The following is a 72,089-nucleotide window of genomic DNA, read 5'->3' as shown; positions in this document are numbered from 1 at the left end:
TTGTGACTTTTTCTTGCTATTTGGTGATCTTGGTGGTGGAGTATTGTTGAATGTTGTTTGTGTCGATGTTGAGTTTTTCTGGGGTTTGTAGTGCGGGATGTTCGAGTCGGAATGGGATTCAGGTGGGTTTGTTTGAGTTTGAGCGTCTTTCATTGCTTTTTGGCTGCTCTTCACTACAGTTGAGAAGGATGGGCCGGGGAGTGATCTAGCTTGAACAAGCTTCCTGGCCTCTGGATAGGGGATGTTGGACGTGTATTTAACCCTCTGGATTTCCTTCTCCTGTTTCCATGTGTCGCAGTTCTTTGAACTAGCATGGTGTTCTTTGCCGCAGTTGACGCAATGCGGAGTGGCTTTGCACTCTGATTCCCGATGGGAGGGATCGCCGCATCGGCCGCATATTTGACTTCTAGAGCATCTGTCTTCATGATGACCGTATTTTTGACATTTGTAACATCGGAGGGGATTTGGTATGTATACCTCAACCTTAACTTGTAGGAATCCAACCTTGACCACTTTAGGTACTGTTGGCTTATTAAAGGTGAGTATAATAGTGTTGGTGTCCTGCAGATTGTTGTTTCGTTTGATACGAATTCTGCGGACTGCAGTGACACCTTCATTTTTCATACCCTCGACGATTTCTTTGTCGGTGACTCCTGCTAGGTCACGGCAACGAATGACGCCTTTTGATGTGTTAAGTGTAGAGTGGGCGAAACAGTTTACTGAAATATCGTGAAAGGTTTTAATTTTTAGGATATTTTCAGTGTGTGCTTTGCGCTCACACTCTACAAGTAGGCCGCCTGATTTTAGTTTTTTCACACTTTTCGGCTTGCCAACTAATCCAAGTATAGTCTTTTCGACTATAAATGGCGATAGTGCAGCAAGTGGTTTAGCCTTGTCTTTCGATTGGATGACCATGAAGCGAGGAAAGGATTCCACACTACATGGCTCATCATCCGACTCTGATCCTGTTTTGGTACGTTTGTGTTGGTTTTTTTTTGGAATTATCCATGATGGCTTAAATAAAATTTCAGCACCCGTGCTCCCCACCCACCAAGGAGCCCAACAAGGGGACACTTTTCAAGTGTCAGGGATACACAGATGCCATACTCAGTTGATAAAATTACCTTTGATTGACCCTGAAGTTGCCAATTTCTAAGGTCGGTAAAATTACCCCCCGATTGACCCGTTAAGCCACCGCCTTCTAGGAAGACTTCTAAGACTTGGAAAAGGGAACGATAAAGGAAGAGAATTTAGGGGCAACGGTGGTATCAAGAGAGATACAAGGAGACAGATAAAGAAGGTGAGAGAGTAAATAAAGTCCTCCTAGGGCTCGGCGTGACCAGCCGATTTGTCGGAACCGGGCCCATCCCAACCACCCGTCTAAGAGAAGTAGAGGCCAAAGTAGTGTATTGCAGGGAACTGCTCAACTACCAGGATCCTTTCCTCCCCCGACACGGGACGCAACCCACGGCAAACAGGTTGCCTCTACTTAGTCGCCTTTTACGACACGTAGCGAGGCACGTCGGGCCAATTCTACAATCCCGGACCCGCAGGGGGATCCAAACAAATAAAGTTCTTGAAAATAATTCCAAAGCATAGAAAACATTCGTTATTAACTCTGCAATGTATTGTATGTGAGGAATTTGTTCCTGTATTAGTCGTTGTATCAACTGTAGTAGTATTTATCGTACATTCCTAACACATATTATTATATTGAAAATGATATAAAACGATATGAAACGAAATCAAAATGTAATTGGGGCATCTTTCTTTGGAACGAATACACATGTTGGAATGAAGATTTTCATTGCGCCCTAGATGTGGCTGCCTCTTTTAGAGTAGATCGTGGTAAGAGTCGTTTGGTTTAGAATACTGTTCAATTTCTATGATTTTCTCCAAATAGGTAAATTTAATATACAATAAAATGTTGGACCCGTATGACAAATCCGACGGAAGTTAAATGGTTTGAAGGACTATTTGATTTATTGGATAATATTCATGATTCACTTCAAGGCAAATACACCAGGTTCAACTTCTGTTTGTAGACTGAGATATGTCAAGTACTGTTTCTGGTTCATTTGCTTTCTTTTCTTCAGTTTTGTTTTGTTGATCTAGCAATAAGATTGAATAATGTCATTTTTAATGGAGAGAAAACTAAAGCATTTCGGGAAATTTTTCTACTGGTTGGTTCAACAAATACTGTATAAGAAACTATCCGCACAAGCATGCACATAGACACACGTACTTACATATCTTGTCACTGGCTTAGCAGTACAGGTCTCTGATAAGCTATGATGTTTCAAAGTAAATACTGGTTTTCCACAGACATCATTTACGTTGAAATATTGAAGAACGTAAGAATGGCAATATGACAAGAACCCAACCATTTCGTCAGAAACTAAACAGAGATAAAAGTTATCCTGGAACAGGAGAAACATTTACACTAATGTGTAACTCTTTTATGGAAACTCATAGAAACACAAAAACACAATCTACCTATACATTAATATAATACATTTACCCAGCCGAGAAAATTGTAACGTTCTTGTCTCTACCTCTACCTCTAACTTTGTGTCTCAGTCTCTCTCTCTCTAATACTTTTCCACCCCAAAGACAGAACGAGATCTAGCTGTCAAAATATTTGCAGCCAGATTTTTTTCTCACACAACCAATTGTAATCTCTACAAGCACAACTACATATATTTATCGCAATAAATGGTTATACCAGATGTTAGTGTTTTGTTTGACTTATCCACTTATCTACACCTTTACGAATTAATCATTTTTTAATGAACTAATAAAGGACGAAACAAGAATTTGAGGTAGAGGAAAGACATTATAGACAGACTATATAGCATTATTATGTATCTTCCTCTCGTTGGCTGTATAAGTAATCCTAATATTTGTCCAGTTTAAAGAAAACTTCACGAAGCTAACATTAGAAGAGATTAATGGTTTAATAGCTGATCTTATCGTTACAATGTAAGCTCATCTCCGATTGTACATGGCCCATTCCTGGTGAAACTTTATACAAGCAGTAGTTATTTGAGTATGCAAAATAAACATACTGACAAAATAAGGAGATACAGGTAAGTGGATTCCATGCATGCATTCCACAAAGCTGATTTTGTGTATGTGATATAACAAAATATGTTTTCATTGCATGCACCATTCCACAGTATTGATAAAATGCACCTGCTTAATGATATGTTAAAAGTTGAATGGAATAATTTCATTTTAATAGTGGTGTATTGGAATAAATGTTTAAAGAAATTTAATCATGACCACAATGATTATAAACGGAGAATGAAAACTGCGCTGAAAATAGATTGATTGATTGATTGATTATTTTTAACAGCTTATCAGCACTGTAAGGTCATTTAGCGCCAAACAAAACGTTATGTGTATAGTCTTTTAAAAGTTATAAAATGCCTCATATCAACCAGCGATATAAAAAAACAAATAGTTGAAATTAAAACGGTAAGATGGTAACGGTGCAAAATAAAGCTTCCCGATGAACGGGTGATGTAAATGTTGTATGTTAATGAAAAATAATGAAAAGGTATTAAAAAGGGACGGTATATATATTGCGTAAAAATGTGATAGCATAAAGGTGATAGCATAAAAGTTAGAACTTAGTATAAATATTCACTGCTTTCAGGAACTCTACAATACGAGTGATGTTTATAGTATCAAAATATTCCTTCATTTCATGCACATTCTAATACTGATTGCGCTTAGGTTTCAGGTCAAAAAACTCTATCATAAAGTGTTTCACAGTGAATGGTTCATTGCAAGAAACGCACTCTGGTGGGTCTTCACCTTTAAGTATCTTGGAGTGGGTGATATAAGTATGACCAATTCGGATTCTTGCAATGACTACCTCCTCCTTACGCATGGTTCTGTAGGAAGGAATCCATTCTCCTAGAGTTAGCTTGATCGCATGAAGTTTGTTGTTCTGACGTAAGGACCTTCTGACACTAGGTTTAAAATCAGTATACGGTATTTTAAAATCAGATGGTTCTTGAGAAAGGGCCATTTTAGCAGCGCGATCCGCTTTTTCGTTACCTTTAATACCAATATGGCTAGGTAACCAACAGTATATTATATCGTGTGAGACACTCATCTCGTTATTTTTGACGAGTATCTTTTTCAATAATGGATTCTCCAGTTTTCTATTGTGTAGTGACTGAAGTACTGATAGTGAGTCAGAGAAGATGATACTGTTTGAAATACGTTTGCTTTCTATATGTTGCAGAGCAAGGTCTATTGCTCTGATTTCGGCTGAAGAAATGATGTTCCATTTGATAAGCGAACTTGCGTCGTGTGATTTCCACAAACGAAGACTGCAGCATCCTTTTCCTCATCCTTTGAGCCGTCGGTATAAATTCTTGTGTAGTTTTTATATTCGTTGAGGATTTCTTCATAACAGATGTGGAAGACGGAAGGGTTCGTCTCAGATTTGTTTCCATCGTGTAGCCTAAAAAATACTTTTGGTTGTTTAAGTAGCCAGGGTGGTGTTTCGGAGATGGACGTTTTCTGACTTGTACAAAGATCAATTTATGTACTGTCAAGGCTGGATGATATTCTAATGCCAAATGAAGGTATGGCGCTTGGTTTATTTTAGTATAAGGTTTTGTATTTGGGTTGAAAAACAGCCGAAAAAGCAGGATTCAGAGGGTTTCATTTTAATTTGAGAGCATACTGTTCGGAAAGCTTTTCTCTACGATGCGATAACGGTGGTTCGTTCGCTTCAACTAGCAGGCATTCACACGGTTCATCGTGAAGTCTTCGTAACTGGCAGAAATGCATGCATACAGTTTTGGACTTCGAGAATTTGAAACCGCTTGCACTGGCCCAATTTTAAATCTTGTTTATATTTTGCTGCAGTTTTCTTTCAATTGTATGCATGTGCTTTCATCGATAACATATTAGAAAATCATCAACGTATAACGAGCAATCCACACCAGGAGTCAAACACTTGGTGATGCTATTAATTGTGATATAAAAGAGCGTCACAGATAAAACACTGTCCTGGGGCACACCCATCTCTTGCTCGTGCAAATCTGAGAGGGTAGAGCCCACTCGTACTTTGAATTCTCTGTCGGAGAGAATGTTGGATATGAAATAGGGTAGACGGCCTTTTAGACCTAGATCGTGCAGGTCTTTTAGTATCCCGTACTTCCATGTCGCGTCATAGGGCTTTTCTAAATTAAAGAAAACCGCTACTAAATGTTCTTTCTTAATAAATGCATCGCGAATAAATGTTTACAGTCTGACCAGATGATCATTGGTGCTCCGTCCATAACGAAATTCACTTTGGAAAGGAGATATTAAATTATTGGTTTCCAAGTACCAGACAAGCCGAGAATTCTTCATTCGTTCCATTGTTTTGCACAACCAGCTGGTGAGTGCAATAGGTCGTTAGCTGTTGGGATCTTCGCTATCTTTACCAGGTTTGGGAACTTTTATTACAGTTGCTTCTTTGCAGAATTTTGGTACATTACCAGTAATCCATAAATCATTGAAGAGTTTCAAAAGAGATGTTAATGATGATTCTGGAAGGTGTTTTAAAAACTGGTAATGTATTTCGTCAGGCCCAGTGGATGTATCATGGACCTTGTCTAAAGCCTCCGTAAGCTCCGATAGTAAGAACAATTGATTATAACTTTCCGAGTTGTTGGATGTGAATTTTAAACGTGACTTTTCTTTTCGAGTTTCACGTTTACGGAAGGCTTCTGAATAGTTAGATGATGATGAATTTTTGGAGAAATTGTCAGCAAGAGCATTTGCAATGTAACGTTTTGAACTAAAGTTGTTATGGTTCAGATGTCGGAGAGGGTTTTGTTTTCTCTTTCCGTTTATTTTGCGTATAGTGTCCCAAACTTTCTTAAACGAGGTACGAGCGTTTAAAGAGGAACCATATTGCTTCCATGATGCTCTTTTACTTTTTTTGATTTTGCGGCGAGCTTTGGCCCGGACAATACGATATATATTTAAGTTTTCGGGCATCGGATGATTGTTAATTTTGTTCAATGCTTCTCGGCGTAGTCTAATGGCTTCCTTACATTCCTTAGAGACCCAAGGTTTTGGGGTTCTTTTACAATTCGGCGAGAACTTGGGAATGGATTCTTCTGCAATCTCTAATAAAATAGATGTAAAATGTTGAATAAGGTCATTGACATTGAAAACTGTATCTGCATTCAGCCTAGTTTTACAGAGTGTTTCAAATTTAGTTCAGTTGGCCTTCTTTATATTCCATTGTGAAATTACGTCAACAATTGTAGAGTTAATATTTTCAAGAAATAGTGGAAAGTGATCACTGCTGTGAAGGTCATCAGCGACCTTCCATTCATAGTCCAAAAGCAGCGAAGGAGAACAAATTGTCAAATCGATGCACGTGTTTGTATCCATTCCTGGGTGTAAATATGTTGGTGTTTTGGTATTATATAGACACAGATCGTGTCTAGAAATAAAGTTTTCAATTTTGTGACCTCTCTCACTTATATGATTTGATCCCTACAAGATGTTATGGGCATTAAAATCCCCGAGTAAAATAAATGGCGCCGGAAGCTGTTGAACAAGGTTGTCTAATTCGTTTGGTACTAGGTTGGTGTTTGGTGGTAAGTAAATAGAGCAAACTGTAATCACTCGATGTAGAGTGACGCTTACAGCAATGGCTCGCAAATTTGTGGTTCAAGGGATGACAGTATGAGGGACTCTGTTGTTCACAATAACAGAAACTCCTCCTGAGGCCCTGTCAACATTTTGTGAGTAGGTGTTAACAGGCTCTAGTTTTTAAATGTGATGTCCGTATCCTTCAAGAATTTTTCTTGAAGACATGGTACTGCTGAAACATGTTCGTTTAAAAGTAGGAGAATATCATTGTAATTTGCTTTAAGTCCTCGACAGTTCTATTGTATGATGGTGTTCTTCATTATCCTTTTAAATTGAAGATTGTGGACCTAGGCTAGACTTTTCGCGGAGGCAATTTGTGTGGTTATTTCTCTGGAGTAAGCAGTTTCTTCTGCATTCATGCTCTCAATGTCTCCAAACCTGTTGTAGAGTTTGATGGGGTCATCTGACCCCTTTTCTTGTCTGTTTCCGTGAGATTGTTTACTTTTTGGTCGAAAACTGGTAAGAGGAGAGAGTTTTGGGATGACAAACAATTAAACGGTGTGCGCGTCTACTGTCCACTTGAACCAAAACCAGATGCTTCTGACATGATGGTTGTGCATCGGGCAGATAGCAAGCACAAGAACTCTTTAAAATACAAGCGACGTGTAACTTGGATAGGAAATGTGCAACACTCTATGACACTATCTAAATTTGTCTCGATGATGGAGTATGTTGGTGTATTTCCCGGGAGGACAATTCATGGAAATACATTAAAACCAGAAGTACACAAAGAATACATAAGAACTACACAACGAGGAAATATTGTGGCTGCAAGTATGGTAAAACAGGACAAAGCAAAAAAAATGTGTACGACAAAATAAACCAAGGAGAAGATGTTTAAGACATTCCAAAAATATCAAGGTTGTCCTAAACATTAAACACGTACAAAAAAGACAAATACGACAACCGGCCAAAGACGTTTACAAAAGAAATCCGTGAGAGAGAGAGAGAGAGAGAGAGAGAGAGAGAGAGAGAGAGAGAGAGAGAGAGAGAGAGAGAGAGAGAGAGAGAGAGGATAATTCTTGTATTTTACATGCAGTTATTGTAACAGAAACTATGAAAGGGTACAAGAAGAGGAAGACAACATTTTTAAACCTGGGTATATTCCACATAGCAAAGAAGTCACATATCTGACTGATAATACTCTACCAAGTTCCAGTGCTGCATCTGTTCCAGTGACCAGAAGAATGGATGCAGACAAGTTCTCTCTCATAGCAATGACAATGCCGACAAATGGGGGTCTCAAGTCAGTTCAGGCACCAGATTGTAATGGCACACATGGATCTGCAAGAATTATACGACCATCATCCAAAGCAAGACTGGACCTGAAAGAGACACAGTTGAATGAGCACGATGTTACACGTATGATCTGTATGAAACAAATGTTGAAATGTGGAGTGATATCAATCATCGCCATGGTAATCAAGTCAACATATGTGGCAGACCAGAGTTTCAAATTGCTAATGAAATAAAATAGGGACTTGCTAGGAAGCTTACTCTGATGTGTAACAATGGAAGCGTTAAGTCACCAGAGTATTAGTTGTATGAGAAGATATAAACAAATAAACCTGAGCCGAATCCTGCTGCTGTAAATATGATCTTTCAAGCTGGACTACAATATATACCAATGGGCAATACAAGGGCTAGATACTTGCTTGCAGCCACTGACATTGCGCCACCTAGCAGAACATATATGCAAAGGGCCTCCAACCTTGTAGGCAAAGAAACTGTGGAGCTCAATGAAATGGACATGACAGACAAGCTGCAACTAGTCAGACAGCTTAATGTCATCCGTGGTGTTCATTATCCTGAGCAAATAAATGTTGCTTTTGATGCAAGATACAATGTCATTAGCTTCGGACATGAAAATAAACCTGGTCAAAGTTCATCACAAGCTTTTGGAATTGCCTTCAAAACTGTTACAGAGAAGCAATACATTGTGGGGATTAAAGTAGAAAACAAGCTTTGTTGGTCTCAAGCATAGATTAAAGGGAAAGGTTTTGATGTGCAATGACCAGGAGGCCATGTTGACTGCAAAGCAAATCTGTCACCAGTTGCAACACATTCAGAGTATGAAATGGCAAGAGAAATGGGAACAAATTTGTGCTGCAAGATATTTTCATTAGACATGCAACAACATATGGTGATGCACAGGCTGCTGCTGGCTTCCAAAAAGCTTACACAATTCTGCATCTAATATGGAAAGTACAAAGACTGTATGATTACGTCCATTTGGGTCGTTTACGATTCAAACGGTGTAATTCTGCAATATTTAGTGAAAACATGTTTCCATGAATAAGAACAAGAGAAGGATTGATTGATTGATTGATTGATTGATTATTTTTTAACGGCGCATCAGCACTTTTAACGGCGCATCAGCACTTTTAGGCTATTTAGCGCCAAACAAAGTGTTATTTGTATAATCTTTTAAAACTTATAAAAGGTCCTATATCGACCAGCGATATAAAAGAACAAATGGTTGAAATTAAAAACGGTAAGATGGTAACGGTGCAAAATAAAGCTTCCCGATCAACGGGAGATGTAAAAAAGATGAATAGGTATTAAAATGGGACGGTATATATATTGCATAAAACTGCACAAGGTGATAGCATAAAAGTCAGAGTTTAGAGTAAATATTTACGGCTTTCAAGAACTCGATAATACGAGTGATGTTTATATTATCAAAGAGTTCTTTCATGTCATGCACAACGTAATAACGATCGCGCGTAGGTTGTAGGTCAAAGCACTCTATCATAAAGTGCTTGACAGTGAATGGTTCATTGCAAGAAACGCACTCTGGTGGGTCTTCACCTTTTAGTATGTGGGTGTGGGTGATATAAGTATGACCAATTCGGATTCTTGCAATGACTACCTCCTCCCTATGAATGGTTCTGTAGGAAGGAGTCCATTCTCCTAGAGTTGGTTTGATTGCATGAAGTTTGTTATTTACAGCATCATTCCATGATGCCTGCCACTTCTGACGTAAGAACTTTCTGATACAAGGTTTAAAATCAGTATATGGTATTTTAAAATCAGATGGTTCTTGAGAAAGGGCCATTTTAGCAGCGCGATCTGCTTTTCGTTACCTTTAATACCAATGTGGCTAGGTAACCAACAGTATATTATATTGTGGGAGACACTCAGCTCGGTATTTTTTACGAGTATGTTTTTCAATAATACGTTCTCCAGTTTCCTATTGTATAGTGACTGGAGTACTGATAGAGAGTCGGAGAAGATGATACTGTTTAAAATACGGTTCTTTTCTATATGTTGCAGAGCAAGGTCTATTGCTCTGATTTCGGCTGTAAAAATTGATGCTCCATTTGGTAAGCGAACTTGCGTTGTGTGATTTCCACAAACAAAGGCTGCAGCAGCCTTTTCCTCATCCTTTGATCCATCAGTGTAAATTCTGGTATAGTTTTTAAATTCGGTGAGGAGTTCATGGTAAGAGTTGTGGAAGATAGAAGGGTTTGTTTCGGACTTTTTCCCATCGTGTAGCGTAAAACGTACTTTTGGTTGTTTAATTAGCCTGGGTGGTGTTTCGGAGATGGATGTTTTCTGAATTTTAGAAAGATCTATATTTGTAGTGTCAAGCCTGGATGATATTCTAATGCCAAAGGAAGGTATGGCGTTTGGTTTATTTTCGTATAAAGTTTTGTATTTGGGTTGAAAAACAGCCGAAAAAGCAGGATTCAGAGGGTTTGATTTTAATTTGAGAGCGTACTGTGCGGAAAGCATTTCTCTACGATGCGATAACGGTGGTTCATTCGCCTCAGCTAGAAGGCTTTCACAGGGGGATGTTTTAAATGCTCCCAGAGCCAGTCTTATTCCCTGATGATGAATTGGATCAAGCATTTTAAGATACGATTTTCTGGCAGAACCATACACAACGCAACCATAGTCTAGTTTGGAGCGAATAAACGTTCTGTATAAATTTAGGATGACTTTTCTATCAGCACCCCAGTCAGTGTGCGCTACTACTTTAAGTAGGTTAAGTGCTTTTAAGCATTTAGCTTTTAAGTTCTTTAGGTGTGGAATAAAGGTCAGTTTTCTGTCAAAGATTATACCTAAAAATTTGGTTTCCTCAACAACTGGAATAGGTGTTCCATCCAGTGTGAGGTTCGGTTCATCGTGATGTTTTCGTAACTGACAGAAATGCATGCATACCGTTTTTGATTTCGAGAATTTGAAACCGTTTGCATTGGCCCAATTTTGAATTTTGTTTATATTTTGCTGCAGTTGTCTTTCAATTGTATGCATGTGCTTTGACCGATAACATATTAGAAAATCATCAACGTATAACGAACAATCCACACCAGGAGTCAAACACTTGGTGATGCTATTAATTTTGATGTTAAAGAGCGTCACAGATAAAATACTGCCCTGGGGCACGCCCATCTCTTGCTCGTGCAGATCTGAGAGGGTAGAGCCCACTCGTACTTTGAATTCTCTGTCGGAGAGAAAGTTGGATATGAAAGAGGGCAGACGGCCTTTTAGACCTAGATCGTTCAGGTCATTTAGTATCCCGTACTTCCATGTCGTGTCATAGGCCTTTTCTAAATCAAAGAAAACCGCTACTAAATGTTCTTTCTTAATACATGCATCGCGAATGAATGTTTCTAGTCTAACCAGATGATCATTGGTGCTCCGGCCATATCGAAAGCCACTTTGGAAAGGAGATATTAAATTGTTAGTTTCCAAATACCATACAAGCCGAGAATTGATCATTGGTTCCATTGTATTGCACACACAGCTTGCGAGTGCAATTGGTCGATAGCTGTTGGGGTCTTCGCTATCTTTACCGGGTTTGGGGACTGGTATTACAGTTGCTTCTTTCCAGATTTTTGGCACATTACCAGTAATCCATAAATCATTGAAGAGTTTCAAAAGAGATGTTAATGATGATTCTGGAAGGTGTTTCAGAAACTGGTAATGTATCTCGTCAGGCCCAGCGGATGTATCATGGGCCTTGTCTAAAGCCTCCCTAAGCTCCGATAGTGAGAACAATTGATTATAACTTTCCGAGTTGTTGGATGTGAATTTTAAACGTGACTTTTCTTTTTGAGTTTTAAGATTTAGGAAGGCTTCTGAATAATTAGATGATGAGGAATTTTTCGAGAAACTGTCAGCAAGAATATTTGCAATGTCACGTTTTGAACTAAAGTTGTTATTGTTCAGTGTCAGATGTCGGAGAGGGTTTTGCTTTCTCTTTCCGTTTATTTTGCGTATAGTGTCCCAAACTTTTTTAACAGAGGAACGAGAGTTTAAAGAAGAAACATACTTCTTCCATGATGCTCTTTTACTTTCTTTGATTATGCGGCGAGCTTTGGCCCGGGCAATGCGATATATATTTAAGTTTTCGGGCGTCTGTTGATTATTAAATTTCCTTAATGCTTCTCGGCGTAGTTTAATGGCTTCCTTATATTCCTTAGTGACCCAAGGTTTTTGGCTTCTTTTACAATATGGCGAGGACTTGGGAACGGATTCTTCTGCAATCTCTATTAAAATAGATGTAAAATGCTGAATGGTGTCGTCAACATTGAAAACTGTATCCTCATTCAGGCTGGTTTTACAGAGTGTTTCAAACTTGGCCCAGTCGGCCTTCTTTAGATTCCATTGTGGAATTACTTCATCGCCTGTAGAGTTAAGATTTACAAGAAAGATTGGGAAGTGATCGCTGCTGTGAAGGTCATCAGCAACCTTCCATTCATAGTCCAAAAGCAGAGAAGGAGAACAAATTGTCAAATCGATGCTTGTGTATGTACCCGTGCCTGGGTGTAAATATGTAGGTGTTTTGGTATTATATAGACACAGATCGTGTCTAGAAATAAAGTCTTCAACTTTGTGACCTCTGTCACTTACATGATCCGATCCCCATAAAATGTTATGGGCATCAAAATCCCCGAGTAAAACAAAGGGTGCGGGAAGCTGTTGAACAAGATTGTCGAGTTCGTTTGGTACTAGGTTAGTGTTTGGTGGTAAATAAATAGAGCAAAATGTAATCACTCGATGTAGAGTGACGCTTACAGCAATGGCTTGTAAATTGGTGTTTAAATGAATGAAGCTATGAGGAGCTCTGTTGTTTACAATAACAGAAACTCCTCCTGATGCCCTGTCAACATTTGGAGAGCAGGTGTTAAACAGGGAGTAGTTTTTAAATGTGATATTGTCTCTATCTTTCAAGAATGTTTCTTGAAGGCATAGTACCGCAGGATAATGTTCGTTTAAAAGCAGGAGAATATCATTGTAATTTTGCTTTAAGTCCTCGACAATTCCATTGTATGATAGTGTTTTTATTATAAATTTAAATTAAAGATTGTGGAGCTAGGTTAGACCTTTCGCAGAGGGAATTTGTTTGGTTATTTCTCTGGAGGAAGTATGGGGGTGAATTTTTTGTTTGTAGGTCTGGAGTTCCCTTGGGCGCATGGAGCAGATTCTTCTGCATCCATGCTCTCGATGTCTCCAAACCTGTTATAAAGTTTGATGGGGTCATCTGACCCCTTTTGTTACCTGTTTCCGTGAGATTTTTTACTCTTTGGTGATTTAGGTTGTTGGGTATTATTAAATGTAGTCTGAGTAGATGCCGTGTTTTTCTGTGCTTGGTGATGGGGGGTGTTTGAATTTGGTGTTGAATCGGGTGCTTCTGTTTGTGTTTGAGCGTCCTTCGTTGTTTTAGGATTGCTCTTCACTACAGTGGAGAAGGATGGGCCAGGATGGGCTGTTTTTGCCTGTACAATTTTTCTGGCTTCTGGATAGGGAATATTATTTGTGTATTTTACCCTCTGAATTTCCTTCTCCTGTTTCCAGGTATCGCAATCCTTGGAATTTGCGTGGTGCTCTTTTCCGCAGTTGACACAATGCGGAGTTGCTCTACAATCAGATTCCTGATGAGCATTGTCTCCGCATCGGCCACATATTTGGCTCTTGGAGCAGCGGTCTTCGTGATGGCCGTATTTTTGACACTTATAACACCGAAGGGGGTTGGGAATGTAAATCTCTACCTTTACTTGCAAAAAGCCAACTTTTACCACTTTGGGTACAGTTGGCCTGTTGAAGGTGAGTACAATGGTGTTGGTGTCCTGCAGATTGTTATTACGTTTAATACGTATTCGTCGGACTGCAGTGACACCTTCATCTTTCATTCGTTCGATGATGTCAGCCTCGGTGACTCCAGCCAAGTCACGGCAGAGAATCACGCCTTTGGACGTATTTAGTGTGGTGTGAGCGAATGAGGTTACTGGGATATCAAAGAATGTTTTCATTTTCCTGATATTGTCTGATTGACCTCGTCGCTCACACTCAATAAGAAGACAACCCGATTTCAACTTTTTAACACTTTTAGGTGTGCCAATCGATCCTGTGATAGTCTTTTCGATGACAAATGGAGATAGTGCGGCAAGCGGTTTTGTGGCATCTTTTGACTGTATGACCATGAAGCGTGGAAATGACTCCACACTACATGGTTCATCGTCAGACTCTGATAAGGGTTTCGGTCTTTTATTTTGATTTTTTTTTTTGGAATTATCCATGATGGCTAGATTAAAAATTCAGCACCCGTGCTCCCCACCCACCAAGGAGCCCAACAAGGGGACACTTTTCAAGTGCCAGGGATACACAAATGCCATACTCAGTTGATAAAATTACCTATGATTGACCTTGAAGTCGCCAGTTTCTAAGGTCGGTAAAATTACCCCCCGATTGACCCGTTAAGCCACCGCCTTCTAGGAAGCCTTCTAAGACTTGGAAAAGGGAAATATAAAGGAAAAGAATATAGGGGCAACGGTGGTATCAAGAGAGATACAAGGAGAGAGAGAAAGAAGGTGAGAAAGTTAATAAAGACCTCCTAGGGCTCGGCGTGACCAGCCGATTTGTCGGAACCGGGCCCATCCCGACCACCCGTCTAAGAGAAGTAGAGGCCAAAGTAGTGTATTGCAGGGAAAGCCACTGCTCAGCTACCAGGATCCTTTCCTCCCCCGACACGGGACGCAACCCACGGCAAACAGGTTGCCTCTACTTAGTCGCCTTTAACGACACATAGCGAGGCACGTCGGGCCAATTCTACAACCCCGGACCCGCAGGGGGAAACAAGAGAAGGAAAAAGGCTCAAACACAACATTGTCAACCAAGACATTAAAGCACGTTGCAGTTTAATTTTCAAGCAAATGATGGATGACAATAGTGTTGATATTGCAAAAATTAAATGTCAACTTCCCCAAGTACGGGATGCCACTCTGCGCTATTATTCAGGGGACTGTTCAAAAGTATTCAAAGGTCTTAGTATTCGGCATTATTCAAGGGTCTGTGGGGGAGGAAGTACTAACAGCTGGTGGATGTGATCAGCATACATGGGCCCTCATCAAGTGACTCATCTCAACATGACATCAATTGATAAGAATATCCTGCTAGAAGTTCTGAAAATGAAACACTCCTGTGATGTTGAAGAAAGACTACGACTGAACACAAACACACAGAAATATTAGGCGGTGAACAGATCAATCAGTGTTTCATTACCTGGCAATGTGAACTATTCCAGACAATTTGAGGCAAGAGTGCATTCAACAATACACAGACTCAATAACAGCCTTGGGTCATCACTGAAAACAAAAGTGACACACTTGGCAGGTAAACTTTCAACAAGGACTCTGAGATCACTGGAGACAATGGATAAAGACTGCACTTACCATCAGTTGTTTCAAAAACATCCACAAACCAGGAAACGTGTTCTAGCAAGACGAGGAAATATGATACAGCCCATCTGAGGTACAGGGCACAGCAAGGCAATAGGAAGTCTGACTACTGCAAAGGACTGTAAGGTACCAAGGGCAATCACTCCTATGAAAAGGTTTAGCAGGAGCAATTACTGTTGCCTCTTTCCAGATTTTAGGTACATTACCAGTAATCCATAAATTGTTGAAAATTTCTAGAAGGGCTGTTAATGAAGGTTCTGGCAGATGTTTCAAAAACTGGTAATGTATTTCGTCAGGCCCAGTGGATGTATCGTGGGCCTTATTCAGAGATTCCTTCAGCTCATACATTGTAAACGGTTGATTATAACTTTCTGAGTTATTCGATGTGAATTTCAACCGTGTCTTTTCTTTGTGAGTTTTTAATCTTCTGAATGCTTCTGAGTAATTAGAGGATGAGGAAATTTTTGAGAAGCTATCAGCAAGTATGTTAACAATGTCATGTTTGGAATTGATATTCTTGTTGTTTATTTTGAGATGTCGAAAGGAATTGTATTTCCTATTTCCATTGATTTTGCGGATCGTGTCCCAAACTTTCTTTATAGAGGAACGAGAGTTTAGAGTTGAAACATATTTTTTCCATGATGTTCTTTTACTTTGTTTAATCGTGCGGCGAGCATTGGCCCGAACAATACGGTACTTAGTTAAATTTTCGGGTGTTGGACGATTATTAAAATTTTTCAGTGCTTCTCGGCGTTGTCTAATGGCCTCTTTACATTCTTTTGTGAACCATGGTTTTGAGAGTTTTTTACCGTTTGGTGAGGACTTGGGAATGGATTCTTCTGCATTGTCGATTAAAAGAGAAGTAAAATATTGAAAAGGGTTATTGTCGTTTAAGACAGTATCCCTATTAAGTCTAGTTGTACAAAGTGTTTCAAATTTGGCCCAGTCGGCCTTCTTTAAATTCCAATGTGGAACTGCTTCGTCAATTGTAACGTTGTTATTGTTAAGAAAGATTGGAAAGTGATCACTGCTGTGAAGGTCATCAGCGACCTTCCATTCATAGTCCAAAAGCAGCGATGGGGTACAAATTGTCAAATCAATACACGTGTATGTACCAGTTCCTGGGTGTAAATATGTCGGTGATTTGGTATTATATAGACACAAATCGTGTCTGGAAATGAAGTCTTCTATTTTGTGACCTCTGTCACTTATGTGATTTGAACCCCATAAAATGTTATGGGCATTAAAATCACCGAGTAGAATAAAGGGTGCGGGGATTTGTTGAACAAGGTAACCACCCGATGCAGAGTGACGCTCACAGCAGTGGCTTGTAAATTTGTGTTTAGAGGGATAACGCTATGAGGGGCTCTGTTGTTCACAATAACAGAGACTCCTCCTGAGGCTCTGTCAACATTATGAGAGTAGCTGTTAAACAGGGAGTAGTTTTTAAGTGTGATGTTATCTGTATCTTTCAAAAATGTTTCCTGAAGACATAGTACTGCAGGATCACGTTCGTTTAAGAGCAAAAGAATATCATTGTAGTTGGCTTTAAGTCCTCTACAGTTCCATTGTATGATGGTGTTCTTCATTACAAGTTTATATTGAAGATTCTGGAGCTAGGTTAGACCTTTTGCGGAGGCAATGTCTTTGGTTATTTATCTGGAGGAAGTACGGGGGTGAATTTTTTGTTGTTAGGTCTGGAGCCACCTTGAGGACATGGAGCAGATTCTTCTGCATCCATATCCTCAAAGTCTCCAAACCTATTGTGCAGTTTTATTGGGTCATCAGACCCTTTTTGCTGCCTATTTGCTGTCGACTTTTTCTTACTGTTTGGTGATTTTTATGGTGGAGGATTGTTGAACGTTGTTTGCGTCGATGTTGCGTTTTTCTGGGCTTTGTAATGCGATATGTTCGATACGGAAGGAGATTCAGGTGGGTCTGTTTGGGTTTGAGCGTCTTTCGTTGCTTTTTGATTGCTCTTTACTATGGTTGAGAAGGATGGGCCGGGGAGTGATGTTCTAGTTTGTACAAGCTTCCTGGCCTCTGGATACGGGATGTTGGATGTGTATTTGATCCTTTGGATTTCCTTCTCCTGTTTCCATATATCGCAATCTTTTGAATTTGCATGGTGTTCCTTGCTGCAGTTGACGCAATGCGGAGTGGCTTTGCACTCGGATTCCCGATGAGAAGGGTCTCCACATCGTCCACATACTTGGTTTCTGGAACAGCGGTCTTCATGATGACCGTATTTTTGACATTTGTAACATCGGAGGGGATTTGGTATGTATACCTCAACCCTAACTTGTAAGAACCCAACTTTGACAACTTTAGGTACCGTTGGTCTGTTGAAGGTGAGTATAATGGTGTTGGTGTCTTGCAGATCGTTGTTTCGTTTGATACGAATCCTACGAACTGCAGTGACACCTTCACTTTTCATCCCCTCTACGATGTCTTTGTCGCTGACTCCAGCCAAGTCACGGCAACGAATGACGCCTTTTGATGTATTTAGAGATGTGTGTGCGAAACAAGTCACTGGGATGTCATGAAATACCTTAATTTTTTGAATGTTCTCAGTGTGTGCTTTACGTTTGCACTCCACAAGCAGACCACCTGATTTAATCTTTTTAACGCTTTTTGGTTTGCCGACTAATCCAAGTATAGTCTTTTCGATTATAAATGGCGATAGTGCGGCTAGGGTTTGGTTTCATCTTTTGATTTGATGACCATGAAGCGAGGAAACGATTCCACACTACATGGTTCATCATCTGAGTCAGTTCCCGTTTTCGTACGCTTATTTTGATTTTTTTGATTTTCCATTTTGGCTTGAATAAAAATTCAGCACCCGTGCTCCCCACCCACCAAGGAGCCCAACAAGGGGACACTTTTCAAGTGTCAGGGATACACAGATGCCATACTCAGTTGATAAAATTACCTTTGATTGACCCTGAAGTTGCCAATTTCTAAGGTCGGTAAAATTACCCCCCGATTGACCCGTTAAGCCACCGCCTTCTAGGAAGTCTTCTAAGACTTGGAAAAGGGAAAGATAAAGGAAGAGAATTTAGGGGCAACGGTGGTATCAAGAGAGATACAAGGAGACAGGTAAAGAAGGTGAGAGAGTAAATAAAGTCCTCCTAGGGCTCGGCGTGACCAGCCGATTTGTCGGAACCGGGCCCATCCCGACCACCCGTCTAAGAGAAGTAGAGGCCAAAGTAGTGTGTTGCAGGGAAAGCCTCTGCTCAACTACCAGGATCCTTTCCTCCTCCGACACGGGACGCAACCCACGGCAAACAGGTTGCCTCTACTTAGTCGCCTTTTACGACACGTAGCGAGGCACCTCGGACCAATTCTACAACCTCGGACCCGCAGGGGGCGATTTGAGGTGGACACGTTTTGCTAACCATGGACATTTTAGTCTACATTAGCGACAGAAATGAGACATATTTAAGTTGCTTCTCGGCAAATATCTCCTACCTCAGGATAGATCTGGACATGGGTGGTATCCACCGAGAGTCAACTAAGTCACTCAACATTCTATGTCTGGATGGGCCACCCATCTCTTAAAGGTCCGTATCTATGAATCTTGTTACTTGCAAAACGCATCGATCAAACTATTCTGTTACATGATTACTGATAAATTTGGAACACAAAATGCAAAATACATGTAATGAGAACGACTTAAGTATACAAATAATTTTTTGCGAAAGATGACTCACCAAACTTTACTCAGAATATTGTTAGAATCTCAAATATCTCGTAACTGTCACAGTAATCATCTAACATTGATCGCCATGAATAATTACCAGAATTAAACATGCCTAAGTTTCCTCACCTCTTACAGTCGCCGACGACACATCTTTAAAACTGCTGAGTCTGCGTTAGATGTATCGAAAAGTATTCATATTAGAACCGTTTTGAGGTTAATTGTTAGACTAATGTTTCCTCAGTTATTAATATGCTACACATTAACACCAGGAATATTAGCACCACATAATCTCAACCCCATTGCATATATTACATGACTTGAACACGTCACAAAAATCACAACGTACACAATGATTATATTTCCACTCTAAAGCACAAGGCTAAGAAGGGTACAAAATACAAATGAGCAACCTGTCACCAACAAAATCGATTAAATATGTCGCTAAAACCCCAGGTACGATACAAAGCGTCATGATTTGCGTATTATACACTATCTTCTTCGAGGGTATGACCACGAATCTAAAGATATCAGTGACCCTTATATGCTTTGTACTAACTACGTTCCTTCCTTCTTTATCGAATTTATCACTTTTAAATCTTTTATAAATTAAATATCATATAAGCGTTCTTTCCTTACCATTTGCACGTCTTCATCCATGTGATTTTCTTGACCGGTCTGGTGAATAAATTATATACTAAATAGAGCGGTTTAGGGTACATAATGTTATAAAAGTTTGATATCGGAAATGTTGGGATATATGCGTTATGAATGTTGATTTGAATATAGTCAGCAAATTTCGTTTTCAGTTAGTTCTCTTTCATATATGTGACATGCCTGTTAAGTTAAATGTCTTTCTATTCTTATGTTGTTTGTTTCCACCTTGTTGCTACATGTACACATTTAAGCATATACATAACTCGGTAATATTCACAATATTCAGAGTAGCATGGATCTTTGCTTTTGTCTGTAAGCAGTGCTGTTTATAGAAACCCTTCCTTCCAATATTATATACAAGTTTATGGGGCTAAGGAAATATGTTTTGAATTGTCCAATATCCTCTCTCGTCTCCAGATTTTATCTAACCAATCACTGTATGTCTGCATGTTGTACATCGATGATCTGTTTGCAGTTATAGCCGATGTATTGAATACTAATTTCGCATCATAAAGAACTTATTTATCAAATACCGCTGTTTATATATTTATACAAGAGTTTCATTTCTAACCCATTAATTGTAATCTATGCACAATCTCCTTCTGTAATATCGAAATCAGTATGTGTAATGAAACCGACTCTCTTTTGTAGAACATCGTCACGTATAATCAAGTATCGCCTGTATAGTTTTTGACGCATAATTAAAAAAATGTTTTTATTACTGTTTCAGTTGATCCTCTTTACATCTTTTTATCATGCCAAGAATTATGGTTCTGTGTAAATCATCAATATTCAAGTTGAAGGTCTTGTTATGCAATCTGGTACATTAAAAGTCCAATTGTTAAATCAAACCGAATTTAACATAACCATATAGTCTAATATTCCTACTGATCATATTCGTGATGTAGAATTGATGACAGTAATAAATACATTCTTTTAATTCGTGACATTTCCAACGTAAAATCTAAATGATTCTACAATCAGAATAAACAAATATCAAAGTTTTATATTCAATGTGCTTTTGTCTTCTATACCCGTTTATTTGCGTATCAATTTATGAGACAATTATCTTTGATGTATGTATGGTTATCGTCAGTTACAATAGTAACTAACAATCTCAAAAACAAATTGGCAGTAAACATATGACAAATATAAACTGATCATCCGCTGTTTTCCTTCGTGTTATGTTATATGAACGTGTCCAAGCAGGATCCAAAATATTGTATTTAATCCTTTCTTCCACGTTCTAAAATTTAAAATAATGTTATGATTTGGGCCAAAGTAAAACAACCTTTAACCATATTACATTTACTACTGATGAAGCGCTTTATTGTTGGATTTGTCTTATTAAAAAAGCAAAATTACATGTAATTTTATAAAAACTCTCACTAGTGTAATGGTACTGTTAGACATATAATGGCATTACTTATGTTAGACAAGAAAGGTGAACACGAACATTATGACCGTACAATTTAGTTTCAGTTCATTTTGATATTTCAAGCTTTTCTATCTTCTTCAATAATGAGAATAACAATTCAAGGCTATGATAAGAATAGTAATTGTTGCCCATTTGAACAAAATAAATATGAATATTTCAAATCCTACCTAGCTAAACTGTATAGCTAGATTTGTTGACAAGGGTAACTGTTGCCCATTCGACAAAAATATGAATAGCTCAAATCCTACAAAGTTACACTTTACAGCTACATTTTACCAGAGGATAGTAAATATCTTTATTGTTATTAAACTTAGAAATTTTAGTGTACGATTTTGCTAGGAACCCTGAAAAGCATGTGTACATAGGAGGAACAACAACTCTCTCGTCTCAGTCAAGGCTACACTGTTGAATAGGTTATACACTGTGTAATTGTAGACGACTGGCATTTTTATTTAGATATTGAATTAACTTGAAAACCTATCTTTCAACGCTGCAAAACTTATGTTAGGTATCTGTCTGTTTGAACGGGAATCAAGCTTTGCTATCGTCATTGAAACGAAATACGATAAGGTACTGAACAAATTAGAATCACGAATAGCCGAAGTCTGCTTTGTCACATATGCATGCAGGCTATCTAACCTTCGCCTTCTTCCATACATCCTTTTGCTTCTAATCTTTGTTATTTACTTTAACCGTACTTATAATACTCCCGCTTTTAATATCTCATAATTCCACAATTTTACCATAATTTGCATCAAATCGACATTGTTCAAACTACATAAATGATAACTGCTGAATCATACGTTACTATGGAATATCGTCAGAAAGAAGATGAAAAGAAGAATTCACATTAACATGTAAGAATATGATCTCGTACAAGTGTCGCAAAAACAGGAAAAACTTTACAAAAATTGAAGAATATAAATATGATTTGTCAGAATTCTTTATAAAAATGCCTCCGAATAAAATATACTGGGCGCATTTCTCGGCCTAAAGGCAGAAAACCAGATTTACTTTGCTTGGACTTCTTAAAGCTAAAAGTTTGGTCCGTGTTACAATAATTCAAATGTTTTGATTCAGAATCTAAAAATGTTCTTGTACAACTTTTCCCGATTACATAAACTGCTGAATGATTAAAACAATTTTGAATCCAAATGTATGTCGATAATATCTTGAAATCTAGATATGTTGAGGTGAATAGGAGAAGCGGTATAGAGAAATGAAAGACTAAAAGGTATACAGGTAAAAGGAACCACACATATGGAATGCAGTAAATCAGAAGTGTTAGGTGAAATCTCCATGGGAACGTAGAAATATCGGTTGGACTTCTAAGAGTATATATTTAGTTTGTTTGCATGAACACTTGCTTTTCTTGGTATATTCCTTTCATATCTTTAACATATGTCACAGTGGTGCAGAATTACCTGACACAGAAAAATGGATTGTATTACTATCTTTAGTACACTTTTCAAGTATGATGGAGACTTTTCCTAGAATGTCACATGAGCTTCAAATAAATTTAGACTCATAAAATCAAATGAGTGAAAATAATGCATGCAATTATCAATTTAACTAAGCTATGCAAAAGTTATTGTATTAAGCTAGTATGTAAACTTGCTTGTTTGACGGGTATAACATCATATAAAATAAAATGCCTAAAATCCTACATATCCATTTGTTCATAAAACATTGTAGTACAAACATATTTTTAGTAATTATTTCCTCCACGTTGCGGGAAAATTATACCTAGTGGTCAACTTGATATTGCTTTTCCTACATCAACATCAATATTATCATTAGCAGTAGTATTATTAGTAGTATTTATAACTATTATTGTTGCTTTTTGGTTGCTGCTGGTGCTTTTTGTATTTATGATGTTGACTGGTACGGTTATAGAATAATACAAATGTTTTACTTAGCATTCCATTTAGTAGTACATTCATAGAAGAAAACACTTCATCTTTATCGACTACTCGCACCATGGAAAATCTACGTTGGACTTATTATCTTTTGTTTCGGAATATTTGTTTGTTTACCAGCTCACATACGAATTTAAAGCTTAGTCTTTTCATCTTTCGATTTGATTACAGGCAATTTAACTGTAGTTCGAACCAGATCCCACTGTTTCATAGATCACAATGGATGGAAATTGTTTCCAGTAGTAGGCAACATAGAATGATAAGATATATTTATTTGTATTTCGACTGGACTGGATTATTGTGAATTCATTTCAAGTTATTATATCGTGATTATATCACTGTGATTTGCTGCTCACGGTGCCCTGTCACGATACCTCAGTGGATAATATTTCTAATTATTAAAATGGATCACATATACGATCTGACTTTTCGATTGTCTCTGCTATCTAAATACTCATGAAGCTCTATATCTTTTTCAATATAAATCATCGTTCACAAACATCAACACGAACAACCATGTGTATTGCGTGTTTTCCTGATGCTCATTTAAATAGTTTATGATCTTGACTTATATCAATCGAATTGCTTTCTTTACATAATAAGTGCAAGAAATGCCTATTATTGACAATTTCCAAAGCAATTCCTATCCTTACGATGACTGTGATGACTATAAATCACACATTAAGATATGACATCTGATGCTGTTAGAGAATTGGTAACGTCTTCTTTTTTCAGCTGTTAAACATTTTCTTTCCTTTATTAGGAGCTGAAATGGAAGTGAATCGCATACTACAGAATGTGATAGTGGCACATAACATAATTCAAGTTATTAATCTAGTTGTTGGCATCATCATTTGTGGAGCAACGTTGCATATCTATCTGATGCTGATTCACCTCTCGGTAAGAAATTGACATCATCATTGCATGGGCAATCACATGGATAGAAGTATTTAACTCTTAATAATAATAATAATAATAATAATAATAATAATAATAATATTATTATTATTATTATTATTATTATTATTATTATTATTACAAGGTAAATTCTAGTTTAACTGGATAACAACTGACCTGAAACTCAGATTGCATTAAATATCTTGTTTGCTACTTAGGAACATGTCTAAGTCAGGTAGGAACCTCCACAAACCTGATTCGCGGACAAAAAGTAAAGACACGATATATATATATATATATATATATATATATATATATATATCCATAACATATTAGTGCAGTATAATGAACTAAATGAATGCATGCATGTATACATGTTGGAACTGTTTATATTTATGCATTAGAGATTGTACCAGAAGGAGAGCTGCATGTCACAATACCAACGCTAAATCCAGTCAATCTTTAAATTTGCCAATCTAATGTTTCAGCCCATCTTGCCTGCATTTGTTTTCGTCGTCTTCTGGATTGCATCGCAATGCAATTATCAGAACCTGCGTCACATTCTTGTACGTATTCTGATGCTGTAGGAAACTATCTCTCTCTCTCTTTCTCTCTGAGACAAATGAGATTCTACCAACGAGTCCAGCCTAGTTCGGATTGACTCAGAACGCATACTTATGCAGACATAATGTTATATTGCAGCTATAAATAAAGGAAGAATTTTGATTTAACCATAATACCTACACGGCCAATTACAGTCCATACGTTGGGCCCGGAGTGACCGATTGGTCTAAGTCATTCTCCGTTACGGATCTCTGCCATCTCACCTTTGTCTAAATATTGTCGTTAAACCCTAAAATAACAATAACAACAACAACAACAAACCATCTGTCTCCACAAACAGGCACAATATTAACTCTCTCATTAATGAGACAAATGAGATTTCACCAACTGTTTCCAGCCTAGGTCGGATTGACACAAAGCGCATTCTTATACAAACAGCATTGCATATTGCAGCTATACGTACAAGATGAATTTGGATTTAACCATATTCGGTCAATAACATTACATATATCTCCACAAACAGGCACAATATTAACTCTCTCAGTAATATTTATATTTCTAATATTACACTAGGTTGTAGATATTAAAAGTTATATTGAATGTTATAAAAGGAAATATATTCAGGATATAATATCGGTATAAAGAAATAAACGATTCCATATCTCGGCCTATTGTTACACTGCTTTTGATCCAGAGTGTCAAACCTTTTATGTCGATTGTACACTATATTTTATTCATATTTTTCTTATTAATATCGCATAATCGACTATGACGAGTCTTCAGCCTATATAATGGACACTACTTGTGCGCTATGTAACAGTTTTATCTCCAGTTCTTGTCACATCACCTAGTCTAAACTGTACGATTTCAGTTTATTCGAGGTGTGTTTTATAACATATCAAAAATCGAAAGAATTTCTAAATAGTCATTCATTGACACTCAACCCACTTTATCCAACAGTAAAGTGATGAGACTTAGCACTGAGGCTCACCAAATTTCTGCACACGTCGTTGTACTTTAAAAAAAAATTTGTGTATGGCAGATGCATTTGTAGAATATATTGCATCATATAATACATTTACTAATAAAAACTCAAAAGATTTTCCTAAAACCACAATTATATGAATCTAATAGTAAAGTTTTAATTTCTAGTCATAAGTAAGTGCACTGGGTGAAAAGGGAATTTTTTTTATATAAACAATTTAGTTACGGATTAACGTAAATATTTTTGTAATAAGTTTGGAATGCATGCATGCATTCTACAGTATCAAGGCGTATTTAGCGCCATCCACTCGTATTATGAACTTGATAGAAACATTTATTCTAACATAAATAGCCTTTAATAACATCAGCCTGTATTGCTGCTTATTAAGGAGAAAAGGTACAAAAAACAATATGAGAGTGTTTTAAACCATTCCATTTTAGTTGTTGAATACAGAGATGGTTTCAAAAAATGATATGCATAGAAGTGTACCAAAAATACTTTCTTACCAACAGCATCACTTTTAGAATAATTGGGAAGTCTCTACAATCATGTATCCTTTTGTTTGGATGACAGAGACTTTCTCTTGTCATCTTTGAAACTGATGCATTATTAAAATGTTTTAACTGATTGAAAGGAGAAAGTATAATCATTTGTAACAGATTCAAGTTTGAAAAAAATCACATAATTTCGGAATATTATCCCAAAATAAAACATATGCATTGATCAATCTCCCTCTGTTGTAAATAGAATTATTGAGCTAGAAAGTAGATTTAACTGAAATAGCAAAAATGATCCATGTAAAATTGAATTGATGTTTTACAATATGATATAAATATAATATGTTGTGTATGGGAAATGAATGATGAAAATGGCACATATATGCATTTGTTTAATCTTTACAAAAGCACAAATATAATTTAGATGCGGCCAGACATTTATATATTATATAAGAAATGTACGCATTGACTTAAGAAAGGTCTCAATTTTTTGCGCTTTTGTTGAGTGTATTACATTGGAAAAAACATGCAACTGTTTTGCATACATATCTTTCATTTAGGGCGACATACCGACAGACAGAGACAGACACCAATATATGCATGCATGTATATAATGGTTACACTACAAATGATATCTCCCTCCTTCCGCCTAACATGCTGTACTAAATCAATTTTGAGACCTTTTAATAGCTTTTGACATTTCGTTTCTTTTTCCGTTTCCTATTTAGCAGATATTAAATTTTGTATTGGGTCTATAATGAGAATATCGCATTCATAAGGAACTGTGAGATAGGGTTGTTTCTAAATCGGATGCTACTTATATACGGTAAAGAATTAAAAAAAAAATTATGTAAAAAATTAACAAATATGTTCTCAATTAAGCTTTCAGATAATGTTGTGATATTCGTTCAAAAAAAGTTTATGCTTAGCAACATTGCAATTTGCAAATAGCTTAAATTATACTGTGTGGAATATTTGTTTACAAGTGACACAATGGTCGCGTTTACTTTGAAATAACAGCCATAAAAGCAGTTGATGTAGCTTGATTTCAAGCAACATCACGTATGAACTAGTTTTCACTTATTTAAATGTCTATTGGATTTTAAATATATGTGTAGAATGAAGTTAATGAAAATGAACTTCTGGAATAAACCAAACATGTACAAGTATATTAACTTTTCAAGTTCTAGTCAGAAGAAATCGTTATGTTCAATACCTAAACCTATGTATGAAGTGTTGAAAATAAGACATTCTATTTAGGGTACATTATTAATAAGTTGGTTCATACTTTTCCATCCTTTCATTTCCAGCTTTTGTTGATTAAAATATCAGAGCTTTTCTTTGTATTATGTATCACATTTATTGACCACGTAATGTTTTAGCATGTACTTTATAAGGTTATACATGGTTATTAAAAAAAACGATTGAATTGAATTGAACTTCGTCTGGGGGTGAAGGATGTATTGATTTGCTTTTGATATTTCTCATTTCTTGCATATTTTATCTAATTGCAGGTCCACTTTAACTGTATCCTAAGTATCTTGTGGTTCATGGCCGTTTTCCCAATTTTCATCATATCAATTACCGTACCCATGCACACGTACCGATATCCTTATTCAAGAGAGTTTGACGCCGTACCCATAGTCGTGGCCGTTTTCAACGGCATCTTGAGTTTTAGCTCAGTAAGTTTTGCAGTCTGCTCAATTTGGAAGGCTGCTCGAAATGTTGCTCTCAATGCAAAACTTGCCACACTGCAACATGTCGGAGGACATAATCACTCCAACTTCCCATACGACACAAGAAATACGTTTACAGACAATAATGGCATACGAAATCCTCAAGCCACTTATGTTCAACCGATGTGGACAATGACAACGGTTCAGTAACAAGGAGCAAGTACGTCTGATTTCGTCCTCAATTTCCAGCATCAGATGATGCGAGTTTAACCAATTTATATAAGTATGATAAACGTTCCAATTATCAAACTGTATTCAAGCTTTGACTGTCAGTGGTTCACTAAATGTTTTCCAGATAATGTAATATGTAACAAAATGGTTGATGTAAGAAATCAAAATAAAGTCCTCTGACATTTTTGAAAAAAAATGTTAAGTATTAATTTTTTGTCTTGAAACTTAAGAAAGAAACACTTATCTTTTTAGATAGGAAATAAAACCAAATCACTCGACCATAAAAATAATAAGACAAGGCAGCGAAAATGAACCAAAATAACAAATACTATCAGAATATTTTATTTAGAGCCATATAATATTGCCTGGGACAAACGAGTAGAGCAAGCATGTTCTATGGTACAGCTTGTACAAGTTTGCATATACCACTGCAGGATACGAGTCATTTGTCTCTGTGAAGTAGTTTAGAAACATCTAAAAGAAAACAAATTCGAATAGGGTTAGTGCCTAAGTTTTATTATTATTATTATTTGTCACTGCTTTTATGACTTTGACATCTTTTGACTCACTGTAGGGTCTTTATCGCTCAGCTCTTTAACCTAAAATCCACACGTGTCGTTAGACGGTCACTGGTGTTATCAAATAAACGTGCATAGTTTGATTTGGTGTTGTTACTGATATTTTCTACTTATTTTCTACGGAAACACTAATTCATTAAAATAAAACCATTGGTGGTTTGTTGTCCTTAGACTGAAATCAAGTTGGTTACTTTCTTCTTATTCCCTTTTACAGATTCAACCATCTTCACATCCTTTTCGCTGTTTATTCAACCATCTTCACATCCATTTGGCTAGTATCGCCAATTTCCGATAAAATAAGCAATTGGTTGCCACTTAGGTTGTGCTTATTAAAATATATCCTCCATCAAATGTGAAAACTCTTCAAGGAGTTTATTGCAATTTTCCTTACCCAGGGGGATCATCAGAGTTTTTCTTTAAAGCCGAATAACAATATATCACCAATTATATGGAGGAAGGGTTCATGATATTGTAAGGTATACAGTTTTAGTAATTTGAAATTAAATAGTTGATTAATTAGTTGTGAAAAGTGTTTGTGACGTATCTTGCAGTGTGTGGCATGAAATATTAGTTTTCGGCTTCAAATAGCGTATTAATTACTCATGCATTTGTGAGACACAAAACCCTTACGAATGTGAAATTGGAGATTTATCTTCTGAAGACATAACGTGTATAGAGGAGAATTATTTGTAATATTTATGAGTTTAAGAGATTTTCAGTTGACATCGACGAAATAACGGGCAATAATGGGTACCTGGCATGAACAATGCACACTGTGAATGGTATTAGATGATTTTGATTTCAATGCCTCTTGAACAGCATGTAGTTAGGAATCTATTCCAACAGTAGGTAAAGTTATAAGAAAAGAAGTTTCTCAAATTTCGAGAAATATGTAACTCAATATATAGTAGAGTTGATAACGCCCATTAGAAGTTTACCTATTAAGCCCGAATCTTGGTCCTGCAGTTTACCCCTAAAATGATTATGTCATAGGTCATTCTTTGTTAGATTCTACGTATTGATACATTTGTCCCACAACCGCATGATTTGTTAAATGTAATCCTACCAATTGTATGGTCCTTACGGATATGGGCAGTATTAAAAGCCATTATTGTCTTCGAACAGATAGTATCTAAACTTTGCCATGCCTGAACCGCTACATAGCATTAGCTAAGTTTTATAAAAAAGCGTTCTATTCGAATTGATGAAATTGGCGATTACATATAGAGGGGCGGCTACAACCCACGCCGGAAGAAGCTTTTGTATTTTGCATATTAATATGGGCCATTACATCCCCTCATTAAAGATTTCTGACATGGAGACTTTTTTGGCAACCTATCTCTAGGGATTGTGTCCGTCTATCCGTAAATAATATAGTTAATGTCCTCTTATACTGTCGAAGATACACGTTGACAATTTCGAAATGCGATTACAGAAGGATATAGAAGTATCAAAAGTTTTCGGCATGTGATATGAGCCAAGGAAAACGGAGTTGGCATTGCTTTTAGCAGTTCGTTATATTATGTGGTTAGTAATGTGAAAATTAAAACGTTTCAACGTCAGACCTAGAATTACGGCACATCACCTGACTTATGATTATGACTTGGATGTTGCCACAGAAGCAGGCGAATGATTAATCTAGGTCATTACGTAAAACATGACAATTTTTGTTTTGATTTCCACTGAATGGTAATCAATAGGTATTAAGTTAATGAGAAGAAATAGGACACACACACACACACACACAAACACACACATATATATATATATATATATATATATATATATATATATATATATATATATATATATATATATATATATATATATATATATATATATATATATGCATTAAATCTGTAGTACTATTACCACGAACAGGAGAATATGTTATTTCGCTATGTGTTTACTAAACGCTGAATAAATGTCAAATAAAATGTTGCCATACCTTCAACAACAATATCACTAAATCCGTCTTGAAAGGTGAAGGTGCATGGCTATATTTCCCAGTTGACCCTCTGTAAAGATGTAGGTTTATTTATATCCGACACTATGCAGTTTATGAATCTACGATACATGCTTCTAGAGATGCGGTACTGACCTTAACAAACACGAGGTAAATCCGTTCAATTTTCTTTTAATGTAATTGTTGTTTTTTTAGGCTAGATATGTTAAAGTAGGATAGTCTTGTGACTCATTTAGAAATGTGACCTCTAAAGATATTGATGGATATATACATGTTCGCTATTTACATGACAGTGTTATTCACTAAAGAATACATACAATAAAGAATCGAGTCCTTTCACAGTACATTTACTACATTTGAATATCGAATCGTTTCGAATCTCCAGTACCAAACATTTCGGTATTGTTGGCACTCAAAGGCAATCGTCCATTTGTGCTCTGACGTTCTTATCACTGAAGAGAGCATAACCTAATGCATATTACTGAATTGTTTATATCAGCTTGTTAAATGGGACAGTGACGCAAACAGTGGAAGCTCTGAGCAGAACAATGGTCTCCAATAAAGCTGAATCAGTACTTTAATTGATCATCACCTCTTGCATTACCGTCATTTACCAAGAAATGTCCAGTGGTCTAATGATAAGCTTTCAATGTAGTTTAACATGGAATGCTTGTACAAAATACGTTTAGACAATTTTGAAATACTGTGGATGTGTTTCTGTAATTTGGCCTATGCAAAACGCTGGTAACGTGTCATTCTCAGTAACACTTGTGACTAACCATTTCTCTGGTCCTTTGTCTGATGGAAACTTAGGGAGACTAATTCTGATTCACTGAGGTTATGAAAGCAATATATTAAGTTTTAAATTTGTAACGAGATAAATGTGTATTCAAATCAAATAAAAACAATAGGACGATATTGATCATGACTATACCTAACCAAGAAGATCTGAACTGGAAATGCAGATAATGCAGTAATTAAAATCATGCAATGGCGGAATGCACAAGGAACACAAATGAAGACTACGTGGGATATTCTACAGATAGCAAAATAATAATAATAATAATAATAATAATAATAATAATAATAATAATAACGTTTTCTATTTTGTTGAATGAATTTTGAAAAGAACTTGTTTGAATAGGTGTGTCTGTGATTGGGATTTGTAACGAAGCTTCAATAATTTTTCGGTCAGATCGCTACGTTGTCTGTAGTGTGGCAGTTGATAGTGATGTCTAGTACTGGGGCATCAAGCTGCAAACATGGAAAATGATGTCACACCTAGTCTCATTATCCTGATACCAGGCCGACCAACCCTAACACTAACCTCGTAATGCTGAGCGCCAAGTGAAGCAGTTGTTAGTACCATTTTTATAAGTCTTTGGTATAATTCGAATGGGTTCGAAGCCACGACCTCCCGCTTCTGAGTCGGACACTCTAACCACTTGGCCTCCGGAGCAGATTTAATAGAAAGCGGCGGTCCTATTTGATGAAATATCAGTTACCTTTGTATAAAGTTACAAAGAACTTATTACCCGCAATATCTTGCGTCCAGTTTAGTCAATTTCCTCTGACCTGTAACTTAGTTATTTTCTCTTTCTTGGTACTATTCGAAATAGCAGCTGAAGTATGGGGTTTCTTATAGGCATCTTTTATACAAGTCCTTCATTACAAGATGCAGTTTTCTGTAAATTGTTAGCAAAATACGTTTGGTGTTTTTTTTTGAAAAAGTTGCTTAATCTGTCTATTTGCTAAGAAAGGGCGGCCATATTAGATGATATATCAGTATCATTTGTTTGATTGATTGATTGACTGATTTTATTTTTAACGGCGCGTCAGCACTGTTAGGCAATTTAGCGCCAAACAAAATGTTATTTGTATAATCTTTTAAAAATTATAATGATTTATGATTTATTGTTTTTTTTACGGCGCATCAGCACTGTTAGGCTATTTAGCAAAAAACAAAATGTTATTTGTATAATCTTTTAAAAAATTATAAAAGGTCCTATATCGACCAGCAATATAAAAGAACAAATGGTTCAAACTGAAAACAGTAAGATGCCAACGGTGCAAAATAAAGCTTCCCGATCAACGGGAGATGTAAATGTTCTATGTTAATGAAAAAAGATGAAAAGGTATTAAAATTGGACGGTATATATATTGCATAAAACTGCACAAGGTGATAGCATAAAAGTTAGAGTTTAGAGTAAATACTTACGGCTTTCAGGAAGTCTATAATACGAGTGGTGTTTATAGTATCAGAAAGTTCTTTCATGTCATGCACAATGTAATAACGATCGCGCGTAGGCTGCAGGTCCAAACACTCTATTATAAAGTGCTTGACAGTGAATGGTTCATTGCAAGAAACGCACTCTGGTGGGTTCTCACCTTTTAGTATGTGGGAGTGGGTGATATAAGTATGACCAATTCGGATTCTTGCAATGACTATCTCTCCCCTACGAATGGTTCTGTAGGAAGGAGTCCATTCTCCTAGAGTTGGCTTGATTGCATGATGTTTGTTATTTACAGCATCATTCCATGATGCCTGCCACTTCTGCCGTAAGGACTTTCTGATACTAGGTTTAAAATCAGTATACGGTATTTTAAAATCAGATGGTTCTAGAGTAAGGGCCGTTTTATCAGCGCGATCATCTTTTTCGTTACCTTTAATACCAATATGGCTAGGTTACCAATAGTATATTACATCGTGGGAGACACTCATCTCGGTATTTTTGACGAGTATGTTTTTCAATAATGGATTCCCCAGTTTTCTATTGCGTAGTGACTGAAGTACTAATAGTGAGTCGGAGAAGATGATACTGTTTAAAATACGTTTGCCTGCTATATCTTACAGAGCAAGGTCTATTGCTCTGATTTCGGCTGAAAAAATTGATGTTCCATTTGGTAAGCGAACTTGCATTGTGTGATTTCCACAAACGAAGGCTGCAGCAGCCTTTTCCTTATCCTTTGAGCCGTCGGTATAAATTATTGTGTAGTTTTTATATTCGGTGAGAAGTTCTTGATAACAGTTGTGGAAGACGGAAGGGTTTGTTTCGGATTTTTTTCCATCGTGTAGCGTAACAAGTACTTTTAGTTGTTTAAGTAGCCACTGTGGTGTTTCGGAGATGGACGTTTTCTGAATTGTAGAAAGATCTATATTTGTAGTGTCAAGGCTGGATGATATTCTAATGCCAAAGGAAGGTATGGCGTTTGGTTTATTTTCGTATAAAGTTTTGTATTTGGGTTGAAAAGCAGCCTAAAAAGCAGGATTCAGAGTTTGATTTTAATTTGAAAGCATACTGTGCTGAAAGTATTTCTCTACGATGAGATAACGGTGGTTCGTTCGCTTCAGCTAGAAGGCTTTCACACCGGGATGTTTTAAATGCTCCCAGAGCCAGTCTTATTCCTTGATGATGAATTGGATCAAACATTTTAAGATATGACTTTCAGGCTGAACCATACACAACGCAACCATAGTCCAGTTTGGACCGTATTAACGTTCTATATAAACTGAGTATGATTTTTCTATCAGCACCACAGTCAGTGTGCGCTACTACTTTAAGTAGGTCAAGTGCTTTTAAGCATTTAGCTTTCAAGTTTTTTATGGTGTGGAATAAAAGTCAGTTTTCTGTCAAAGATAATACCTACAATTTTGTTTCCTCAGCAACTGGAATATGTATTCAGCCACCGTGAGGTGAGGTTCTTCGTGGCGTCGTCGTAACTGACAGAAATGCATGCATACCGTTTTTGATTTTGAGAATTTGAAGGCGTTCGTACTAGCCCAATTTTGAATCTTGTTTATATTTTGCTGAAGTTGTCTTTCAATTGTATGCATGTGCATTGATCGATAACTTATGAGAAAATCATCAACATATAGTGAGAAATCCACACCAGGATTCAAACACTTGGTGATGTTATTAATTTTGATATTGAAAAGTGTCACAGATAAAATACTGCCCTGGGGCACACCCATCTCTTGCTCGTGCAAATCTGAGAGAGTACAGCCCACTCGTACCTTGAATTCTCTGTCTGAGAGGAAGTTGGATATGAAAGAGGGCAGACGGCCTTTTAGACCTAGATCGTGCAGGTCTTTTAGTATCCCGTACTTCTATGTTGTGTCATAGGCCTTTTCTAAATCAAAGAAAACCGCTACTAAATGTTCTTTCTTGAGAAATGCATCGCGTATGAATGTTTCTAATCTAACCAGATGATCATTGGTGCTCCGTCCATAACGAAAGCCACTTTGGACAGGATATATTAAGTTGTTAGTTTCCACGTACAATACAAGCCGAGAATTGATCATTTGTTCCATTGTTTTGCACATGCAGCTTGTGAGTGGGATAGATTTCGCAATGTCGGTTAAAATAAATGTTAAATGCTGAATGGGGTCGTTAACATTGAAAACTGTATCCTCATTCTGCATAGTTTTACAGAGTGTTTCAAACTTGCCCCAGTCAGCCTTCTTTAAATTCCATTGTGGAATTACTTATCAGTTGTAGAGTTAAGATTTACACGGGAGATTGGAAAGTGATCGCTGCTGTGAAGGTGATCAGCGACCTTCCATTCATAGTCCAAAAGCAGCGAAGGAGAACAAATTGTCAAATCGATGCATTTGTATGTACCCGTGCCTGGGTGTAAATATGTCGGTGTTTTGGAGTTATATAGACACAGATCGTGTCTAGAAATAACGTCTTCGACTTTGTAACCTCTGTCACTTATATGATTTGATCCCCATAAAATGCTATTGGCATTAAAATCCCCGAGTAAAACAATGGGTGCGGGAAGCTGTTGAACAAGATTATCGAGTTCGTTTGGTACTAGGTTAGTGTTTGGTGGTAAGTAAGTGGAGCAAAATGTAAATCACTCGATGAAGAGTGACGCTTACAGCAATGGCTTGTAAATTGGTGTTTAAATGGATGAAGCTATGAGGGGCTCTGTTGTTCACAATAACAGAGAGTCCTCCTGAGGCCCTGTCAACATTCTGTGAGTGGGTGTTAAACAGGGTGTAGTTTTTAAGTGTGATGTTCTCCGTATCTTTCAAAAATGTCTCCTGAAGACATAGTACTGCAGGATCATGTTCGTTTATAAGCAGAATAATATCGTGATAGTTGGCTTCAAGTCCTCTACAGTTCCATTGTATGATGGTGATCTTCATTATCAGTTTATATTGGAGATTCTGGACCTAGTTAGACCTTTCGCGGAGGCAATGTGGTTATTTCTCTGGAGGAAGTACGGGGGTGAATTTTTTGTTGTTAGGTCTGGAGGTACCTTGAGTGCATAGAGCAGATTCTTCTGCATCCATGCTCTCAATGTCGCCAAACCTGTTATATAGTTTGCTGGGGTCATCTGACCCCTTTTGTTGTCTGTTTCCGTGAGATGTTTTACTTTTTGGTGATTTCGGTTGTTGGGTATTATTAAATGTATTCTGAGTAGATGATGTGTTTTTCTGTGCTTGGTAATGGGGCGTGTTTGAATTTGGTGTTGAATCGGGTGCTTCTGTTTGTGTTTGAGCGTCCTTCGTTGTTTTAGGATTCCTCTTCACTACAGTGGAGAAGGATGGGTTAGGATGGGCTGTTTTCGCCTGTACAAGTTTTCTGGCTTCTGGATAGGGAATATTAATTGTATATGTTACCATCTGAATTTCCTTCTCCTGTTTCCAGGTATCGCAATCCTTGGAATTTGCGTGGTGCTCTTTTCCACAGTTGACACAATGCGGAGTTGCTCTACAATCAGTTTCCTGATGAGCATTGTCTCCGCATCGGCCACATATTTGGCGTCTTGAGCAGCGGTCTTCGTGATGGCCGTATTTTTGACACTTATAACACCGAAGGGGGTTTGGAATGTAAATCTCCACCTTTACTTGCAAAAAGCCAACTTTTACCACTTTGGGAACAGTTGGCTTGTTGAAGGTGAGTACAATAGTGTTGGTGTCCTGTAGATTGTTGTTACGTTTAATGTGTATTCTTCGAACTGCAGTGACACCTTCACCTTTCATTCCTTCAATGATATCAGCGTCGGTGACTCCAGCCAAGTCACGACAGCGAATCACGCCTTTGGACGTATTCAGTGTGATGTGAGCCAATGAGGTTACTGGGATATCAAAGAACGTTTTCATTTTCCTGATATTGTCTGATTGACCTCGTCGCTCACACTCAATAAGAAGACAACCCGATTTCAACTTTTTAACACTTTTAGGTGTGCCAATCGATCCTGTGATAGTCTTTTCGATGACAAATGGAGATAGTGCGGCAAGCGGTTTTGTGGCATCTTTGGACTGTATGACCATGAAGCGTGGAAATGACTCCACAATGCATGGTTCGTCGTCAGACTCTGATAAGGGCTTCGATGTTTTATTTTGATTTTTTTTGGAATTTTCCATGTTGGCTTAATTAAAATTCAGCACCCGTGCTCCCCGCCCACCATGGAGCCCAACAAGGGAACACTTTTCAAATGCCAGGGATACACAGATGCCATACTCAGTTGATAAAATTACCTTTGATTGACCCTGAAGTCGGCAATTTCTAGGGTCGGTAAATTTACCCCCCGATTGACCCGTTAAGCCACCGCCTTCTAGGAAGTCTTCTAAGACTTGGGAAAGGGAAAGATAAAGGAATAGAATATAGGGGCAAAGGTGGTATGAAGAGGGATACAAGGAGAAAGATAAAGAAGGTGAGAGAGTAAATAAAGACTTCCAAGGGCTCGGCGTGACCAGCCGATTTGTCGGAACCGGGCCCATCCCGACCACCCGTCTAAGAGAAGTAGAGGCCAAAGTAGTGTATTGCATGGAAAGCCTCTGCTCAACTACCAGGAACCTTTCCTCCCCCGACACGGGACGCAACCAACGGCAAACAGGTTGTCTCTACTTAGTCGCCTTTTAGGACACGAGCGAGGCACGTCGGGCCAATTCTACAACCCCGGACCCGCAGGGGGACGAGAGAGAGAGAGAGAGAGAGAGAGAGAGAGAGAGAGAGAGAGAGAGGACGAGAGAAAAAATGAGAGATGCCTTTAAACAATTTTATATTTGATTATTAATAATCAATGTTTAGAATATTATAGTAAGTCTATAAAAAACAACAACAACAACAACCAAACAATTAATACATCACAGTATGTGTACCACGTAACCGAAAAATTCCGCGTATAATGTCGACATGGTTTGGAACTTTGTATATTTGAAAAACACTGTAGATAAATCACATATCGTTCCTACGAACCATATTCTTGCAGGTTAATGGATGTAATTTTTATTTCAAGGTTTTAATCCAGTCCAAATTCATTTTCGCTCTCACTGGTTGGAAATACATACACAAGTGCATGTATGTGTATTCTGCTTAAGACCGACTGATCAAATATGTACTATCATGTAAATTGCATTTTACATAGTCCTTGAAGCTGACGCTTGTTGAAATAAATATTCGTTAGACGTACTTTCTCATGCGTGTCACAAGCCGTCATAAGGAGCAATCATTCACTGTGAGTATGATAAGGGTGTATCAGACTACTTTAAATAAATATCGTCACAAGATATACGTGTTCAATTATATGTATCACATTTTTGGAAATCTTGAAAAGCACTAAACATGAATTAGACATCAACTAAATGTGTTGACAAGATTTTTATATCATTTTCTAAACCTGACCGGAACTCAGTGTTTTTCTCCCCCACCCCACCCCGTTATGGTTCTGCGCTTTAAAGATAACACGAAATCTGGCTTTCCAAATACTATAAGCACTTATCTTTGTCTCTAGGTAGATGTTCCTCTCGTTCAGTACAAACTACCCAGCTTTATATATAGCCTGTTCTAAATCGATAACTTACCCACGTTATACGGAGGGTCCAAAGGGATTAATTATGGATCTGAAGTACATTAAAGTTATAATATTTAAACTAAATCACATTCTTGTCTATCGATCTTTCACAGCGTCTCGGTAAAGGAGCGAAGAAATTTAAAATATACATTAACCAAGCTACAAATTAAATTTCACACAAAAACCAAAAAGAGATCTTCGGAATTTTGTTATGTAATACTCTCTCATTCCCAATATTACTGGGCCTCTTATTGGTCTATCCATTCTAAATACGCAGTAGTGAGTTGCGCAGTTACACGAAGGCGATTGCCGAAATAAGAAGATAAAGGTATGTGTATTCATATTATTTCATTCCAAAAATGTTTAAATTGTGTGGATGTGGCATTAATTTATATTTTGTTTACATTCACCAATCTCCAATATTAACAAATGTACTCATATAATGACATATTCAGTAGTAGAACGGAAACGATGTCATTTTAATATTGGCTGCCAGCGATGTTTGTTGTTACGGTTATAAAGAAATTAGAATTGGTTCATTAAGAGCAGTTCTAAAATCGAACTAATAATATGATTTTGAGAATAAAACTACTTGATTCCGTCCTCGCGAGCAACAGGTCCAAAAGCATATACACTGTAACGTAACTTATGGTGACTGTATCGTTGAGTTATGACAACTGTATCGTTGAGTTAAAGCGGAAGGCGTAAACGATTGGTTGAAATTATTAACTGAATTAAATAGTCAATATTCTTGTTTTCTATCCTGGCCTTTATTTTGATCAGCTTGATCAAAATCACAAAAGAATACGCAACACAGAATTATTCAGTCATACATCCACTGAGATAATCAATGTATGTTGTCTGTTCTGTACCGTTTAAAAACTGATATAGCAGTGCGATCCACTAGTGAATAGACTGAATCGCATTTACCAATGTTGGAATTTTGTAAAACAACAATAATTCATCTTTGAGAATAATAGGCGAATTTCCTGTATTTTTACAGATCCAATTTTTAAATTTGTTGATTGGAGCAACTGAATTAAAATATTTACCACCATGAGCTTACAGTATGACCAACTTCGTAAGTATGGACAATTTTGTAAAGAATGTTCAGCTTTATTTTCATGTTAAAAGCGAGCATTATGTGGTGTTCCATAACAAAGTTTATATTCGTCCGTGTAGAGAATAGACCAAACGATTCGCACTTCAAGCACGTAAGAAGAAACAAAGAGGAGGTTGATTAAATGTGGCCCACAATTTTCAGATAATCAAATTGTCAAGTGAAAAACGAATTGCTTGCATGAACGCTTGAAAGTTATAATTCTTAAGTGCCATATAATGATCACACTTTTGTCTTTTATACAAATATATGTGCAAGAAATCGAAATTAACAGATTATTTTAAACAAATATGAAAGAGAGATATAAATAATTGTCATAATCGTTAACCTATATAAATTCTTGCGCTAAACTGTTAATATGAAACAGAAAATCATTAGAAGAGAACTTGTTACGCAATTATTTGTTTTAATTTGCACAAACATAAATTATGGAAGGCATGTACATGCTTATTTTCCGTATACACTTATTTACACATATACTCACCTCTGTTTGCGTGGCTTCGAGTCTCTGATTTGACCATTGGTGGGTATATGAGAAAGATTGCCAGTAACTTATCATAGGTTGGTGGTTCTTTCCGGGCTTTTCCATGTTTCTTCTTCTACCATGTATTCTGGCCTCCATGTATATTTTTTGTGCTGAAAACTGGCATTAAACCCAACAACTACAACAACAAAACAAATGTACGCTTATTTTCCGTGTACACCTTTTTACACACGTACTCTTATTTTCCGTATACATCCATTTGTAAGTATACTGTTACCATTCTCATTCCTGATTTATAATGACAGATTAGTTTACTAAGGTTATTAAATAAGACAAATAGATCTTTCTTACATACGTACTTATTACATGAAAATTATGAAACAAATATGATAACTAGCATAATACAAATATTGCTTAACAGAACACACATACACACACACACACACACAAGCACACACACACACACACACTGAAACACAATATTGCGGGTAAATTAATCTATCGGGAATGTAAGCATCGCATTCTGCAGGACACCTAAGACCTTCAGCTTCCGACTTGGGGTTGTCATATTTTCCATTTTTCGATTGATTTGAGGTATACACGTTTAGCTAAGCAGGGACATTTTGGTCTACACTTGTGACAGTAATGAGATATATTTAAGTTGCTTCTAGTCAAATATCTTTTATCTCATATATGGACATGGGTGTTATCCGCCGAGAACCCACTAAGTCGCTCAGCATTCTATGTCCGGCAGGGCCACCCATCTATTAAACGTCCGTATCCATGAATCGTGTTACTTGCGAAATGCATCGATCAAACTATTATGTTACATGATTACAGATAAATTTGGAACACAAAATGCAAAATACATGTAATGAGAACGACTGAAATATACAAATCACGTTCCTTCCTTCTTTATCGAATTTATCACTTTTAAATCATTTATATATTAATATAATATAACCGTTCTTTCATTACTATTTGCATTTCTTCATACATATGATTTTCATGACCGTTTGGTGAATAAATTACCTACTGAATAGACAGGTTTTGGGAACATAATGTTATGACAGTTTGATATCTGAAATATCGGAATATATGCGTTATGTATGTCTATGTGAATACAGTCAACACATTCTCTTTTCAGTTAGTTCACTTTCATATATGTGACATGCTTGTTACGTTAAAGGTCGTTTGTTTCGACCTTGTAGCTACATGTACACATGTAAGCTTATACATAACTCTAATATTCACAAGATGATGAATAGCATATATCTTTGCTTTTTCTGTAAGCAGTTCTGTTTTGAAACCGTCCTTTCCAATATTGTATACACATTTATAGGGCTGAAGAAATACTTTTCGAATTATCTAATATCCTCTAATGTCTCTTTTATTGAACCAATCACTGTATGTCTGCATGTTGTACATCGGCATTTATAGCCGATGTATTGAATACTTATTATTTCACATAATAAACAAATTATGCATTAAATACTGCTGTTTATATATTTATACAAGAGTTTCATTTCGAACCCATTCATTGTAATATATACACAACCTCCTTCTGCTATGTCAAAATCGACATATGTGTAATGAAATGGACTCTCTTTTCTCAAACGTTCTTAAATATAGTCGAGATAACCGGCATAGGTTTTGGCTGAACATCAGAAATAATGTTTATATTACTGTTTGCATTGCTCCTCTTCAAATTATTTATTAAGCTAAGAGTTATAATTCTGTGTAAATCATCAATATTCAGGTTGCAGGCCTTGTTATGCAGTCCGTTACGTTAAATGTCCAGTTTTTAGATCAGGTCGTATTTAACATAATCATGTAGTCTACTAGTCCCAATGAGCATATTCTTGATGTACAATTGATAACCGTTATATATAAATTCTTTTAATTGGTGACATTTGACAACGTAACATCTGAACACTATCACAAGAAAAACTGTTGCCCATTTGGAAATAAAATATGAATATCCAAATCCTACAAAGCTAAACTATATAGCTAGATTTGTTGACAAGGGTAACTGTGGCCCATACGACAAAAAATATGAATATCTCATATCCGACAAAGCTACACTTTATAGCAACAAATGTTGACGAGGATAACCGTTGCTCATGAGACAAAATATAAATTTCTCAAAACCGACAAAGTTACACTATATAGCGACGTTTTACCAGTAGATACACACTATAATAGTTGTTATTAAACTTAAAAATTTTCATGGACAATTTTGCTAGGGACCCTTAAAAGCTCGTGTATATATGATGATCAACAACTCTCTCCTCTCAGTAATGACTACAATGTTGAATACATTATGCATTGTGTAAAAGTAAACAACAGGCAGTTTTATTTAGGTATTGGATTAGTTTGAAAATGCATCCTTTAAAGCTGCAGATGCTTCTGTTGTGTCTCTATCTGGTTGCATGGGAATCAATCTTTCCTGTCGTCATTGAAAAGGAATAAGAGAAGCATCTACAATAAGTGCACTAAATAATCTCCCACGTCTGCTTTGGGACTTATGGATGCATGTTATCTATCTTTCGTCTTCTTCTCTATCTGTTTGTATTGGAATCAAACATTCTTGAAAAAGAATAACATAAGCAACCAAAATAATCACACCCGAGAATCGCCGAAGTCTGCTATGTCACGTATGGATGCATGCTATCTATTTTTCGTCTTCTTCCATACATCCTTTAGGTTATTATCATTGTTATTTACTTTACCCATACTCATAATACGTCCGCTTTTAGTATCTCGTGTTTTGACACCTTTTAACATTATTTCCATCAAATCAACATGGTTGAAACTACCATAAATGAATACTGCTGAATCCTACATTGGTATGAAATGTGTCAGAAAGAAGATTAAAACAACAGCTCGCAAATGTCGCAATGACAGGTACAATTTTACTTAAATTTAAGAATATACATATAATTTGTCAGAATTCTTTATGAAAATGCTTCCCCAATAAAAGACACTGGGCGCATTTCTCGGCCTGAAGGCAGAAATACAGACTTACATTGCTTGGATTTCCTCTAAAAGCTACAAGTTTGGTCCGTCTTAGAATAATTAAAATGTATAGACACAGAATCTAAATGTGTTCCTGTACAACTTTTACCGATTATATAAAGTTCTGAGTGATTGAAACGCTTTTGATTCCATATCTCTGTCGATAATATCTTGAAATATAAATATGATGAGGTGATTAGTAGAAGTGGTATACTCAAAGAAAATACTAAAATGTATATAGGTAGACGCAACCATATATGGAATGCAGTAAATCACAAGTGTTAGGTGGAATCTTCACGAGAACGTCGAAATATCTTTTGGACTTCTAAGAGTATATATTTAGTTTTTTGGCATAAACACGTGTTTTTGATGGTATATTCCTTTCACATCTGTAAATTATGTCACAGTGGCGCATACTTACCTGACACAGAAAATGGTATTGACTACTATCTTTAGTACACTTTTCAAGAGTGATGGACACTTTTCCTAAAATACCACATAAGCTTCAAACAGATATAGACCCATACAATTAAATGAGTGAAAACTATGTTTTACTTAGCATTCCATTTAGTAGTAGATTCGCAGGAAAATGATCACATCCTTATCCACTACTCGCACCAGGAAAAGACTAAGTTAGACTTATTATCTTTTTTTTTTATTGCATTGTTTTCAGTAGTAGACAACATAGAATGATCAGAGATATTATTTTGTATTTTGACTTTACTGAAATACTATTTAGGGATTATTAAATTCATTCGAGGACGTTATACCTGGATGATATCACTGTGATTTGCTTCTCACGGTACTCTGTCACCATACCTCAGTGGATACTATTTCTAATTATTAAAAGAGATGACATATTCTATGTGACTTTTCGACTGTCTCTGATGTCTAAATACTCATGGATCTCAATCTCATTTTCAAATTAAATCATCGCTCACAAACATCAACACGAACAGCCAAGTGCATTGCGTCTTTTCCAGATGCTCATTCAAATAGTTTATAATCTTGACCAGTATCATTCGAGTTGCTTTCCTGCCATAATAAGTGCGAGAAATGCCTATTGATGACAATTTCTAAAGTAACTCCTTTCCTCACGATGACTGTGGTAATGATGATTCACAATATTACGATATGACATTTGATGCCGTTAGAGAATTGGTAACATCGTCTTTTTTCAGTTGTTAAATGTTTTCTTTCCTTTATTAGGAGCGGAAATGGAAGTGAATCGCATACTACAGAATGTGATAGTGGCACATCACATAATCCAAGTTGTTAATCTAGTTGTTGGCATCATCATTTGTGGAGCAACGTCGCATTTCATTCTCATGTTGATTCACCTGTCGGTAAGAAATTATCATCATTGCATGGGCAATCACGTACATAGAATAATTATTATTATTATTATTATTATTATTATTATTATTATTATTATTATTATTATTATTATTCCAAGGTAATTCCTAGTTTAACTGGAAAGCGACTGACTCCAAACTCAGATAGTACTTAATATATTGTTTGCTACTAAGAAATAAGTCAAAGTCAAGTAGGAAAAACCTCCAAAAACCTGAATCGCGGACAAAAAGTAAAGACACGATATATATATATATATATATATATATATATATATATATATATATATATATATATATATATATATATATATATATATGCATAACACGTTTCATGTTAGTGCAGTATAATTCTTTAATGAATGCATTCGCGTATGTATATTAAACTGTTTATATTTATGCATTAGTGATTGTACCAGAGGGAGAGCTGCAGGTCCCAAAACCTACACTAAATCCAGCCAATCTTAAAATTTGCCCATCTATTTTTTCAGCCCATCTTGCCTGCATTTGCTTTCGTCATCTTCTGGATTGCATCGCAATGCAATTACCAGAACCTGCGTCACATCCTTGTACGTATTACGATGCTGTAGAAAACTCTCTCTCTCTCTCTCTCTCTCTCTCTCTGAGACAAATGAAATTCTACCAACGAGTCCAGCCTAGGGCGGATTGACTTAGAGAGCATACTTATCCAAACAGAATTGTATATTAAAGCTATAATTACAGGATGAATTTGGATTTAACAATAACACCTAGCCGGCCAATTACAGTCCATCTGTCTCCACAAACAGGCACCATATTAACTCTCTTAGTTATATTTATGTTTCTAATATTACACTAGGATGTAGATATTAAGAGTTACATTGCATGTCAAGAAAGGATATAATATCGGTAGAAAGAAATCAACGATTCCATACCTCAGCCTATTGCTACACTGCCTTTGATCCAGTGTCAAACCCTATCTGTAGATTGTACACTATATTTGATTCATATTCTTTCTTATTCATATCGTATAATCGACTATGACGAGTCTTAAGCCTATATACTGGTCACAACTAGTGCGCAATTTAACAGTTTTATCTCCAGGTCTTTTTACCTCATCTAGTCTAAACTGTACGACTTCAGTTTACTCGAGGCGTGTTTTATCACATCCCAAAAATCGAAGAGATTTCTTAATAGTCATTCATTGACACTCAGTCCACTTTATCCAAGAATACAGTGATGAGACTCTAGCAGTGCACGAAGGCAGGAGAATGATATTGATACGGTTCGTCCTACTTTGGAAAATTTTGTATCTTATATATGTCTCAAATTGCATGTGGTGACAAATTTGACCATAATTATATTCTGAGGTATGTTTTTTATCGGATACATAAAAAGTGTTAGAGAATTCGCTCTATTTCTGATACGCATATAATTAGCTTTTGCATAGCAATTTCGAAAGAAACAAGATATTAATCCATTGATCATTCTCGTTGGCATAAACAAATCTAAAAGACAAAATACAAAAGAAGAATTACATTAACCAAGATTAAAGTTAGCTTAATGACTAAGACACTGTGATTGCAGTCTGTTAATCCAATTTAAATTTGAACTCCACATATTTTGTGGCATCAATGAAAGTAAGTGATGTCCATTTGCCTATATCACAGTGTAGAAAATATTGGCATACCTCTATGTCACTTCCATGTAGAATATCTGCAATTTCGTTATATATGATGTTAGGATAACAACGCAATGCATAGAGCCAACAGCCACTAGAAATGTTATTTCCAATTTTCTCGAGATTTTAACCTTGAATAGACGAAATTACACGAACGTTAGCAGTTATTGAAAGCGAGGAAATGAAAATGAGCCAGAGTTAAAAATACTTCATTCTGGATGTGCAAGAATGAATATATAATATGCATTTAAAAACGATAAACAGGCGTTCGAGATATGCATGTCTGAAGTAAGGCAAAGTTGTACAAACGCGAACATAAGTAACACCCATCAATCTTACAACTGAAAAAAGATATTGTTTGTAACTCTTTTAACACTACCGCGAAAATAATTGATTGATTGATTGATTGATTGATTGTTTTTTAACGGCTCATCAGCACTTTTAGGCTATTTAGCGCCAAACAAAGTGTTATTTGTATAATCTTTTAAAACTTATTAAAGGTCCTATATCGATCAGCGATATAAAAGAACAAATGGTTAAAATTAAAAACGGTAAGATGGTAACGGTGCAAATTAAAGCTTCCCGATCAACGGAAGATGTAAAAAAGATGAATAGGTATTAAAATGGGACGGTATATAGACGGGTTGCAGCTATTGTACTTACAATACGTAGAACAAGGCTATAAAACTGACCATTCTCGAGTCTAAACAACTCCCAGTTTTCAAAAAACAGAACAACACATACCTTTTTGGAATTAAAACCATCATTCCTTCAAGACGTTAGTCTACATAACGAATGTGATGGATTCAATTCCCGACTCCAGGACCAAATATATTTCTCTCGCATCAAATTGTAACTTAGAACTAACTCCAATTTTTGATATTCCCTTTTAAAGATTAAATATTTCTTATAATAAAAAATTGAAACTATGTTTCTAATGCTTCAAATAACGAACAACAAACTCAACATAAAGAGAAAATTGCAAACGATATTACATTTAAAGAACAGGAAAACAGGATAAATATATTCATGAATTAGAAATGATAACGTGACATTTAGTGAAAGTCCGTGTCAAGAACTCTAAAGGAGACGGGGTGGAATATACGGCAATTAAGACAGAAGACTAGGAAATGGTTTCAAACTATTTATATAATTTGAAAAATAGAATCTTTACAAATAAGAAAGTCCTAAATTTAATTTAGCGAGACGGAACATTCACAAAAAATGAGTTAGACATTCTAACGGAAACTGAATTAGACAATGAATAAATTAGACTTCAATCACCATATAGACATAGTTGATCTTATAATTTAAATGAAAATTACAGATGTCCTTAACTTACATCACACACAATGAAAATTAACGAATGACATAATTACACTAACCAAAGCAGCAGCAAATCGTAAAATTTAACTATTAATGAAAGTCGATGGAAATATCGAATGCAGGAGAGTTCTTGAAAGTCCTATGTGGAGCTATTAGTGATTATTTTGTGCAAGCGATTCATTTTGTCTTCAATAATGGTGAGGAATCATAAACTCAGATGGAATGTGCTATTATAAGCGTCTCATAAGGAGATAAACCACAACAATTTTTAAAAGCAGAGAACCCATTTATTTATTAATAAATTAATGCAATTTAGCTTCTTAATGCTGTGAAAATCGACTTCAACATAAACTTCCATCAGTTGCAAGTACTAATCAAACCAAACGTTATCAGCGACAATTGAATAAGAGAGAATATCCGTATTATTTATGACATTATTTGTTAATCGAAAGCATGTAGGTTAACTGAATTTGTTCTTTTGAACGATGTTTAGAAAGCGTTTGGTTATGTTGCTTTTTATATTATTTCATTGAATAAGATTAAAAGCTTCTAATTTTTACCAACGCATTCCAACTTTTTTTTTCAAGCCGATTTATAACACTATTAAATAAAGTTTCAATATAACTGAACATAATTAACCGTGGTTTAAAATCAATAATTAATTTAGACAAGGTGATCTCATTCCTCGATGCTTTTTTTCCCTTTGTGCGGAGATGCTAACTCATTCGATTCAGAACATCCAACTATTAAAAGAATTAAATTTACAAACACAGAATATATTATTTCACTGTAATGACAATGCTCTCACCCTAGATGGCTCAGAGACCTCCTTAGAGTCAGCTATATATAGTATCTACCAAAATCGTTTTTAGAACAATTGGGAAGCCTCTTCAAGCATGTATCATTTTGTCACGATTACATAGGGACTTTATCTTGTCATATTTGAAAATGAGGCATTACTAAAATGTTTAAACTGGATTGAAAGGAGAAAGCATACTCATCTGGAAACCTTTCAAGTTTTAAAATATTTACCTAATTTTGGAATATTAAAATAAAACAAAAGAGATAGAGTGTTCAATATCCCTCGTTGGTACTACAATTATCGAGCTAGAATATATATTTAACTGAAATAGCAAAGATGACCCATGTAAAAATGTATAACGTTTTACAATATGATATAAAATAATATATGTTGTATATGGGAAATGATTGATGAAAAATGGCACATATATGCATCTTTTGAATCTCTACAAAAACAAAAATATAATTTGTATACGGCCCAGACATATTTATATATGATGAAAGGAATGTACGCGTTGACTTATGTACGGTCTCAATTTTTGCACTTTTATTGAGTGTATTAGATTGGAAAAAACATGCTGATTGATTGATTGATTGATTGATTTTTAACGGCGCATCAGCACTTTTAGGCTATTTAGCGCCAAACAAAGTGTTACTTGTATAATCTTTTAAAACTTATAAAAGGTTCTATATCGACCAGCGATATAAAAGAACAAATGGTTGGAATTAAAAACGGTAAGATGGTAACGGTGCAAAATAAAGCTTCCCGATCAACGGGAGATGTAAAAAAGATGAATAGGTATTAAAATGGGACGGTATATATATTGCATAAAACTGCACAAGGTGATAGCATAAAAGTCAGAGTTTAGAGTAAATATTTACGGCTTTCAAGAACTCGATAATACGAGTGATGTTTATATTATCAAAAAGTTCTTTCAGGTCATGCACAACGTAATAACGATCGCGCGTAGGTTGTAGGTCAAAGCACTCTATCATAAAGTGCTTGACAGTGAATGGTTCATTGCAAGAAACGCACTCTGGTGGGTCTTCACCTTTTAGTATGTGGGTGTGGGTGATATAAGTATGACCAATTCGGATTCTTGCAATGACTACCTCCTCCCTACGAATGGTTCTGTAGGAAGGAGTCCATTCTCCTAGAGTTGGTTTGATTGCATGAAGTTTGTTATTTGCAGCATCATTCCATGATGCCTGCCACTTCTGACGAAAGAACTTTCTGATACAAGGTTTAAAATCAGTATATGGTATTTTAAAATCAGATGGTTCTTGAGTAAGGGCCATTTTAGCAGCGCGATCTGCTTTTTCGTTACCTTTAATACCAATGTGGCTAGGTAACCAACAGTATATTATATTGTGGGAGACACTCAGCTCGGTATTTTTTACGAGTATGTTTTTCAATAATGGGTTCTCCAGTTTTCTATTGTGTAGTGACTGGAGTACTGATAGCGAGTCGGAGAAGATGATACTGTTTAAAATACGGTTCTTTTCTATATGTTGCAGAGCGAGGTCTATTGCTCTGATTTCGGCTGTAAAAATTGATGCTCCATTTGGTAAGCGAACTTGCGTTGTGTGATTTCCACAAACAAAGGCTGCAGCAGCCTTTTCCTCATCCTTTGATCCATCAGTGTAAATTCTGGTGTAGTTTTTAAATTCGGAGAGGAGTTCATGGTAAGAGTTGTGGAAGATAGAAGGGTTTGTTTCGGATTTTTTTCCATCGTGTAGCGTAAAACGTACTTTTGGTTGTTTAATTAGCCAGGGTGGTGTTTCGGAGATGGATGTTTTCTGAATTTTTGAAAGATCTATATTTGTAGTGTCAAGGCTGGATGATATTCTAATGCCAAAGGAAGGTATGGCGTTTGGTTTATTTTCGTATAAAGTTTTGTATTTGGGTTGAAAAACAGCCGAAAAAGCAGGATTCAGAGGGTTTGATTTTAATTTGAGAGCATACTGTGCGGAAAGCATTTCTCTACGATGCGATAACGGTGGTTCATTCGCCTCAGCTAGAAGGCTTTCACACGGGGATGTTTTAAATGCTCCCAGAGCCAGTCTTATTCCCTGATGATGAATTGGATCAAGCATTTTAAGATACGATTTTCTGGCAGAACCGTACACAACGCAACCATAGTCTAGTTTGGAGCGAATAAACGTTCTGTATAAATTTAGGATGACTTTTCTATCAGCACCCCAGTCAGTGTGCGCTACTACTTTAAGTAGGTCAAGTGCTTTTAAGCATTTGGCTTTCAAGTTTTTTAGGTGTGGAATAAAAGTCAGTTTTCTGTCAAAGATAATACCCAAAAATTTTGTTTCCTCAACAACTGGAATAGGTGTTCCGTCCAGCGTGAGTTTAGGTTCATCGTGGTGTCGTCGTAATTGACAGAAATGCATACATACCGTTTTTGATTTCGAGAATTTGAAACCGTTCGTACTAGCCCAATTTTGAATCTTGTTGATATTTTGCTGTAGTTGTCTTTCAATTGTATGCATGTGCTTTGACCGATAACATATGAGAAAATCATCAACATATAGTGAGCAATCCACACCACGAGTCAAACACTTGGTGATGTTATTAATTTTGATATTGAAAAGTGTCACAGATAAAATACTGCCCTGGGGCACACCCATCTCTTGCTCGTGCAGATCGGAGAGGGTAGAGCCCACTCGTACTTTGAATTCTCTGTCGGAGAGAAAGTTGTATATGAAAGAGGGCAGACGGCCTTTTAGACCTAGATCGTGCAGGTCTTTTAGTATCCCGTACTTCCATGTTGTGTCAGAGGCCTTTTCTAAATCAAAGAAAACCGCTACTAAATGTTCTTTCTTGATAAATGCATCGCGAATGAATGTTTCTAGTCTAACCAGATGATCATTGGTGCTCCGTCCATAACGAAAGCCACTTTGGAAAGGAGATATTAAATTGTTAGTTTCCAGGTACCATACAAGCCGAGAATTGATCATTCGTTCCATTGTTTTGCACATGCAGCTCGTAAGTGCAATAGGTCGATAGTTGGTAGGATCTTCACTATCTTTACCGGGTTTGGGAACTGGTATTACTGTTGCTTCTTTCCATATTTTAGGTAGGTTACCAGTAATCCATAAATCATTGAAGAGTTTTAAAAGAGATGTTAAAGATGATTCTGGAAGATGTTTTAAAAACTGGTAATGTATTGTGTCAGGCCCAGCGGAAGTATCATGGGCCTTGTCTAAAGCCTCCATAAGTTCTGATAGTGAAAACAGCTGGTTGTAGCTTTCCGAGTTGTTGGATGTGAATTTTAAACGTGACTTTTCTTTTTGAGTTTTCAATTTTTGGAAGGCTTCGGAATAATTAGATGATGACGAATTTTTAGAGAATGTATCAGCAAGAACATTTGCTATGTCACGTTTTGAGCTAAGATTGTTATTGTTCACTTTTAGATGTCGGAAAGAATTGTGTTTTCTCTTTCCGTTTATTTTTCGGATCGTGTCCCAAACTTTCTTAATTGAGGAACGAGAGTTTAAAGAGGAAACATATTTCATCCATGATGCTCGTTTACTTTCTTTGATTGTGCGGCGAGCTTTGGCCCGGAGAATACGATATTTACTTAAATTCTCGGGCGTCGGATGATTGTTAAATTTTTTCAAGGCTTCTCGGCGTTGCCGTATGGCTTCCTTACATTCCTTAGTGAGCCAAGGTTTTAGGGTTCTTTTACAGTTTGCTGAGGACTTGGGGATAGATTCTTCTGCAATGTCGGTTAAAATAGATGTAAAATGCTGAATGGGGTCGTTAACATTGAAAACTGTATCCTCATTCAGCCTGGTTTTACAGAGTGTTTCGAATTTGGCCCAGTCGGCCTTCTTTAAATTCCATTGTGGAATTACTTCATCAATTGTAGAGTTATGATTTACAAGGGAGATTGGGAAGTGATCGCTGCTGTGAAGGTCATCAGCGACCTTCCATTCATAGTCCAAAAGCAGCGAAGGAGAACAAATTGTCAAATCGATGCATGTGTATGTACCCGTGCCTGGGTGTAAATATGTAGGTGTTTTGGTATTATATAGACACAGATCGTGTCTAGAAATAAAGTCTTCAACTTTGTGACCTCTGTCACTTACATGATTCGATCCCCATAAAATGTTATGGGCATTAAAATCCCCGAGGAAAACAAAGGGTGCGGGAAGCTGTTGAACAAGATTATCGAGTTCGTTTGGTACTAGGTTAGTGTTTGGTGGTAAATAAATAGAGCAAAATGTAATCACTCGATGTAGAGTGACGCTTACAGCAATGGTTTAAAATCAATAATTAATTTAGACAAGGTGATCTCATTCCTCGATGCTTTTTTTCCCTTTGTGCGGAGATGCTAACTCATTCGATTCAGAACATCCAACTATTAAAAGAATTAAATTTACAAACACAGAATATATTATTTCACTGTAATGACAATGCTCTCACCCTAGATGGCTCAGAGACCTCCTTAGAGTCAGCTATATATAGTATCTACCAAAATCGTTTTTAGAACAATTGGGAAGCCTCTTCAAGCATGTATCATTTTGTCACGATTACATAGGGACTTTATCTTGTCATATTTGAAAATGAGGCATTACTAAAATGTTTAAACTGGATTGAAAGGAGAAAGCATACTCATCTGGAAACCTTTCAAGTTTTAAAATATTTACCTAATTTTGGAATATTAAAATAAAACAAAAGAGATAGAGTGTTCAATATCCCTCGTTGGTACTACAATTATCGAGCTAGAATATATATTTAACTGAAATAGCAAAGATGACCCATGTAAAAATGTATAACGTTTTACAATATGATATAAAATAATATATGTTGTATATGGGAAATGATTGATGAAAAATGGCACATATATGCATCTTTTGAATCTCTACAAAAACAAAAATATAATTTGTATACGGCCCAGACATATTTATATATGATGAAAGGAATGTACGCATTGACTTATGTACGGTCTCAATTTTTGCACTTTTATTGAGTGTATTAGATTGGAAAAAACATGCAACTGTTTTGCATACATATCTGTCATTTAGGGCGACATACCAACAGACAGAGACAGACACCAATATCTGCATGCATGTATATAATGGTTACACTACAAATGTTATCTCCCTCCTTTCGCCTAACTCGCTCTACTAAATGAGTTTTGAGACCTTTTAATTATTAGCATTTGACATTCCTTTTTTTCCGTTTCCTATTTAGCACATATTAAATTCTGTATTGAGTCTAAAATAAGAATATCGCGTTTAGAAGGTTATGTGAGATAGGGTTATTTTTAAATCGGGTGCTACTTATATACGGAGAAGAATTTAAAAAAAAAACATATTGTGTAAAAAATTAACAAATATGTTCTCAATTAAGCTTTCTAACAATAGTGTGCTATCCGTTCACAAACTGCTTACGCTTAGCAACAATAGCAAATACTTAAATTAAACTGAGTGGAATATTTGTTTACAAGTGACACAATGATCGCGTTTACTTTGAAATAACAACCATAAAAGCAGTTGATGTCGCTTGATTTCAAGCAACATCACGTATGAATTTGTTTTCACTTATTTGAAAGTTTATTGGATTATAAATATGTGTGTAGAATAAAGTTAATGAAAACGAACTTCTGGGATAAACCAAACATGTACAAGTTGATTCAGTTTTCAAGTTCTAGTGAGAGAAAAAATCATTATGTTCAATACCTAAACATATGTATGAAGTGTTGAAAATAAGTCATATTCTATTTAGGGTACATTATTATATGATGGTTTATACTTTTCCATCCTTTGATTTCCAGCTTTTGTTGTTTAAAATATCGGAGCTTTTCTTAGTATTATGTATCACATTTATTGACCACGTAATGTTTTAGTATGTACTGTATAAGGTTATACATGGTTATAAAAAGAAACAATTGAATTGAATTGAACTTCGTCTGGGGGTGAACGATGTATTGATTTGCTTTTGATATTTCTCATTTCTTACACATATTATCTAATTGCAGGTCCACTTTAACTGTATCCTAAGTATCTTGTGGTTCATGACCATTTTCCCAATTTTCATCATATCAATTATCATACCCATGCACACGTACGAATATCCTTATTCAGGAGCGGTTGACGTCGTATCCGTAGTCGTGGCTGTTTTCAACGGCATCCTGAGTTTCAGCTCAATATGTTTTGCAGTCTGTGCAATCTGGAAGGCTGCTCGAAATGTTGCTCTTAATGCAAAACTTGCCACACTGCAACAGGTCGATGGACATAGTCTCTCTCCATTCCCATACGACACAATAAATACGTTTACAGACAATAATGGCATACGCATTCCTCAAGCCACTTATGGTCAACAGATGTGGACAACGGTAACGGTACAGTAACAAGTACAGCTCATTTCGTCTCCAATTTCCAGCATCAGATGATGCGAGTTTAATCAATTTATATAGGATGATACAAGTTCCAATTATCAAACTGTATACAAGTTTGTACTTTCAGAGTTTCACTAAATTTCTTCCAAATAATTTACAAATGTAAGAAGATGGTTGATACAGGAAATTAAAATAAAGGCCTATGACATATTAAAAAAATTAAGAATTGATTTTGTTTGTCTTGAAACTTCAGCATGCGATATGAGCCACGGAAATCGCAGCTGGGATTGCTTTTAACAGTTCGTTATATTATGTGGTAGTACTGTGAAAATTAAAACGTTTCAACATCAGAACCAGACTTATGGCATATCAACTGACTTACGATTATGCCTTGGATGTAAGAGACCGCCAGCGGTAAACAGGCAGCAGCAGAAGGGTGTCCAGGTAGATAAACGAGGACGCAAACACATGTGTCAAACCCGATTAGAGAGAAATCTCGGACGGATAGAGACTTCTTCGACGTGGTATTTCTATAATTTGTTTTGTCGCGCAATAACCCCTCTAAAATAGTATGTTTGCCAAACAAACAAAGTTCTTGATAAAGAATTCCAAAGCATAGAAAACATTTTTTATTAAATCTGTACTGGATTGTATGTGAGGAATTTGTTCCTTTATTTGTTGTTTTAGCAACTGTACAACGACATGTATTGTTTACTTCCTCTAAGTGCAATTTTTTATGTTTTTGCAACTTCCAATCTGACAGTAACATGAAATCATGATGCGGAATAGGCTTGTTTAAAAGATTGTTCTAAATCATGTATAATGTTAAATGTTTTCTTGTTGTGTTAGTTCAAATGAATGATTATTTACTTATTGTACATACATAATTTTTCTAGGCTACGCTACAACAAACAGAATAATCTCACTAGGTTTCCAAGTGTGGACAGTGTCTTCAAAGAATGTTGCACACAAAGCCTTTCGATGTAAAAGGTCTTACATTTTAACAGCTCATCAACATATTAAACAAGCAATAAATGCATTTGTATATATTGACATCCCTTAAATGTGTCATAGTTAAATTTCAGCTCCCATATGCAAATTTAGATATCATCCACTTAGTTGAGATGTAGAGACAAACACGGATTTTCATGTTGTTTAGACTGTCACACTTGCAAGTAAGCATCTTTCAAGGATACAGACCAGGAGATACGATCCTTGGTGATCATAGTTGATATCTTAAACCGGTCTCCACAATACTCTGGTGGAGCCCTTAAAGTACCGGCAGCAGTATCTCACATCTCAGGGATCTACTTCATCCATTTTATTTGTAGGTCAGCTTCGGATATAACAAGTTGTAGGCACTTATGAGCGAATAAGCAGATAACCTCCTGGCGGTTTGATTGAATTTTAGAAATTAATGTATAATACCCATACCGTATGCGGCCACACAGTGTGCCACCCCATATAGATCATACTAAATCAATGACAGCGATATTTCCATAGACGAAACTTGGAAGGTTGTTGTTGTTGTTGTGGGGTTTAACGCCATTTTGCAGCACGTGATAGGCTATACATGGCGGCCAGTTTTAAAGGTGGAGGAAGAACCAGAGAAAACCCCGGAAAGAACCACCGACCCCCGAGAAGCTTCTGGCAAGCTTTCTCACATACCCACATTGGCTGAATCTTAGACTCGAACCGCCGCAGACAGAGGTGAGATGGCAGTGATCCGTAACGAAGAGCGCTTTAGACCACTCGGCCATTCGGGGCCCCAAACTTGGAAGGACACATGTCTCTTGGAACATGTCTGATGACGTGCATTAAATTTACCGAGTTTCTTTACCAAAAGAGCGTGATTGGGGCATCTATCTTTGGAACGAATACACATGGTGGAATGAAGGTTTTCATTACGCCCTAGAAGTGGCCGCCTCTTTTAGAGTAGATATTGGTAAGAGTCATTTGGATTAGAATACAGTTCAATTACTATGCTCTCCTCCAAATAGCTAAATTAAATGTACAACAAAATGTTAGACCGGTATGACGAATCCGACTGAGATTTAATGGTTCGAAGGACTATTTGATTTCTTTGATAGTATTCATTATTTTTTGCTTCAGGGTAAAGACACAAGGCTCAGGTTCATTTTGTAGACTAAGATATGTGAGGTACTGTTTCTACTTCATTTTCTTTATTTTCTTTCATTTTGTTTTGTTTATCTAGCAATACGATTGAACGATGTCATTGGTAATGGAGAGAAAACTAAATCATTTTGGTAAAGTTTTTTCTACTGGTTGGTTCAATAAATACTGTATAAGAAAATATACTCACATACATGAACATACACACACGCAAGTATATATATATATATATATATATATATATATATATATATATATATATATATATATATATATATATATATATATATATATATATATATATATATATATATATATATATATATATATATATATATATATATATATATATATATATATATATATATATATATATATATATATATATATATATATATATATATATATTGTCACTGGCTTAGTTCTGCAGGTCTCCCATAAGAAATGCTGGTTCAAAATAAATACTGGTTTTTCACAGACATTAGTTACGTTAAAATATTGAAGAACGTAAGAATGGCAATAAGACAAGAACCCAACCATTTAGTCAGGAACTAAACAGGTATAAAGTTATCTTGTAACAGGAGAAACATTTACACTAATGTGTAACTCATTTATGGAAACTCATAGAAACACAAACACACAATCTACCTATACATTAATATAATACATTTACCCAGATGACTCAATGTTTTCTCAGCCGACAAAATTGTAACGTTCATGTCTCTACCTCTACATCAAACTTTGTGTCTCAGTCTATCTCTCTCTCATAATTTTCCACCCCAAAGAGAGAACGATATCTAGCTGTCAAAACACTAGCAGCCAGATTTCTTTCTGACTCAACCAATTGTAATTTCTACAAGCACAACTACATATATTTATCGCAATAAATGATTTTACCAGATGTCAGTGTTTTGTTTGACTTATCCACTTATCTACACCTTTACGAATTAATTATTTTTAATGAACTAGTAAAGGACGAAACAAGAATTTGGGGTAGAGGAAAGGCATTATAGACAGACTATATGGCATTATTATGTATATTCCTCTCGTTGGCTGTATAGCTAATTCAAATATCAGTCCAATTTAAAGAAAATTTCACAAGGCTAACTTTGGAAGAGATTACGGGTTTTATTGCTGATATTATAGTCACAATGTAAGTTCATCTCCAGTTTTATTGGGACCATTCCTGGTGAAACTTTATATAAGCAGTAGTTATTTGAGTATACAAAATAAACATACTGGCAAAATAAGGAGCTACAGGTAAGTGCATTTAATCCATTTATTCCACAAAGCTGACTTTGTGTATGTGATATAACAAAACATATTTTCCTTGCATTCACCATTCCACAGTATTGATAAAATGCACCTGCTTAATGATATGTTAGAAGTTGAATGAAAATACTTTCATTTTAATATTGGTGTTTTGGAATAAGTGTTTGAATGTCGAGTTCTGAAACAAATGTAAACATGACCACAATAATTATAAACGCAGAATGAAAACTGCGCTGAAAATAAAATCACTTGATAAACTACCGGTTATCTACATTCGAAAATCAACTACGCCGCTAACGAGCGTACCAGATTTAGGCCGTGTCTTGAAGATTGATAGGAACAGGTCTAATTTACAAAATCAGTGTAAAGTGACGACAACTTATCAACAAGAAATATCCCAACCAATAAAGGATTTACTTTTAAAAAATCCTAACTGTTTAAAAAGTAAATTGCCTTGATGCGTATCGTTCGTATTTGCTTTGCATAAATTATCTGAGCATAAGATAACACATTTTCCTTAAAGCACGAAATATAAATCTTTAGCACAGAATTAAGAGGCTTAATGGATACAAATATAGAGATGAAGGTATTTAAATTACATTATTCTTCATACAAATGTGATGAATTGTTTCTTTTCTCACAAGCTTAGTGTATCTATTTTAATCATTCATCATGCCCGGGACACAATTTTCCAAACAATGTATAATTTTCATAGGCCGTTGACCAGTTAGAAGATAATTAGTGTCCTTTGCACCTATTTCAAATTGATATAGATGTGAGGTCCGTTAGAGATTCGATTGAATGATTTTCAGCTATGTTGAAATTTTTTGACTTACTATTAATTAATCACTTAGGCTAAGATGTATATTTATATAAGAGTAGATATCCCCGATTCCGATTGTTGATTAGAGTTGCTGTATCGCAATATGTATAATTCTTATAAATGATAACTTAAGTGCTGCAAGAAATGGTGTTATGAAAGACCCGTCTCAATTGCGCTGCTTATGACAGTAGAGTATATACCAGATTATCAAGATAGACATGCCCTTTGATTTAATGTCAATTTGTTATAACTATATGTTGTGCTACAGTAATAAACTTGGTAAAATGTAGATTTAGCAGTGAAATAGCAAAGATGATCCATTTTAAAAAAGTGGCGCTTTACAATATGATATAAACATATTATTAGTTTTATATGGGAAATGACTGATGACTAATGGTACATATACTCATTATTTGAATCTGTACAAAATCACAAGTATAATTTAGATGCAGCTCAGATAGTTGCATATATGACATGAGGCATGTGCGCATTGATTTATTTACGGTCTCACTGTTTAAAGCCTTTTTGAGTATATTATATTGTTTGTTCCCCAATTTATGTACGTTTAGGTCATTTGTGCTAAAACAAAAATATCAAATGAGCGAAGCAATTTTTCTCATATACATACACACATAGATAGATAGATAGATAGATAGATATAATTTTTAGTCCTTTCAGCTATTAGCATTTGACAGTCCCTCATTCTTTTCCTCTTTCCTATTTAGCACTTATTAAATTATGTATTGGGTTTAAAGTAAGAATATCTCACTTATAAAGAATTGTGAGATAGTCCGTAGGATTGTTCCTAAACCGTGAGCTACTATATACAGTGAAGAATATAAAAAACATATTGGGTAAAACCTAAAAAAATATGTTCTCAATTACGTTTTCAGACACTGATGTGCCATTGGTTCACAAACCGCTTACATTGAGAAACATGGCCATTTAATAATAGCTTAAATTAAACTGAATTAACAATTTATTTAAAAATGACACATCGTTCGTGTCGACTTTGAAATGACGTCTGGAGGTGAACGATGTATTGATTTTCTTTTCATATTTCTCATTTCTTGCATATTTTATCTAACTGTACATCCAGTTTAACTTTTTCCTATGTATCTTGTGGCTCTTCACCGTTTTCCCAGTTTTCATCACATCCATTATCGTACCCATGGACATGGACAATTACTCTTGACTTGTGTCCAGTTTGATCTATTTCTTCTGACCTATTACCTTCGGGCCGTGCTACACACAACCATTCGTTTTGTATAAAAGCTAACTGCATCCTACAAGCAATAACAATTATAAACTCACGATCATTCCTTGGCATCGGTCCGTCTACGGGAGACGATGGCGTAGCTCCAAAGTACGCTTTTGCTTATCCTTCTTTCTAGCTCTTTTTTCAGCTTGTTTTATTCTTCTCTTTTCCTCTGCGTTTTGAACTCCCTGCCTGACAGCTAGACGCCAGCTGGAACGGTTGTTTGCACAGCTCTCCTAGTTGTTGACATCGATGTTTGCTGCCTTCATATCTTTCTTGCAAACATCTTTGTAGCGCAGATGTGGTCGTCCAGTTGGTCGTGCACCTTCTGCTAACTCGCCATATAAAAGGTCCTTGGGAATGGGACTGGGTCCATTCTCTTGACATGGCCGAGCCAGCGAAGGCGCCTCTCGCTGAGTATGGAGAACATGCTGTTCATGTTGGCGCGTTCTAGAACCTCTGTGTTGGGTACTTTGTCCTGCTACTGGATGTGCAGAATGCGCCGCAGACATCTCAGGTGGAAGCTGTTGAGTTTCCTCTCGTGTCTTGAATAGGTGGTCCATGTTTAACTGCTGTAGAGAAGTGAGCTGAGCACGCAGGCTTGGTAGACACGCAGTTTGGTCTTCTCTGTGAGGTTGGGGATGTTCCAGACCCTCTGGTTAAGTCTGGCCATCACTGCTGCTGCCTTGGCAATCCTGCCTCCCACGTCAGAATCAATGGAGAGTGAGCTGGAGATGTTAGACCCGAGGTATGTGAAGTTCCCGGCAACTTCCAAATTATACCCATCGATGGAGACAGAGAGAGAGGAGTCTGTGTCCTGTGCCATGACATTCGTTTTCTTCAAGCTGATGGTCAGTCCAAATTCCTTACATGCATGGGAGAGGCAGCATACCAGCTGCTGAAGTCCATCTTCCGTGTGTGATGTCAAGGCTGCATCGTCGGCAAAGAGCAATTCACGGATGAGTACCTCTGTGACTTTAGTCTTAGCACGGAGACGGGCGATGTTGAACAGCTTGCCGTCAGCCCTGGTATGGATGCACACTCCCTCGCTGCAGTCCTTGAATGCGTACTGGAGAAGCATGGAGAAGAAGATGGCAAAGAGCGTCGGTGCAAAGAAACAGCTTTGTTTGACTCCGCTAATGACTGGGAATGCTTCAGATGTTGCGCCATTGAAGCACACTGTGCTGTGCATGTTCTCGTGGAACGACATAATGACAGCAAGTACAGGTGGGGGGCAGCCGATCTTCTGCAGGAGTCTGAAGAGTCCACTCCGACTAACCATGTCAAACGCCTTCGTCCGGTCTATGAAGGCAATGTAGAGGGGCATCTGCTACTCGCGACACTTCTCCTGCAGCTGACGTAGTGAGAAGATCATGTCTACAGTTGACCTGAAGGCTCGAAATCCACACTGGGACTCTGGGTAGACGCGGGAGGCTAGGATCTGCAAGCGCGCCAAGGCAACACGGGCGAAAGCCTTTCCGACGATGCTGAGGAGGGAGATGTCCCGATAGTTGTTGCAGTCGCTACGGTCTCCTTTGTTTTTGTACAAAGTGACGATGTTGGCGTCATGCATGTCCTGTGGGATGTATCTCTGTTCCCAGCAAAGGCAGAGGAATGTGTGTAGGGGCTGGAGCAGTGCTGGTTTTCCGCTCTTGAGGACTTCAGGCGGAATGCCGTCGCTTCCAGGAGCCTTCCCACAGGCAAGGCAATCGATGGCTTTTCCGAGCTCTTCCAGGGTGGGCTGTGTGTCTAGCTCCTCCATGACAGGCAGGTCTGGAATGACGTCCAGGACAGTTCCAGTGACATTGTTTTGGGTTGCATATAGCTCGAGATAGTGCTCAACCCATCATTGCAGTTGTTTCCCCTGGTCTGTGATGACTTCTTGGACTTGAGTAGGGCGGTCTTGTAGCTGCGGGGGTCTGTCGCCTTTTTGATACCCTCATACATTCCTCTTGTATCCCCGGTGCCAGCAGCTGTCTGTATACTGTTGCAAAGGTTCAGCCAGTAGGTGTTGGCACAGCTTCGGGCGGTATTCTGGGCGTTATTCCTTGCAATCCTGAGGGCTTATAGTGTTCTGGGGCTAGGTGCAGCCTTGTATGCCAGGAGGGCTTTCATCTTTGCCTCAGTCACGGGCTCCATCTCCTCCCAGTTTGCCTCATACCAGTCGACATTCTTTCGCTCCCTCTTCCCGTAAGCTGTGATGGCTGAATTGTACAAAGAGTCACGGATATGGGACCACTTGGAGTCAATGGTGTCATCAGGTGTCACTTTGGTGAGGGCTTCCTTCAGTTTGCTGATGAACTGCTGTGTTTTCTCTGGGTTGCTTGCACAGCAGGTGTTGATACGTGGGTGACCCTTCTTCTTGGCGTGGTGCAGCTTCTTGGGTAATATTCGCACCTTGCTGGCCACGAGGGAATGGTCCGTGTCACAATCGGCACTGTGGAAGCTGAGGGTAAGGAGGACACTGGCCAGTTCTGCACGCCTGGTGATGACGAGGTGTAGCTGGTGCCAGTGGCGCGAACGTGGGTGTCTCCACGACACCTGGTGGATCTCCTTGCATTTGAAGAAAGTGTTGGTCACACATAGGCTGTGGGAGGAGCACATCTTCAGCAGTCGCTGACCATTCTCGTTGATCTTGACCCTTCCGTAAAAGCCGAGACAGGTGGACCAGGCCTCATGGTCAGCTCCCACTCTAGCATTGAAATCTCCTAGTAAGTAAAGGATTTCATTGTTGGGGATACTGGATATTGCCTGATCCAGAGCCTCATAAAACTTGTCTTTCTCCTCGTAGGTGGAGCAGAGGGTTGGGGCGTACACACTGAAGATGTTGACCGGGCCTAAGGATGTTGACAGCCGGAGGGCAAGGATTATCTCAGTACCTGATGATGGAGGTTCAATGAAGGCGAAGCCTACACCATGCTGCCTAGGTTCATCCAAGGGCTTCCCCTGCCAAAAGAATATGTAATTGGCTTCCCTGATGGTGCCGCTGTTAGTCAGTCGGGTCTCCTGGAGGCAGGCAATGTCGATGTTCAGTCGGGAGAGTTCTCTGTCACTGACGGCAGTCTTCCGTGCATCGTCGATCTGCTGTAGGTCAGTGGTCAATCCAGGACACATTGTCCTGATGTTCCAGGTTGCAAAACGAAGAGTTGGAGTCTTTTTATTTCTTCTTTTAGTCTTTCCTGGTGCAGAGTTTTGTGGCCCACTTGTCGAGATGGTTCTCTAAGCTCCACGCACCCAGTGAAGGGGGCAGGCCATGGCGGGCAGCACCTTACTGACTGGGGGCTGCCCAGCTTGAGGCTGGCGGTAGCTGTCCAGTGAGACCTGATGATCTCTCCCACCGTCAGAACTTACCCCTGGCGCCAAGCTCTACGCCAATCGAGCTTTGACTTAGAACCGGTAAACTGCTACTTCTCGTGTTGTGCCGACGCCGTACGACGACGCTGGAGTGTCCTCTCCAGTGGAGCTATGAAGCCTGGGCAGGGTGGTATGGAGAATCAGCTGTTGCCCATGCAGCAGATCCCCGTTCTCCACGCATTTGGTGTGCCCAAGGGAACGTCGAATGCCGATACAGCTTGGCACCAACGGCGTCGCAGGAGTTGCCGGAATGACGTTGAAGTCAATGTCATACCGCCTTAGGGACTCCATCTCCGGATTTTCTGTTGCTGTTTACTCCCTTAGCCTTTCCCATGAGTGGGTATAGCCACAAGGCAGCAGAGGTTTGGAATAGGAGTTTTCCTTCTCCTAGATGAGCTACCATCCAAGGTTTACGAGTCCCATCTACCCGAAGCAACTGGTTTTAAGGCGCCAGTGGGCCGCCTTCACCCCTTCTCCTGTTAGTAGAAAACATGGTCTGCCTGGCTTCAAATCTAAGCCTCTCGCGAAGGCCAGGAGCTGGATTTTAGTTGACAGAGGCAGTAAGAGACGCAGACCGTATGGGGCATTTTGGAGGATTTGAGCGCTTGTCTCCCACTCCCACCCCGGGCAATGTCAACCTTAGACCACAAATCACGATCATTAACAAATCTTTATTATTTAGTGTTTAAACAGGACCCGCATACGCCAAATTATTATATTTTCAACTACCAACCCGCCTGTAACATGAAATCTGGTTGCATAAAAGGCTTAGTTACAATATGGTGCTGAATCATATTTAAGGTTAACTGTTGACATTTTTGTGTCAGTCAAAGTAAATGAAAGGAAGCGAGACAAGCAAAACAGTTTACTGGAGATAAAATAAAGTAATATTTATATGCTGATGAGCTGCTAAAACGAGAAATGCTTTGAAGTTTGATTTGTGTGTCATTGGCTCCTGGTACTGTCCGAAGCGCAAACAGGTTCAACGCGACCATTCGGAAAGAAGTATATTCTAGTCTGCAACTCGTGCTCTGATCGACCAGGATGTTCTTTATTCAACTGACACGTTCTTTTCCCCGTTGGAATGGTACCACCATTCAGAGGTAATGCGACCTCTCGAGATGTTACCGCATCAAGCGAATCCGGATGCACGTGGGTTTAGCAAACGGGAGTCTTGTTAGGATGAACAATATTCAAAAGCGAATCTCCGTAAAGATTCTTAGGTCAAATAACTTGCCGCGAGATTAGAAGTCGTTGCTACTTTTCCGACCGAAATCGTCAAACCGCATAAACAATTCCAGAGACTACTTAGCAAATAAAAATGTTAATGGCTTCAGACTACCATTTATGTAAAGAGTTCGTTGTTTTATATAAGCGTCACAATTAGACGACTGTAGTGAACAGGGAAATTGGACCTGCATAAATTAAAATGCTTCATATTTCGGCGAAATAGGTTCCTGCAGCAGACTTGACATTGTTTTCATGAGTAGTTTCTGATCTGAGCACGTTTATTTGCGTCTTCCTATCCTGTGTTCTGGTTATTTAATTCATCTATTTCCCCTTTATGGTACATGTAAGGACAGACCACTATTAGGATTCGCCTGCATTTTATTTTTACATTTCTCTAGGCTATACTATTAGCAACTAATATTCACACAAGGTTTCCAAGTTCGGACGGTACCAGTAGCTAATGATACACACAGCTTTTCACGTTTTTGCAGCTCATTAGCATATTAAACCCAAAGAAATGCATTTGTATAAATTGACTTCCCCCTGATTATATCATGGTCAAATTTCCGCTCCTTTATACTATGTGGATTAGAGAAACATAACTTCAGATTTAGACTGCTTCGACTGTCACACATGCAGGTAAGCATCTTCCAAGGGGAGAGAGAACAGAGAGACAATATCCTTGTAGAGTATGGTGGATCTCTTAAACCGGTCCCCACAATACTCTGTTGGAGCCTTTAAGTAAAGACTGCTGTATGTCACATCCCAGAGATATACTGTATCCCCTAAATACGTAGGCCTGTTTAAGAGATAATGAGTTGTAGGCCACTTCTGAGCGAATAAGCAAATAACATCCTGGTAGCTGGCATAGATTTTAGCAATTAATGTATAATAATCATACCGTATTGGGGCTTATAGTGTGTCAGCCCCTGTAGGTCAATTTCAAAATCAATGACTGCGACATTTACATAGAGGAGAATTGGAAGGCGGGTTGTCGACATGGAACATTATGCTGACGGTTGCACCATAAAAACGTGCATTAACTTTACCGATTTTCTTTACAGCCTGATTGAGAGAAGATCTTGATAAGAATTATTTGGTTTAGAATACAGTTCAGTTATTATGCTCTCCTCCATAAAGGTTGAATATACAAAAGTATATTGAACCTGTTTGATGTCTCCGAGGGAGATTTAATCATAGGAAGGACTATTTAATGTCTTGGCTAGTATTAATGATTTGCTTCAGGGTAATGGCCAGGTGCAACTTCCTGTTGTAGACTAAGAAATGTCAAGTCATCAAACATTACGATCGAAGAATGTCATCGCTAATGGAGAGAAAAGTAGACTAGCTTTGGCAAAAATAAATTCCTACCTGTTGGTTCAACAATGACTTTATTAGAAACTAGGATGCATCCGCACAAGCATACACATAAACACACGGATGTATATATATAGTCATTGACTTACATCCATAACTGTGATGTTTCACCGTACAAACTGGTTTTCCATGATTTCCATAGACTCCCAAAGACTTTTCATTATGTTGAAATAAACGCTGTTTATAAAATAAATACACGTTACACCCTAGTTTAGCATGCGTGTCACATATATTCATATTGAGCAATGTAGGGGTGTCGATATGACAAAATCCCAACCATTTAGTCAGGAATAAAACACTTGTGCACAGACCAGAATGACCCAACGTTTTCTCAGCCCTACAAAATTGTAATGTTAATCTCTCTGCCTCTCTTTCTGCCTCCATTTCGCTCATAATTTTGACCTCCTAATAGAGACCAAGATCTCGCTTTCCAAATACTAGTACCCAGATATTGTTCTTACTCAAATAAGTATCATCTTTTCCTCTTTCACAGTACAAAATGCATTTATTTAACGCAAAATATGGTGTTACCCTCTATGAGTGTTTCTTTGACTTTATCTCCCTTCACCTACAGTCTTTACAAATGAATTATATCACAATAAACTGATACAGGACTAAACAGTTGATTGATTGATTGATTGATTTTATTTTTAACGGCGCATCAGCACTGTAAGGCTATTTAACGCCAATCAAAATGTTATATGTATAATCTTTAAAAAATTATGATAAGTCACATATCGACCAGCGATATTAAAACACAAATAGTTGAAATGAAAACGGTAAGATGGTAACGGTGAAAAATAAAGCTTCCCGATCAACGGCGAATGTAAATGTTGTAAGTCAATAAAAACTGATGAAAAGATATTAAAAAGGGAAGGTATATATATTGTATTAAACTGCACAAGGTGATAGCATAAAGGTCAGAGTTTAGAGTAAATATTTACGGCTTTCAGGAACTCTATAATGCGAGTGATGTTTATAGCATCAAAAAGTTCTTACCTGTCATGCACAACGTAATAGCGATCGCGCGTAGGTTGCAGGTCAAAACACTCTATCAAAAAGTGCTTGACAGTGAATGGTTCATTGCAAGAAACGCACTTTGGTGGGTCTTCACCTTTTAGTATGTGGGAGTGGGTGATGTAAGTATGACCAATTCGGATTCTTGCAATGACTATCTCCTCCCTACGAATGGTTCTGTAGGAAGGAGTCCATTCTCCTAGAGTTGGCTTGATTGCATGAAGTTTGTTATTCAATGCATCATTCCATGATGCCTGCCACTTCTGACGAAAGGACTTTCTGATGCTAGGTTTAAAATCAGTATACGGTATTTTAAAATCAGATGGTTCTAGAGTAAGGGCCATCTTAGCAGCGCGATCAGCTTTTTCGTTACCTTTAATATCAATATGGCTAGGTAACCAGCAATATATTATATCGTGGGAGATACTCATCTCGGTATTGTTTGACGAGTATGTTTTTCAATAATGGATTCTCCAGTTTTCTATTATGTAGTGACTGAAGTACTGATAGAGTCGGAGAAGATGATACTGTCTAAAATACGTTTGCTTCCTATATGTTGTAGAGCAAGGTCTATTGCTCTGATTTCGGCTGACAAAATTGATGATAAGCGAACTTGCGTTGTGTGATTTCCACAGACGAAGGCTACAGCAGCCTTTTCCTCATCCTTTGATCCGTCGGTATAAATTCTTGAGTAGTTTTTAAATTCGGTGAGTAGTTCTTGATAACAGTTGTGGAAGACGGAAGGGTTTGTCTCAGATTTTTTTCCATCGTGTAGCATAAAAAGTACTTTTGGTTGCTTAAGTAGCCAGGGTGGTGTTTCGGACATGGAAGTTTTGTGAATTTTAGAAAGATCAATTTTTGTACAGTCAAGGCTGGATGATAGTCTAACGCCAAAGGAAGGTATGGCGGTTGGTTTATTTTCGTTTAAGGTTTTGTATTTGGGTTGAAAAACAGCCGAAAAAGCAGGATTTTGAGGGTTTCATTTTAATTTGAGAGCATACTGGGAGGAAAGCATTTCTCTACGATGCGATAACGGTGGTTCGTTCGCTTCAACTTCACGGTTTTAAATGCTCCCAGAGCCAGTCTTATTCCCTGTTGATGAATTGGATCAAGCATGTTAAGATATGACTTTCGGGCTGAACCATACACAACGCAACCATAGTCTAGTTTGGAGCGAATAAACGGTCTGTATAAATTCAGGATGACTTTTCTATCAGCACCCCAGTCAGTATGCGTTACTTTTTTAATTAGGTCAAGTGCTTTTAAGCATTTTGCTTTCAAATTTTTTAGGTGTGGAATAAAAGTCAGTTTTCTGTCATAGATAATACCCAAACATTTTGTTTCCTCAACAACTGGAATAGTTGTTCCGTCCAGCGTGAGTTTAGGTTCATCGTGGTGTCGTCGCAATTGACAGAAATGCATGCATACCGTTTTTGATTTCGAGAATTTCAAGCCGTTCGTACTAGCCCAATTTTGAATCTTGTTGATATTTTGCTGTACTTGTCTTTCAATTGTATGCATGTGCTTTGACCGAAAACATATGAGAAAATCATCAACATATAGTGAGCAATCCACACCACGAGTCAAACACTTGGTGATGTTATTAATTTTGATATTGAAAAGAGTCACAGATAAAATATTGCCCTGGGGTACACCCATGTCTTGCTCGTGCAAATCTGAGAGAGTAGAGCCTACTCGTACCTTGAATTCTCTGTCGGAGAGAAAGTTGGATATGAAAAAGGGCAGACGGCCTTTTAGACCTAGATCGTGAAGGTCTTTTAGTATCCCGTACTTCCATGTTGTGTCATAGGCCTTTTCTAAATCAAAGAAAACCGCTACTAAATGTTCTTTCTTGATAAATGCATCGCGAATGAATGTTTCTAGTCTAACCAGATTGTCGTTGGTGCTCCGTCCATAACGAAAGCCACTTTGGAAAGGAGATATTAAATTGTTAGTTTCCAGGTACCATACAAACCGAGAATTGATCATTCGTTCCATTGTTTTGCACATGCAGCTTGTGAGTGCAATAGGTCGATAGTTGTAGGATCGTCGCTCTTTTTACCGGGTTTGGGAACTGGTATTAATGTTGCTTCTTTCCATAGTTTAGGTAGATTACCAGTAATCCATAAATCATTGAAGAGTTTCAAAAGAGATGTTAAAGGTGATTCTGGAAGATGTTTTAAAAACTGGTAATGTATTTCGTCAGGCCCAGCGGAAGTATCATGGGCCTTGTCTAAAGCCTCCATAAGTTCTGATACTGAAAACAGTTGGTTGTAGCTTTCCGAGCTGTTGGATGTTAATTTTAAACGTGACTTTTCCTTTTGAGGTTTCCATTTTTGAAAGGGTTCGGAATAGTTAGATGATGAGGACTTTTTAGAGAATGTATCAGCAAGAACATTTGCTATGTCACGTTTTGAGATAAAATTGTTATTGTTCAGTTTCAGATGTCGGACAGAATTGTGGTTTCTCTTTCCGTTTATTTTAAGGATCGTGTCCCAAACTTTCTTAATTGAGGAACGAGAGTTTAAAGAGGAAACATATTTCTTTCATTTCGTTTACTTTCTTTGATTGTGCGGCGAGCTTTGGCCCGGAGAATACGATATTTACTTAAATTCTCGGGCGTCGGATGATTGTTAAATTTTCTTAAGGCTTCTCGGCGTTGTCGTATGGCTTCCTTACATTCCTTAGTGACCCAAGGTCTTAGGGTTCTTTTACAGTTTGTTGAGGATTTGGGGATAGATTCTTCTGCAATGTCGGTTAAAATAGATGTAAAATGCTGACTGGGGTCGTTAACATTGAAAACTGTATCCTCATTCAGCCTAGTTTTACAGAGTGTTTCGAACTTGGCCCAGTCGGCCTTCTTTAAATTCCATTCTGGAAATACTTCATCAATTGTAGAATTAAGATTTACAAGGGAGATTGGGAAGTGATCGCTTCTGTGAAGGTCATCAGCGACCTTCCATTCATAGTCCAAAAGCAGCGAAGGAGAACAAATTGTCAAATCGATGCATGTCTATGTACCCGTGCCTGTGTGTAAATATGTCGGTGTTTTGGAGTTGTATAGACACCGATCGTGTCTAGAAATAAAGTCTTCAACTTTCTGACCTCTGTCACTTATATGATTTGATCCCCATAAAATGTTATGGGCATTAAAATCCCCGAGTAAAACAAAGGGTGCGGGACGCTGTTGAACAAGATTGTCGAGTTCGTTTGGTACTAGGTTAGTGTTTGGGGGTAAGTAAATAGAGCAAAATGTAATCACTCGATGTAGAGTGACGCTTACAGCAATGACTTGCCAATTGGTGTTTAAATGAATGAAGCTATGAGCAGCTCTGTTATTCACAATAACAGAAACTCCTCCTGATGCCCTATCAACATTTGGAGAGCAGGTGTTAAACAGGGAGTGGTGTTTAAATGTGATATTGTCCGTATCTTTCAAAAATATTTGTTGAAGGCATAGTACCGCATGATCATGTTCGTTTAAAAGCAGGTGAATATCATTGTAATTTGAGCTATGTCCTCGACAATTCCATTGTATGATAGTGTTTTTCATTATAAATTTAAATTAAAGGTTGTGGAGCTAGGTTAGACCTTTCGCAGAGGGAATTTGTTTGGTTAATTCTCTGGAGGAAGAACGGGGGTGAATTTTTTGTTTGTAGGCCTGGAGTTCCCTTGGGCGCATGGAGCAGTTTCTTCTGCATCCATGCTCTCGATGTCTCCAAACCTGTTATAAAGTTTGATGGGGTCATCTGACCCCTTTTGTTGCCTGTTTCCATGAGATTTGTTTTTGTTTTTTATTGATTTCGGTGGTTGGGTATTGTTGAAAGTAGTTTGTGTAGATGCCGTGTTTTTCTGTGCTTGGTAATGGGGGGTGTTTGAGCTTGGTGTTGAATCGGGTGCTTCTGTTTGTGTTTGAGCGTCCTTCGTTGTTTTAGGATTGCTCTTTACTACAGTGAAGAAGGATGGGCCAGGATGGGCTGTTTTCGCCTGTACAAGTTTTCTGGCTTCTGGATAGGGAATATTATTTGTGTATTTTACCCTCTGAATTTCCTTCTCTTGTTTCCAGGTATCGCAATCCTTGGAATTTGCGTGATGCTCTTTCCCACAGTTGACACAATGCGGAGTTGCTCTACAATCAGATTCCTGGTGAGAATGGTCTCCGCATCGGCCACATTTTTGGCTTTTTGAGCAGCGGTCTTCGTGATGACCTTATTTTATAATCGAAGGCGGTTTGGAATGTATATATCAACATTCATTTGCAAGAAGCCAACTATGACCACTTTGAGTACTGTTGGCTTGTTGAAGGTGAGAACAATGGTGTTGGTGTCCTGTAGGTTGTTATTACGTTTAATACGTATTCTGCGTACTGCAGTGACACCTTCATGTTTCATTCCTTCAATGATATCTGTGTCGCTGACTCCAGCCATGTCGCGACACCGAATTACACCTTTGGATGTATTGAGTGTGGTGTGAGCGAATGAGGTCACTGGAATATCGAAGAAAGTTTTTATTTTCTTGATATTGTCTGTCTGACCTCGTCGCTCACACTCCACAAGAAGGCAAAAGGATTTCCTCTATTTTACGCTCTTTGGCGTACCAATCTATCCTGTTATAGTTTTCTCTATCACAAACGGAGTGGGGGAAGCAAGGGATTTTGTGGCATCTTTAGATTGTATCACCACGAAGCGTGGAAATGAGTCCACACTACATGGTTCGTCATCCGAGTCAGATAAAGTTTTCGTACGTTTATTTTGATTTTTTTTGGAAATATCCATTGTGGCTAAAATAAAATTCAGCACCCGTGCTCCCCGCCCGCCAAGGAGCCCAACAAGGGAACACTTTTCAAGTGCCAGGGATACACAGATGCCATACTCATTTGATAAAATTACCTTTGATTGACCCTGATTTCGCCAATTTCTAGTGTCGGTAAAATTACCTCCCGACTGTCCCGTTAAGCCACCGCCTTCTAGGAAGTCTTCTAAGACTTAGTAATGGCAAAGATAAGGAAAAGTCTATAGGGGCAACGGTGGTATCAAGAGAGATACAAGGAGAAAGATAAGGTAGGTGAGAGAGTAAATAAAGACTTCCTAGGGCTCGGCGTGACCAGCCGATTTGTCGAGGCCGGGTCCATCCCGACCACCCGTCTAAGAGAAGTAGAGGCCAAAGTAGTGTATTGCATGGAAAGCCTCTGCTCATCTACCAGGATCCTTTCCTTTCCCAACA

The 72,089-nt window shown here is 37.4% G+C and overlaps 1 protein-coding gene across 1 annotated transcript; it reads left to right on the top strand.

Annotated features, from left to right (window-relative positions):
- Positions 1-39,280: 39,280 nt before the first annotated feature.
- On the top strand, positions 39,281-54,630 carry LOC149801096 (uncharacterized). Its single transcript, XM_089954253.1, has 4 exons — positions 39,281-39,363; positions 44,114-44,250; positions 44,748-44,825; positions 54,043-54,630. Exons 1-4 carry the CDS (start codon positions 39,339-39,341, stop codon positions 54,412-54,414), a joined length of 612 nt encoding a protein of 203 aa, XP_089810379.1. The 5' UTR covers positions 39,281-39,338; the 3' UTR covers positions 54,415-54,630.
- The last annotated feature ends 17,459 nt before the right edge of the window (positions 54,631-72,089 follow it).

The sequence above is a fragment of the Sinohyriopsis cumingii genome, chromosome 4 (assembly GCF_028554795.1).
Source record: "Sinohyriopsis cumingii isolate HCF-2022 chromosome 4, ASM2855479v2, whole genome shotgun sequence".
NCBI lineage: Eukaryota > Metazoa > Mollusca > Bivalvia > Unionida > Unionidae > Sinohyriopsis > Sinohyriopsis cumingii.
This window is presented reverse-complemented; position numbering and strand designations above follow the sequence as displayed.

Coding starts and splice junctions, on each gene's coding strand:
- LOC149801096 (XM_089954253.1), top strand. CDS start 39,339: ATGAGCTTACAGTATGACCAACTTC. Junction 44,251..44,747: donor TCATGTTGATTCACCTGTCG/GTAAGAAATTAT, acceptor CTATTTTTTCAG/CCCATCTTGCCTGCATTTGC. Junction 44,826..54,042: donor AGAACCTGCGTCACATCCTT/GTACGTATTACG, acceptor ATCTAATTGCAG/GTCCACTTTAACTGTATCCT.